The 61,173-nt window shown below is 40.6% G+C and overlaps 1 long non-coding RNA gene across 1 annotated transcript; it reads left to right on the top strand.

Moving 5' to 3' along the window:
* Window positions 1–1,509: 1,509 nt before the first annotated feature.
* On the top strand, window positions 1,510–30,084 carry LOC132663389 (uncharacterized). The gene is made up of 8 exons (XR_013551752.2): window positions 1,510–2,436; window positions 2,777–2,953; window positions 3,412–5,207; window positions 21,578–21,676; window positions 22,242–22,346; window positions 26,608–26,668; window positions 27,658–27,766; window positions 29,263–30,084. It is a non-coding gene; the product is annotated as an uncharacterized LOC132663389 (long non-coding RNA).
* Window positions 30,085–61,173: the final 31,089 nt, after the last annotated feature.

Here is a 61,173-nt window from a genome sequence, read left to right as displayed (position 1 = left end):
ACACCCTGAAACGGGGCTTGAACCCACAAATTGTGAGATAGTGACCTGAGCCGAAACTGACAATTGGACGCTTAACTGACTGAGCCACCCAGGTGCCCCTTTTGCCCATTTTTAATATGCTTGTTTGCCTTTCTGTTGTTAAATTGTCACAGTTCTTTGTAGATCCTGAATAACAGTCTTTGGTCAGATATATGTTTTCCCAGTGTTTCCTTCAAGTGTATAGCTTGCCTGTTTATTTTCTTAATGGTGTCTTTTGATGAGTAGAAGTTTTTAGTTTTTTTTTTTAATTTTTTTAAACATTTATTTATTTTTGAGACAGAGAGAGAGCATGAACAGGGGAGGGTCAGAGAAAGAGGGAGACGCAGGATCTGCAACAGGCTCCAGGCTCTGAGTTGTCAGCACAGAGCCCAACGCGGGGCTTGAACCCACGGACCACGAGATCATGACCTGAGCCGAAGTCGGACGCTTAACCGACTGAGCCACCCAGGCGCCCCTAGAAGTTTTTAGTTTTATGATGAAACCTAATTATTTTGTATGGTTATTACTTTCTATGACCTAAGAAATCTTGACTATCTTTAGTCATGAATACATTCTCCTACACATTCTCTTTAAAAAGTGTTTAGAGTTTTACCTTTTGTATTTGGGATATTTATTTTGCCTTTCACAACTTTGCACAACTTCTCAAGGCTAGACCTTCTAAAAATGTGAAGTAATACACAGTTAAAATCACTTTTATATATAAAAAATAAATGAGGCTTAATCATGTTAGGAGAAACCTATTATAATGGCTTTCCTGCGAAAATATGTGCAAATGTGGAATTATTCAAAACAGCAGACCATCTTCCATATTCATGTTTTGTTTCCAAACATATAATTTAAGAAGAAGAATGGATTCTCTGATTATAAAGCAGCCTTGACTTAAAGAGGTGTTTTTTTTTCCTAATATTTATTTTATTTTTGGGAGAGTGCAAGCAGGGTTGGGACAGAGAGAGGGGACAGAGGATCTGAAGCAGGCTCTGTGCTGATAGCAGAGTCCAGTGCAGGGCTCGAACTCACAAACCGCAAGATCATGACCTAAGCTGAAGTCCAATGTTCAACTGACCAAACTACCCAGGTGCCCTTAAAGAAATTATGGAAAGAGACTAAATGTCCATCAACTGACGAATGGATAAAGAAATTGTGGTTTATATATAAAATGGAATACTACTTGGCAATGAGAAAGAATGAAATATGGCCTTTTGTAGCAACGTGGATGGAACTGGAGAGTGTGATGCTAAGTGAAATAAGCCATACAGAGAAAGACAGATACCATACGGTTTCACTCTTATGTGGATCCTGAGAAACTTAACAGAAGACTATGGGGGAGAGGAAGGAAAAAAAAAAGTTAGAGAGGGAGAGAGCCAAACCATAAGAGACTCTTAAAAACTGAGCATAAACTGAGGGTTGATGGGGGGTGGGAGGGAGGGGAGGGTAGGAGATGGGCATTGAGGAGGGCATCTGTTGGGATGAGCACTGGGTGTTGTATGGAAACAATTTGACAATAAATTTCATATCAAAAAAAAATTTAATGTTCATTTATTTTTGAGAGGGTGGAGAGGGGCAAAGAATGAGGGAGACACAGAATCCAAGGCAGGCTCCAGCCTCCACACTGTCAGCACAGAGCCTGACAGGGGCTTGAACTTATGAACTGGGAGATCATGACCTGAGCCAAAGTCAGACTGTTAACCGACTGAGCCACCCAGGAGCCCCTAAGAAGTGTTTTAAATATACATTTGTTGAGTTCAAAGAAAATTGGTCGCTATATGCATTTGTACCTACTGGTAAATGGCAGGGAGAGAGGAGTAACCTTACACCCCCACACACGGAATTTGACAAGAAAGTGAAAGCAGAAACCGTTTCCTCCTTGATAACATGGGAGAGAGAACCTTACTCTGCTTGTTCCCAGTTGCTTCCACCCATAGTTGTTCTCTTCTGTCCCACATGTTCAGATCTGATTGTCAGAAGATGACTCTGGCCATACTGCTTCAGGCAGAGAATAACTTGCGTTCTTTTGCAGGGCCTGGCTCCCAGCTATTACCTCCATAGCAGAATCTGACACACTGATAGATGACAGGCCATCTGATACTCTATCCAACAGAGGACAGTGGCTCATTTCCGCTCTCACATAACATTTGCTCCAGAAATGGATTTTCTGAAACTTTCCACTTAAAAAGCTGTGGATTAACTTTAGTGAGGCCAACATAGTGGAAACTAAGCAGAGCATATAACCTCAGACCGTTGGGCAGGCGCACTTTGTCACGGCTCTGCCTTAATTCACTGCGTATTACTTTCTTTGGAATTCGCAACCAGATTCTACACCATTCACTTTTAACATCTGGAAATATGCAAAGCATTTGGCTATTTGTTCACCTTGTTTAAGGTGTCCACCTACGTCAGGTAAGAATATATTTGCCAAAGCAAAGTGTACTTTACTAAAATATTAGACTGCTTCTCCTAACTTAGATAAGCCATAGAATGTTAGTGATCGTGTTTTTATGCAATCCTATGAGTGATAACATTACATGTTATCATGCCTTCCCCCAAAGTTTTATTTTTTTGTGTGAACTTAGAAAAGTTTCTAATACAAAGGTTATATTATCAATGAATGCTAGTTTGAAAGAACCAAATAGGATTTTGAAGATTACCCTTCTTTAACAATGCCTTAAATTTTTATCTCCTCATCCATTCCTCATTGCTTTCTTTCTCAAGACATTATGGTTTATTGTGTCTCCACTAGGTACCTTGCATGTGATTTACACAGTGAATGGCCCTGCTTTCGGAGCAAGTTAATGATATAATATCCCCATTTATATTCAGAGCAGTCAACACTTTCCAGCTCTCAGAATAATAAAAGCACCTGCATTTAATATACATGGAAGAATGGAAAGGCAAATAGCAGATAAGGCACAATCAGGTAAGTGTAATCAGATAAAATATCACAATATTATAGTAGATCAGCATCTGGTAATGACTTGAATTTTGAAAGACTGACAAACAGCCTGGCCTAAAGCAGCCAGGCATACCTCATTCAGAGCAACTCTTTCCAGAGCTGATTGCTCCTCTCATGTGTTTTCTGGCAGATTAAGCAGGTAGGGTGTCTTATTTTAACTCTTCTGGAACTGTTTTGTGCCACTGGAAAAACACTGGCAATCTTCCTTTTGAGCCCAGATCAGAAACAAAAACAAATGACGTGTCCAAAAATAAAGCCTTGCGTCTCCTGGCAGTTATCTCAAATTGATCCAAATCAATTGTATTAAAAATAAAAATAAAGCCTGCGGTGATAGGAAGAGTTTTCATTTCCATCTCTGTGCTTGCCTGCATGGCGTTGACATTTTGTTCTATTTTTTTTTTTTTTTTTTTTTTTTTAAACAGGGAAGACAGTTTATCAGAAACTGATGTCTCCGAGAACTTCCTCACTTTTGGCCACTGGCAGCTGGAAACCTAACTGTGTATCTTAGCCTTGTGTGGACCCTAACGCAACACAACCATATGGAGTCAAATGGAAAGCTTCGTATTCGCAAGTCAGAACTGAACAGACCTGGTTTGTAGAGTGGGATTTAGCACGCTTTCTCTCCTTTTAAGTTACTCTTTGTTGGAGGCCAGTGATCTCTTCACTGAACTCACTGGGCCTCACCAGAGACCACGAAGACATGGGGAATATAAGGGACAAGGCACAGGGAGGGCCCAGGTGCGGAGGGGCTGTTGCACAAGCTTGGGCTGGCCCGCAGTTGGCCCTGGTGTTGACCTCTTTGGTGGCAGGGCTCCAGCTCCTTCCCAGAGGGATCACAAAGTGCCTTTGCTCTTCCCTGCTGCAATTGGAGTAGGATATCATGTGTAGAAAATGCAATGGACTGCCCCATCTTCTGAGAAGAGCTGTAGTCACTCTCTTGTTCCTCTATTCTGATGCTTTCGTTTGCTTTTCTAGAGTAGTAGCCCTGGGCACTGGTCAACAGGTGTGTATTTAAATGAAATTTTCCTAAGTATGAGCATGAGGGAGATGAAATAACTGTCCACTGCATTTAGAGCCCCTCTATTTTTATGGAAACAACTCTTCCCAAAATATCTCTGTCTCTTCAGCTGGTTTAGTCAGCTCAGACTGTGATAACAAAATAACGTGGGTGAGGTGGCTTAAAGAACAGAAATTTATTTTCTCTCAGTTCTGAAGGCTGTACGTCTGAGACCAGGGTGCCAGCACGGTCGGGTTCTGGTGAGAGTTCTCCAGATGGTTTGCAGACGGTGGGTATCTCAGTGTGTGCTCACATGACCTCTTCTTTGGAAAGAGGGAAAGCAAGCTTTGTGGTCTAAGATGTCTTCTTACAATGACACTAATCCATGAGACTCTCCCCTCATGAGCTCATCTAAGCCTGTTTACCTCTCAAAGGTCCCATCTCTAGGCACCATCACACTGTGGGTTAGGGCTTCACCATAGGAACTGGGGGGGCTACGGGGTACAATTCACTCCATAGCATTACCCAGTAGTATCATTGTGGCAATGGTAGTAAGGCAGAGACAAAGAGAGTGACTGCCTGGCAAAAAAAAAAAAAAAAAAAAAAAGGTTGACATGAAGAGTATTAGTAGTTCACTCCATGATGGAACAAATGTGAATTATTATCCATTCTTTTCACACACGCCACCCCTCACTGGCCCACTCACCTACATATCCACTTGAGACTTAAAGAGATCACAGGAGAAGGCATTGTGTCAGGGATTAAGTGGAAAAGTAACAACTTTCAGGATGTTTATGATGTCAACATTCTCTTGTCTTTTCTACTATACTTTCTACCTTCCCCGTAACGGGGACCAATAACTGGTTTCAGAATGATGGATTAACCCGCAAGGGGGCTTCATTCACCAAGACGGTTCAGTTATGTTCTAAATACCAAAGATGACAGAACTAATTTTCAGAAGATTTTTAATAACAGGAGTGAAAGTAAGGAGTTTGTGAGGAAACATGGGTTAATTGTAAGCCCCTCTTTTCAGAGTGTCCCATTTCATATAATGTTCTCTTTAACGGAATTCATCATTGAATGCTTTTGGGCAAGTGGGCTGAGATTTACATTTTACAACTGGAAAACTGGAAGCTTCTTCAAGGTCATTAGAAGAGATCTGGATTCTCAATTTAAGCATGAACTACACAAGACTAAAAATTGAAAACACCTTCCCCAGAGGTTTGTTCGTTTATTTGTTTGGGTTATTTTTTTGTTTTGTTTTCTTTTACTTTTTAGTTGTGGCCTCAGAGGAGTAAGACTGTTTTAACTTGTCACTTTGTGAGTCTGGGCCATGAAAAGCCCGGCTAGTTGTGTTCAAAAGAGGTGTATCACTATCTGATTTGTGATAGAGAGAGCCTTAGATAAAGAACAACTGGGGATATTTCAGACACTACACTGAAAGCATTTCTACTTCTGCCTGAAGTCCCCTTAAGAGGTATTTAATAAATAGTAATGGTGATAATGCAACCAGATTATTTTCAGGTCCCATCTGCATTTCTCACCCTTTCTTTCCTCAGCCCTCTTCGTGGAGGGTGCACTACAGTAAGTAAGTAGTAACACAATATCTGAAGGATGGCATAAGCATTGACTCACCTGGAGCCTTTTGATATAGATTGTGCTGTATGTAATGGGGTATGATGCATAAGTCTTTCTTTAAAAAATTTTTTTTAAATGTTTATTCATTTTTTGAGAGACAGAGAGAGCACAAGCAGGGGAGGGGTAGAGAGAGAGGGAGACACAGAATCCTAAGCAGGATCCAGGCCCTGAGCCAACAGCACAGAGCCCAATGCAGGGCTCAAACTCACGGACCGCGAGATCATGACCTGAGCTGAAGTCGGTTGCTTAACCAACTGAGCCACCCAGGCGCCCCTGCATAAGCCTTTCTAATTTAAGACTGTGGTCAATACATTTTGCCCCCACCATCCCATTTGGGGGCAGTTCATGTACTGATCTCTTAGAAATGATAGTGGAAATAGATCGAGGAGAATAGAAAGGCTGGAGAGACACGTGTGTGATGGCAGTCACTCATGAAGAAAGATACGAATCGTTCCCTGAAGAAGGGATTTGCAATTACTTCTTAAGGACTACATGATTTGTTCTTTTCCTCTATACATAATTTGTGTTGAAGGTTTTGAGTGACAAGAAAAAGACTTCTTAGTTACCTTTGCAATTCTACGTAAGTCATATGCTCTAAGGGGAATACCTGAGTCTGCCTTTGTTCAATGCACACCCCAAGTGTAAATCTCAAGCTTCTGAAATGAGAAAAGATTAGATCTTCATACATGTTAGTTGTTAGAAAGTCGATTAACTCTTTGCTTCAGCTTTCTCATTTCAAAAGCGGGCACATATTATTTTCTGCCAGATTTAATAATCTATTCATTTTCTTAGCTGAACTCTCTAGATATTTGTCAGAAGATTTTGTCATTACGTGATGGGGCCCCACAATTGTTTAATAAATTGTTGCTATAAAAGACATTATAAAAAATACATATATAAATAGACTTCTAAGAAATAAGGGTGCATCGTTGGAGATGATACATTGTTAAATATCAGAAATGATTAGTGGAGAAAAAGCATCTGAAAAAATAATAACTTAGCTGAGTAATGAGTGCTATGATTAACATATTCTACAAATCTATCAATAGTATGGCTCAGCATGTCCTTGTTAGTCTCTAAAATTAATAATGACAGATACCAAGACCCTATTAATATTTTAATAGTCTAATAGGCACAGGCAGGCATGTAGCAGAGAAGAATGTGAATCAGTGGGCAGGGTTGCAGGGCCGTCTCGAGAGAGTCTGTCAGGTGGGAGAGTGAAGTCCTCATGTGGCTTTCTTCTTCCTGTGTTCATTCTCCTATCAGCACCCAGGTTCAGAAAATGCACTAATTTTCAGCAGAGGGATGTGCCAGTTCAGGGCAAAATCCACAGAGTATTTAGTAGTCTTTATGCCCACTCTGTATTTTAAGAAATCCTAATGTTCCTGTCAGTGTGTATCCTGAAATGCCCTGTCATCTGAAAAATAGTAGGAATTCTTACAAAGAATATATATTCTGGGAATTTGAAGAGATAGGTTTTGAGATAGGTCTTTCCCGGATTCTGGCATCATCAGTCTCCTTGCTCGAATCATCTCCAAATTCATCCTCAGTAGAAATGATAGAATGTGCACAGACTACTCTGAGGTACTTAAAAGAATAAATCTGAGTGAAATAAGGAACAGAGGAAAGCAAAACATTAGATAACACATGTAAAGTTCTTATGGTGGTGCCTAGCACGAAGGAGGTCCGCAAGCAATGTTGGCTTCCTGCTCTTTTTCCTTCCTCTTTGGATTGAGGGCCCCATCTCTAGAGCGACCTTTACCTGACCTTCCTGTGTGGCTCACAACGTATTTTGCAGCACTCATAAACTTTTCCTCAGAGCTGACTTTGGATTTGAAAATGTAATGATATCTCCCTCTTGTAACAACATGTCCCTACAATTTGACACCCATAGAGAGGTGGTTCTTCAGAGAAGGAAGGTCTGCTTCTCGAAGGCTGTCTGTCAGTGCCTCATCACTGGGCAGTTTTGAAGGATCATTTCTTAGAGGCTATAGAGGACCAGCAAGATCACATCACAAGAGACTGAGTATTTTCCAGTTGAAATTTCTAATCTAGGTACCACAACTGATTTCTAAAGCAAGAAAGAAAAAGTCAGAAGAAAAGAGGCATGATTCCAAAAAAGGGGGAAGAAAAAGCAATTTTTTTTTGGCCAGGAATTTGTACGCTCGCCCCAGGATTAACACCCTCAAAAAGTAGGTTTGGTAGCAGCTGCCAGAATCTGTACGAGACCAGTACCAGTCTTGTTCTTAGAGTTTTCTTACAGCTCAGCTGGCAATAATTCACTTTTTCTTTTATTTTTTCTTTTTTTATTTGTGATGATTCAGGTTTTTTTTGAATGTTTATTTATTTTTGAGACAGAGAGGGACAGAGCATGAATGGGGGAGGGGCAGACAGAGAGGGAGACACAGAATCCAAAGCAGGCCCCAGACTCCGAGCTGTCAGCACAGAGCCCGACACGGGGCTCGAACTCACAGACCGTGAGATCATGACCTGAGCTGAAGTCGGACGCTCAACCGACTGAGCCACCCAGGCGCTCCCTCGATGACTCACTTTTAATCATCTGATTCTAGTTAGAGCGCAGAGACAAATTCATTTCTTCTTTCTCTCTCTTTTTAAAAATATCTCCTTACAACTTAAAAGAGGTTGGTTTGTACTTTGGTGTTGACTCTGCTGCCAGCTTGCCCGACTGGTTTTTCTCTGCAGAAGTCCAGCCCAACTTCCTCTTCTACCGAGTGCTTGCCATGTTTTCTGGTAATTTTCCCTAAGCGATTGTGCCTGGCACAGACTGGAACTGGCCACCTTTTGTCTCTGCCTGTTGACCAGCTATTCTGTCTCCGGCTCTCTTCCCACATCACCTGGCAGTGAAGTTTCCTTTTCCTAACCTCCCTCTCTAGGTCTAAAGAGTTTTATTCTCTTTAATATCACAGCACATCGACCATGACAGAGTGTACTTAGAGGATTATGCTTATTTGTAAGCATGTTTGTCTTCTTTGGATTGTCGGCTCCTTGACCACAATCCAAAGGGTTGTGTGCCGTTCATCTTTATATGCCTGGCCATAGTGGGTGCCGACAGAGCATTTACTGGACAAATGTTCAATACATTCTCTTTTGTTACATGCAACAAGATAATTTGAAGTTAGTAGGGAGCTTTTGATGTGAAAGAGATTAGTGAAAAGAATAAGAGCTTGTATTTTACTGTTCATTCTAAGACATGGAGAGCAACATATATTTAAGAAATATGGGTAGGGGGTGCCTAGGTGGCTCAGTCAAGCGTCAGAGTCAGATCATGATTTCAGCTCAGATCATGATCCCCGGGTCATGATATCAAGCCCTGTGTCAGGCTCTGTGCTGACAGTGCTAAGTCTGCTTGGGATTCTCTCTCTTTCCATCTCTCTCTGCCCCTTTCCTTGGTTATGCTCTCTCTCTCTTTCTAACAGAAAGAAAGGAAGAAAAAGAGAAAGAAAGAAAGAAAGAAAGAAAGAAAGAAAGAAAGAAAGAGAGAAAGAAAGGGAGGAAGGAAGAAAAGGAAGGGAGGGAGGGAGAAAATAAGAAAGAAATATGGATGAAAAGAATTGATTTGGTGATCATGGGACAAAACATCTTGGAGGATGGCATAATGAGGTACAACCAGTTCTCTGGCAGAGTTCTAGACAGAGTTTTCCATAGAACCTGACTATAGTACCTGGAGCCTCCCCTTTCTGGATGTAATTTTCTCTTTTTGTAGAATGGAGACAGGGGAGGAGATCATTTTACATGAATTTCAGGTCATTCAATCTCTGAAACCCTGTCATCCATCATACAATTACAATTGATTTATGGCCCATCTCTCTAGCCCCATAAAAAGGCACCTAAACATTTCTTATACCCTATCAGTCCTCTAGGTCCTTTTTCTTAGTTTCCTCCATTCATGCTCTTCTTCCCCTTCCTCTAGACCTGGTAAGTTTTGCCCTGAAGCTGCAGGATTCTTTGAACACGGTATTACATGGCTCTCCCATTTTTCTAGAGGGGGACCCTATTCACCTCGCCCCTGCCCACCTCCACTTCATGACACCAGACAAGCCTTAGCACCTCTCCAGCTAGCCCTTACCTCCAGCTGGCCCAAGTAAGGTTTGACGGCCTCTTTGCATTTTGCCCTGTCTTCATTTTTTTTTGTGAAGAAGCCATATTACCATAAAAATCTGCAGCTGCTTCCCCATCAGCACACCTCCTTTCTTCTCTTTTTCAGAATGCCCCCACCTTTAATATGACAATAGTGATAAGTGCTGATTATAGAAGGTTTACTGCTGCCAGGTAGTTGTGATAGATATTTAATCACATCACTGTCCTTGCAGCGTTCCCGAGGGTAGACATTTTATGTTAATTTTGGAGGTGAGGAAACCAATTCTCAGATTGTTTAAATAACTCGCCCAGATTGTCCATTTCCAAAGCCGGTGCTATTTCTGCTGCACTGTGTTACATTTCAGCATATGGAGGCCCAGATCAATTTTTGTTGTTTTGTTCACATCAGCTCTTTATGTGTCTATGTGTTTCAGAAACAATGTTGTATCGCCAAAAAGAAAAACACTCCACCACACTTTACAACATATCAACTTGCTATTTTATTTTTTATTATATACTTTTCTACTCCGTTTATCTTCACACATATTTTAAAGAGTTAGGATCATAATATGAATATAGTCCTTTTTCTAAAAATAATCCTATAGGCACTTTCTTTGTTGCTTTTGTCCTCATTGTCATCTTTTTTTTTTTAATGTTTATTTTTGAGAGAGAGTGAGAGAGAGTGTGAGCAGGGGAGGGGGGAGAGAGAGGGAGACACAGAATCCAAAGCAGGCTCCAGGCTCTGATCTGTCAGCACAGAGCCTGATGTGGGGCTCGAACTCACGGTTCATGAGATCATGACTTGAGCCAAAGCCGGATGCTCAACCGACTGAGCCACCCAGGTGCCCCTCGTCCTAATTGTCATCTTAAAGGCTGCATAATTTTTGTCAGATTGGCTTATCATAGTTTTTAAAGAGTGTTTTTCTGATGCAGAGCATTGAGGTTATTTCCATTTTGAGCTGTGATCAATTGTGTTATAATAATGATATTTATGGGGGCGCCTGGGTGGCTCAGTCTGTTGAGTGTCGGACTTCAGCTCAGGTCATGATCTCACACTCCGTGGGTTCAAGCCCCGTGTCGGGCTCTGTGCTGACAGCTTGGAACCTGGAGCCTGCTTCAGATTCTGTGTCTCCCCCTCTCTCTGCCCCTCCCCTGCTCATGCTCTGTCTCTCTCTGTCTCAAAAATAAATAAAAAAATAAATAAATAAAAAAATAATGATATTTGTATACTTTTTAAGATTAATGGTAATACATTGGCTTTTAAAAACTATTTTATCGTGGAAATTTTGAAATACTCACAAGAGACTAGAAGGGACCTGCCTTTATCTGTTATGCTGCTTCAATAATAATTAACGTTTTGCTCATGGTGTCTCAGTTACTCCCCCACTTTTTTCTTGAGAACATTAAATTTGTCATTTTGTGTCAGGATAGACTTGTAACTGATGAGGACTTTCCCCAGTGTCATCTAGAAGTCTATGTTTAAACTTCCCTGATTATCATCAGAGTGACTTTTCACACTTGGTTTGTGCAAGTTAGGATCCAAATACAGTCCAGTTGGTTGTTACATCATTAAAGTTTTATTCATTCTAAATGACACACACACACACACACACACACACACACACACACGCACACACACATTTAATGCCATCAGTTTGTTGGAGAGATGATGTCAGAATTTCTGTAGAATGTCCAATGATCTAAGGTTGGTTCTTTCTTCAAGGTAGCTTTTAACTACCAAAAAATCTACTATATTTGTTTTAACTGATAGATGTGAGAGCTTAATAAGATGGTGGTTCAATTCTATTTTATTTTATTTTTTTGTTTTTTAAAATTTACATCCAAATTAGCTAGCATATAGTGCAACAATGATTTCAGGAGTAGATTCCTTAGTGCCCTTTACCCGTGTAGCCCATACCCCCTCCCACAACCCCTCCAGTAACCCTCAGTTTATTCTCCATATTTATGAGTTTCTTCTGTTTTGTCCCCCTCCCTGTTTTTATATTATTTTTGTTTCCCTTCTCTTATGTTCATCTGTTTTGTCTCTTAAAGTCCTCATATGAGTGAAGTCATATGATTTTTTTCTTTCTCTGACTAATTTCACTTAGCATAATACCCTCCAGTTCCATCCAAGTAGTGGCAAATGGCAAGATTTCATTCTTTTTGATTGGTGAGTAATACTCCATCGTACATATATGCTACATCTTCTTTATCCATCCAAACACTGATGGACATTTGGGCTCTTGCCATACTTAGGCTATTGTTGATAGTGCTGCTATAAACACGGGGGTGCACACCTTCGAAACAGCACACCTGTATCCCTTGGATAAATGCCTAGTAGTGCAACTGCTGGGTCGTAGGGTCTATTTTTAGTTTTTTTGAGGAACCTCCATACTGTTTTCCAGAGTGGCTGCACCACCTTGCATTCCCAGATGGTGGTTCAATTCTTAAGAAAGAATACTTTGTAAGTGCGGTCCTTTTCACTTTGAGGTCAAACTTAGCATACCTCTTAGAACATTTTACTACATCATAAGCTTCTTCTCTTTCTTGTTCTGCCAAAAAGCCTCTTGTAACATGCAGTTTATTCATATACAAGCCCATTCATGTCAGGTACATATAACTGGATCCCTGCTAATCCCAGTCTCTTCTGCCCCAGGTACTGGACCCAGTGTTAACATTAACCAATTTCCTTATAGTCCTTTCAACCTTACTAGAAAACTAGGAATTGCCTGAGATACTTTTGAAAGCAGTTAGTGGTCCAAGAAAAACCTGGATTTGAAAGAGAAATAATTGAGAATTGAGGAAGGATGCCTCAACTGTAGACACTGAACGTTCTGTTTCACAGATTAAGTCCAAGTAGATCAGGCATGACTATCATAATGATGCCTTTACATGTTAGAGAAGGGTTGAGACCTACACCTGTCTTTATGCCTCTATCCTCTTTGAGCTTAGGGTAGTTTGAGGTTTCTTTTTCTTAAGAGTGTTAATGTGAAACACCATCATCATAAATCACTAAGTTCTAATGAGTTTGCTTCCATCATACTGAATCCCTGGTCTAGAAGAGAGGAGTAGGACACTTGCTCTTCTCCCTAGAACACATTTCTCCTTGTTTTATTTATTTATTTATTTATTTATTTATTTATTTATTTATAGTGTGGGGGAGGGGCGGAGAGAGAATCTTAAGCAGGCTCTACACCCAGTGCAGAGCCTGACATGGGGCTTGATCTCACGACCATGATATCATGACCTGAGCTGAAATCAAGAGGTAGATGCTTAACTGGTTGAGCCACCCAGGCACTCCTCCTCCTTCTATTTTTAGATAGTGTTTGAGGGCCTCTTCAGGGCCACACATAATAAATACCCAGAGTGCCACCAAACAGAACAAAGACATGTCCAAGGTCTGAGATTCCCATAATTGTTCAGGAATTGGGAGAGGCAGAGTGATTTCTCCTTCCTTTCTGGTCCCAGGAAATTATAAGGCATGTGTAGCTTACCCTTTAGGTCATTAGGCAAAGTGAGATCTTCCACATCCTGGTTTGCCCAACTGTTCCAACCAACTACATCTTTACACTCCATAGGTAAAGCCATAGCATTACTGGGCAAGAAGACGTAAGGTCCCACAGCAACCCTCTCTATCATCCCTGCAACTAGAAATGCAGACGAGGTGCTATTACATTTCTCAAACATATGCCAAAGGCAGTTATGTTACTGTGTTAATGGAAACATGGGTGGAAACGGCTCATGACAATAGCCTCAGAGAGAGGAGGGCTGTGTGGTGCTTTATCTAATGGGGTGACTTTTCTTTGGGGATTAAATTCAAGGATCTGAATGTTTTTCTTTTATCTTATCAGGCAGGCTGTGGACTGGAGACTGAATTTTGAACTTGAGTTGTAGGAATACATAGCCTTTCTTCATTCTTTTAGCTTCTCGTTGCTCATTTGTTTTATTCACTAGCACTGTATGATCCAGGGAGCTTCACTGGAAGGTCAGTCGCAGAAATTGAGAATCTGAAAATGGGGGGAGAAAGGATTCAACATTAGGTCATCTAATCCTGTAAATCATTGTTTAAAATTATTTTTGGCAACTTGGTCTTTCCCCTGTTAAGTTTAAGCATTAACTGTTTTTTCCTATTTTAGGTTTCTTAAGAAATGACTCTGCTGTGTATTAGGTATTACTGAGAATCCTCTTCTTTCTTTTTCTTAATTGTCACCACATGTGCCTCTTTGGGCATAGCAAACAATCCTTTCTCTTTCTTAATTAACCTTTAAAATATTTAGAGCTTTAAAAATGGACACTTGGGTACTCTGCAGTCTATTTCCAGCATCTGTTCTTTGACTATATGATTCTTATTACTCTTTGATAGTTCCATAATGTGTGTGCAAATAGTAGTGTGAGTACAGTGAGTAATGTGTGTGCCCTGTTGGAAAATTGCCATCAATGAGAGGAGAAAACAGTGTCCTACCTCTTTTGGTTCTGAACAAATCACGTAAGGAAAAGAAGTAAAATTGAAAGGAAGATGTTGCTCTAATCTTGAGTTTATATAAATAACTAATCTATGGATCCCTTTAAATGTATTTAGTATCTCTCAGGGGTAGCAAGACCTAGGCTAGAAAGGGTACTGTTTTCTTAGACAAGCCAGTAATTTGTCAGTTAAGCATACTTGGAAGTTGGAAATCTATTTTAAGGATCTGAACTCAATGGAAGACCATAGTATCACGGCGGGTGGAGTCAATCATAGTATGCCCTAAGAGATCATACTGTTTAATACTCTTACCTTGTACATGATAAAACTGAATGAAGCTCCTGAGTTTTTCTAGAGCAAATGGCTGTTAGTTGCTGAGCATAGTCAAGTTTTTTCCCCTGATATAGTCAAGTTTCCCCTCCCCAGTTGTTACGTCTAGTCAACACTAAGAAGGAATGACCTTACGAATTACTATCTCTCTTTTGCATTTTTATTTTATTAAAAAAATTTTTTTTTGTTTATTCATTTTCTGAGAGAGAGAGACAGAGTGTGAGTAGGGGAGGTGCAGAGAGAGAGGGAGGCGCAGAATCTGAAGCAGGCTCCAGGCTCTGAGCTGTCAGCACAGAGCCTGATGCAGCACAGAGCCACGAACCGCAACATCATGACCTGAACTGAAGTTGGATGCTCAACTGACCACCCAGGCGCCCTGACTCTTTTGCATTTTTTTAAAAAAAACTTCTTATCATGGATTATTTCTCATTTTACAATAAATGTTAGTTTTATGTTCAACATTGTCACTTAGTAGTATTATTTGGCAAATACCAAAGAATCAGTGTGGTAAGGCCCTCCAAGATGATGTCAGATATGTGTAAATCCTTTTTCTGGTCATTTTGAAATTGCAAAAACAGTGACCAGCTCCATTATATCGTTCTGCCTGACTTTCCGTCAGCATCGAAACTATATGTGTTCACTAATGCAGGGAGGACAAAAATCATTCAAGTAGTAAATGAAGGATGCTGGTAACTATTTCCAAGGTCAACAACAAAAATTTGCCCCTCACACTTTCCAGTGGGAAATATAAATAAGTTGGCACCAAACATGTATAATCCATTTTTGCCTTGAGATCAGGTGTGGACATAAGTCTTTGCTAGAAAAGGAACATCTCCCTTCCATTCTTCTTCTGTGTGCTTATCCAAATTTTGTCTTTTCCTTTCAGTGCCTTCCACTTATTTAATTCTCTTGCTTCTTTGTTGTTGTTACAAAAACACTTTATTGTAGAATGATTGACATGTAAAAAAAACTGTACATATTTAATGTACGCAACTTGAGTTTGGAGATAAGTGTCTACCTGTGAAACCATCACCACAATCTATGCCATAAAGCTGTTGATCACCTCCAAAAGTTTTCTGCTCCCCTCTTCACTTATTTTTTTCTCATCTATTTAATTCTTATCTTCTGGCAGTCTACTTTTGAAAAGAACCTTTCTGTTATCCATGGATATCATTTGCTCTCTGTTTTATCATGTTAACTTGCTGTCTCCTACTCTTTCCTTGTGAATATATACAACTAGTAATCTGGGGAACTGGAGTGTCCTACCCAGGAGTGCCCAGTCTATATTCATTTTCTCCTATTGCATAAGCAATTCTGGCTTCTAAGCAAACAAAGGAGTAAACTTCTGTGTATATGGATGCAACTAAAATAAAAAAGCTTGACTATCAGACATGAATCAAATGTGCTATACAGACTAATCCATTATTTGAGTATATCTGGGACTGCAGGAATTAATCTTAATCATGTTTATTCTTTTAAAAACATCAGCAGTTAAAAATTGCATATCTCATTATTAAAAATGGTTTTGGAGCTGAGATGTAATCTCCTAAATTAAAGAATTAAAATAAGAGCAGGATGATCCAGCTAACCATTTTTCTTCTTAAAACTTGAAATAAATGGAGATCAAGAATGTTAGACATCTTTAAATAAATCAGAGGTCTTATGACACTTCTAATATTTTATTAACAAAGTTTTGGTTTGATTTATTGGTGTAAAATAACTAGCAAGGTATTCTCTAAGTGCTGAAACGTAAATTACAAACACGAAACCTTGATTTATGTTAATGGCGGATAATATGTGGGACATGGCAACTTAGCACAGATTTTCCACTATTCCCTGAGTTGGGGGATGGAATCTGAGAAAAGAGCTGGAGAAAGGGCTGCCTTAGGCTCCATTTGTTGATATATGGGTGATGGCTGTCTTCTAAGAAATGATATAATCCTGATGATGGGAACTTTCACTTCTATTCCAGCCACCTCCAGATTTTAGTGAAATCTGCTCGACATTTCCGAGTCACTAGGAAGGGTCAGAGGCATTCAGATCTCTGCAAGAATGGCAGAGTTCTGAGAAAAAAACAAAAAAGTGTCTGCATTGGTAAATATTGGGTCTCTCTGATCTCTTGCAGGATGTTAACATTTTCATATTTCTCAAAGTACTTTCATCTCCCCCACCTCCTAGACCCTCAGTGACACCCACTGCCAATTTCCAATTCTGTGTCATTCCAAAATAGGCCCTCTGTGTTGTTCACCTGGACTGCTCGTCATTGCCAGGGAGAAATTGCACGGTTCTGCAAATCGGCATCAGTCCACATTTTCGTTTGCCAACCTCAAAACTGTTGTCTGCCTCACGCTCCGTCTCCCTGTTCCTTGCCTGGCTAGCCTCTCCTCATCTTTTAGGTGTCAGCTTAAACTTAACAGCCTCAGAGAAATGCTCCATGATCTCCTCATCTGATTAGACTCCCCCCTTGCCCGATGTCCTGCTCATCTATTTCATGACACTTTGGACTTTATAATTCTTTATGTAAGTCTTTGCCTGACTGATTGTTTGTCTCCACAACTAATTTCTTGTGCATGGAGACAGCATCTGTTTTATTAATTCCTGTAGTGTAGCTCTTCTGGCATACCATAGGTACTCAGGATGAATTTTTGTATAAATGAATAAATTGTAAGATTGTGCTTGAAGGAAAAGCATTCCCTAATTAAAAAAAACAACAAAAAAACAAGTTTAGGGGCGCCTGGGTGACTCAGTCGGTTAAGCATCCAACTTCGGCTCAGGTCATGATCTTGGGGTTTGCAGGTTCGAGCTCCACGTCAGGCTGTGTGCTGACAGCTCAGACCCTGGAGCCTGCTTCAGATTTTGTGTCTCCCTCTCTATGCCCCTCCCCCACTTGTGCTCTGTCTCTCTCTCTCTTTCAAAAATAAATGAAACATTAAAAAAAAAAATTAAAAAAAAAAAACAAGTTTGAAGAGCATCACTTTCAATGAATGTGGCCATAGCACGAGAGATATCCTTACCGATGTCAGGTTGCGTATACGTGCCACATAAACTTCTTATTTGTGGTGACACAAATGGACTCTTGTGTTCTGACTTTGGAACATGCGGCAGTTGCTAAGCCTTTGTGACAGTGGTTGTCAGCCTCCTTTTGTCTGCAGGCACACACGAGCTGATGCTCTGTGGCTGTGTGCCACGAGAACCCAAACAGCCAGTGAACGTGGCTCCCAGGACCCTGCCTCTCCCTGCACTTCTTTCTCCCTGACTTGAGAAACTGTTTGGGGATGCAAGTGAGTGGGTGAATGTGAGTGCAAGGCTGTTAGAAGGATTATCTCAAATCTGTTCTAATTTATATTAAAAAGCAAAAGATAAACCAATTATAGATTTGGAGTTTTTTAAAAAAAATAGTAATGAGTCACTTGCTACATATCTCACAGCCAATCAGGGCACATCAGTGTGGCATGACATGTGTTGGCATTTTAGAAATTAATCCCAAGCCACTGGGGAGAATTTTATCACTCGTAACTTTTGGGGAAGAAGAAAGCACATGAGTTGAGATCATAAGATAGCCAGCCCTATTAGGAGAGGAGCTCATGGAAATAAAAATTGCATAAAAGTGTATAGTGTTACTTATAAGGTATTACCCCTGATGCCCTCCCTCAGTGACTAATGTAAAATACTTATTATTTAAGTTGAACCATATGAATGGAGATATGGGACATCTTTAGCTAAAAATGCAATTTCATATGGTTTGAACTAATTAGTTTGTTAATGTTTTCTATTCATCTAAAATGCACTTGGAAATGAGCTATAAGCACTTGCAAAAATGAGAAAAGCAGCATAACGCTGTTTTTTTGTGTGTGTGTCCCTTTTAGTGACTTTTTTCTCAGAACAAGTATGCTCATCAATGAGCCTGTTGATCTTGTTTGCACATCCTTAGCCCAGCACTGGTCTAAGAGCTCTCCTGGGGATACGGAGACGCCTGGGGTAGCACTGGGCAGTGCTACAGTCCAGATGCAAGAATAAGATACACCTGGAAAAGAAAACATTTGATACTTACTAAATTATGCATTCCTGCCCAAAAAGAATGGCTTGTCTGTCACTGTTGTTCCTCTTGTCTGGCCATATATGTATTTTGAAAAGCTTTGTATTTCAAAAAATAATTTTATATTTATAAAAGAGTTGCAATGATTGTACAAAGATACACTCAGCTTTCTGTGATGTTAACATCTTACATAATTATGGTACAACTATCGACCTAAGATATTACCGCTGGTACATTTACTATTAACTAAACTACAGATTTTATTCCAATTTCATAAGTTTTTCCATTAATATGCTTTTTCTGTTTCAGGGTCCAATCTGTTGACAGTACAACATTACATTTAGCATATATGTGTTTTAATAATGATACTATATAAAAGTAAGAAGGAAAGCATTTTACCCATACTCAGATATCACTGCTGTTAATATTTTGGTACATTTCTTGCTGACAGCGTGCACATAACCACACACATCAGGATCAAACTACATACCTGTTTTGGTACTCTAGTTTTATCATTTAACAAATCATAAATATTGCTCTATGTTATTAGTTACTGTTTGAAAATATGTTTAATGTGTATATAATTTTTTATCATATTGATATGATAACAAAAGCTATGTTCACATTACCAGGTTATTGAATGCTCGTGTCCATTTTGCTCTTACAAATGTCTCTGTGATGATTTGCAGTGCACATGAGCTCTGGGCAGTTTTCATATTTCTGCAGGGTGATGACAAGGAAGAATATATAATGTGAATATCTATGGATTTTCCCCTTTTATTATTTTTTTTATTGAGACATCTTTTATTGTATTTTTAAATTCAAGAGCAGCACATTTAAACTATACTGAAATCTCTAAAATTGAAAATGAAAATCTTCTCTTACTCTGGTAGACTGCCTTCCCTGAGGAAAACAAAGTATCATGAGGTCTCTGGCTTTAACTTGAACCTGTGTGCCCAAAATTATTAGGGGTGTTTCCGGCAACGGTGTAAAAATGCAGCTTCAAACCTGAGCTTTTCGTAAGTGTGCAAAGTTCCCATGGGCTCTCAGGAAGAATATCCTAGCCCCATTATCTTTTGATTTGTGGCCAAAGGCACCTTGCGTTGGACATCCCCTGTAGTTCTGGAGGACCATTTTTATTTTCAGGATTTTGCTGCTTATTTGTTGCTGAGGAGTCAGTTTCATTACTCGGTAACAGAATGCAACACCAGGGAAAAAGGATCCCCTGACTGTCCCTGCCTTCTGGAATAGATAATTCATCCGTTCCCAGGACACTACGGCTTGCAGAGGGGACGAGGCCCAGAGCGGTCATCAGCTGACACTGTTGTTGGCCACGAGAGTATCAGGGAAGCATATTGGGACCCCTGGCTCCTACAGGCACTAGCCATGGTGACTGGACACTGGAGCACATTGTTGATGTCAGGGCTTACTACAACCAGGGAACAGAGCACAGGTAATGAAAAGGATGGCCTCTGAAGTTAGACAGCCTGGGCTCAAATCCTAGCAGGTAGGATCTAATGCCTACTAGGGATTCTCAGCTTTAAGCAAGTAACTGAGCCCCTCTGAACCTGAGCTTCTCAACTGTAAAGATGAGATCGTTATACAGGCTGTTATATAATTTGAACAAGATGTGAAAATGTTTGGTGCAGTGCACTGGGCACATAGTATGCCATCAAATAAAAGCTTGTTAAATGAAGAGATGAATGAATGACTCATGGAGCCAGTTGAACACCCTACTTTTAAAATAGCGTTGTGGTTGGGGCACCTGGGTGGCTCATCTGTTAAATGTCCGACTTCAACTCAGGTCATGGTCTCGCGGTCTGTGAGTTTGAGCCCTGCACCGGGCAATGCGCTGACAGCTTAGAGCCTGGATCCTGCTTCAGATTCTGTGTTTCCCTCTCTCTCTGCCCCTCCCCCACTCGTGCTCTGTTTCTCTCATTCTCAAAAATAAATAATAAAACATAAAAAATTTCTTAAAAATTAAAATAAAAACAATAGCACTGTGGCTATTTGTGATAGAGAGCATAAGAAATATCAATGCGATGAGTTAAGTGTCAATTTCTTTTCTTCCCCAGGGTTGCAGAAAACAGAAACCAACTCCAGCTAGCTCCCATGAAAGGAATTAATTGATAGGACACCCGGGTCCTGACATCTAAGAGTTAAAATAACCAGTCTTTGGATGAGCCAGAGCCAGGCAACTCCAGGGCCCTCAGAAAAGGACAATTATGGACTTCTCTAGAACACTGACATCCATATTTCTCATTTTTAGTGACCTGTAGTGTCAGATGAATGAGCTCTGGCCAGGAAGGTAGGGTCCATGATTGCTAGAGGACCCTTGTCTGTATCAGGGGCAATTCCCAAGGCAAGGGGAATATTAGGAGCTAGTAAATTTTTAAGGCTTTAGTGAGGTGTAATTGTCATATAATAAACTATACCTATTTAGAATGTACAAATGGATGCATTTTCATATATACACAAAATTATATACAATTATATTTATGTTATATATTATATCTATTTATCAGGAAAACTATAACTGTGATGAAAATAATGAATATATCCATCATCCTTGAAAGTTTCTTTGTGCTCCTCTGTATTCCCCCTCTCCTACCTCTCTGTGCTCCTCTACCTGTTCCCAGCCAATCACTGATCTGCTTCTGTCGCTATAGATTAATTTGCATTTTCCAGAATTGTGTATAAATGGGATCATATAATATGCTCCTTCTTGTCTGGTTTTTTTCACTTGGTATAATTATTTTGAGATTCACCTATGTTGTAGCTTGCATCAGTGCTTCATTCTTTTTCAAGGCATGTAATATTCCATTGTATGGATATACCACAGTTTGTTTATCCATTCACTTCTTCATGGGCATTTATGTTGCTTCTGGTTTGGAGCTCTTACCAATAAACTTGCTATGAAAATTCAGGCCAAGTCTTTGCTTAGGTATGTGTTTTCACTTTTCTTGGGTAAAAACCTAGGACTAGAATGGCTGGGTCATATTCTAAGTGTATATTTAATTTTTTCAGAATCTGCCAAGCAGTTTTCCAAAGTGGTTGTTGCATGTGTTACATTCCCACCAGCAATGTAGGAGAGTTCCAGCAGTTCCATATCCTCACCTCCACTTGGTATGTATCCAGAACTTATTTTTAGAAAACTCTCAAAACTTAATACTAAGAAGACCAATAACCCAATTTTTAAAAATGAGTAAAAGATTTCAATAGATAATTTGCTAAGGAAGATATACAGTGGCAAACAAACACATGAAAAGATATTTAACATCATCAGTCATTAGAGAAATGAAAATTAAAAGCACAGTGGCAAGCTTATTCAAATAGCTAACATTCAAAGGAAGCTAATAATTTTACATTATTCTGCTGCCCATTTTATAGATGAGAAAACTGAGGCTCCAGGAATTAAGTGACTTGACCAAGCTATCCAGTGATAGAATTTGAATTTGAACCTGGGTCTGCTAACCCCTGCTTAATCTTGATGCTCTGCCAGCAGTAGTCCTTTAAAGTAGGCTTCACAAGCAAGATTGAAAACGGGGGAACTCACTTACTACTCAGGAGTAAAATTTCCATTTCCTCTCCTGATGAGACAGGCTACCACCACTCATAGTGAACTTTATGGAACTTCAAGTTTTGGTGTCTGTTTTGCCTAAATGATAGATTTTGTTTTTCTAACATCCAGCTTCGTCTAGGTGCCTCTGAGAGAAGTACTCAAAGTATGGGGATGCCCACCAAAGCTTCTTTGGTCCAATGAAGACAGAGGTCTGTTTAACCATGATCATTACGAGTATAAGTTTTGTTTTGTTTTGTTTTGTTTTGTTTTGGGGGGGTGAATTCAGACAGATCTTAGTTTGAACCATAGATCTACTGTTTCTTAACTATGTGATCCCAAACAAGTTACTAAATACTTCGAGTTTGATTTCTTTGTCTGTAGACTGGGAATGATACTGACCTTACAGTGTTTTAAAGGTTAGAGGAGCCCATGTGTATACAGAGTTTGCCACAGTGTCCTGCACTTAACAGATGCCCAAAACACTATTACCATGTCACAAATAATAATATATAACCCCACTAAGAATAGGTGTGTTAAGCTTCTCACTCACTACGAAACCTACCTAAACCACAAGCTCATCACTAGCTTATGTCTCACATTTCTCTGTAGACTTGCTCCTTTCTTTAGGAAATGCTAATCCACCATTAGAGAGGATGGTATTTAATTCTATAGGAATCACTAAGTCTTAAGAAATAGTTATTCTTTAATTGTAAATGTATCCTTCAGTTAGAAATATTCTTTGAAGGGAGTATCTGTGGTTGCCGTTGGGCCACATCAGCGGAGTACGTGCATGGATGCTCTAGAGTTCAATGATCAGATATGCAGGAATTGTGTGGTGTAAAGAAATCAAAGTAAATGTAATAAAGAGCTCCGCAGAGCACCGTTACTCACGCTCAGGTTGCTTGGCTTACAAACCTTATCAGGCACTCACACTCTGTACACTTCCTTCATCCTTTACCTACTCTGACGCCACCAGCTCTTTTTCCAGGCGCCTGGAGGTGCTGCTTTAGCTACCAATGATCTGTTTTCCTCTGTCCTGTTATTTTGTTTCTGAAATGCAATCAGTGTTTTCAGTCTGTACTTGGGGACTACAGGGAGCTTCCTCCAAGCGCCTGGATGTAAAATTATGAGGGGAGACAAGCCAGTTTCTCTGGTGGACACCTCCAGCCACTTTCTCTCAGGTAGTCCAGTAACGAGCTGGCCCTGCAGAGAGAGCCAGAGATTGTACTGGTTGGCACCAATGCGCGTAATGTGAACTTCGCAGATGATGGCCTCTGAGTGTACAGGATTTTTCACACTGGCAAGGCTCTTGTGGTATGGGGTGGCAGAGCACTGGGGAGGTCTTTATCCTAGAACACGACTTAAATGGTCTCCAGCTGTGCCGGTTTAAGCGGGACACACCTACCTTAAATCTTGGGATGGCCGGAGACTAGGGGACTGCCTCCAACATGTTCCTTGAGCCCAAATGTTGATACTTTCATCATTGTGTGTCATTGTGGTGTTTGACCCTCTCTCTTTTGCAACAGAAAAATACTTTATACTTTTTTTTTTTTTTATAATTTGACTTAAAAACAAGCTTATAACACTTTAGAGTGGAGATGCTTAGATTCAACCCCAAGGCCTGCAAGATATACTCATAACTCATCTGGTAGATCCATTTATTCCTTTTTTAAAAAAAATTGTGTAAAATACAGGCAACATCAAGTTTACATCTTTCCCATTTTTGAGTGTGTGGTTCAGTGGTACTAGATACATTCATACTGTTGTGCAACCATCACCACCATCTGTCTCCAGAATTATTTTCATCTTGCAAACTGAAACTCTATACCCATTAAAGAATAGCTCCCCATTCCCTTTTATCCGCCCCTGACAGCCACTGTTCTTTCTGTCTCTGTGATTGTGCTTACTCTAGGTACCTCATGTCACTGGAGTCATACAATATTTGTCTCTTTGTTCCATTCATTCTTAAGGTATGTTGATAGACTCAGAAGGTAGGAGATTTTCTAGAATGCTTGGCAAGGAAATCCATGTAGAAAGTTGGGTAAATCGTGCTATCTACCTTGATACCATTAAGCACTTGTGTATCTGGTTTTCTTCATTCCAATTCCATGTTCACAAAGAAATCCTCTGATTATGTTATGGTTTCTCAGAGTAGATCCAATTAGTTGCCTCCTCTCCCAGCATCCATCCCATCCCATTTACACTGTACAGCATTGTGTCACAGTTTGGGGGGTATTGACCTCCCTAAACTCCAGAGGTGAACCATAAACCAATTCTCAGGAACCCATATGCTTTTTTAAACATTTAATTAATTAATTGTTTAATTTACATCCAAGTTAGTTAGCATATGATTTCAGGAGTAGATTCCTTAATGCTCCTTACATATTTAGCTCATCCCTCCTCCCACAACCCCTCCAGTAACCGTCTGTTTGTTCTCTATATTTAAGAGTCTCTTATGTTTTGCCCCCTCCCTGTTTTTGTATTATTTTTGCTTCCCTTTCTTTATGTTCATCTGTTTAGTATCTTAAATTCCTCATATGAGTGAAGTCATATGGTATTTGTCTTTCTCTGACTGACTAATTTCATGTAGCATAATACCCTCCAGTTCCATCCACGTAGTTGCAAATGGCAAGATTTCATTCTTTCTGATTGCTGAGTAATGCTCCATTGTATACATATACCACATATTCTTTATCCATTCATCCGTTGATGGACATTTGGGCTCTTTCCATACTTTGGCTATTGTCCATAGCATTGCTATCAACATTGGGGTGCATGTGTCCCTTTGAAACAGCACACCAGTATCTCTTGGGTAAATACCTAGTAGTGTAATTGCTTGGTCATAGGGTAGTTCAATTTTTAATTTTTTGAGGAACCTCCACACTGTTTTCCGGACTGGCTGCACCAGTTGGCATTCCCACCAGCATGACAAAAGTGTTCCTCTTTCTCTGCATCCTCGCCAACATCTGTCGTTGCCTGGGTTGTTAATTTTAGCCATTCTGACAGGTGTAAGGTGGTATCTCATTGCGGTTTTGATTTGTATTTGCCTGATGATGAGTGATATTGAACATTTTTTCATGTGTCGGTTGGCCATCTGGATGTCTTCTTTGGATAAGTGTCTATTCATGTCTTGTGCCCATTTCTTCACTGGATTACCATTTTTGAGGGTGTTGAGTTTGATAAGTTCTTTATGGATTTTAGATACTAACCCTTTATCTGATATGTCATTTGAAAATATTTTCTACCATTCTGTCAATTGCCTTTCAGTTTTGCCAATTGTTTCCTTCACTGTGCAGAAGCTTTTTATTTTGATGAGGTCCCAGTAGTTCATTTTTGCTTTTGTTTCTCTTGCCTCCAAGGACACGTTGAGTAAGCAGTTGCTGTGGCCGAGGTCAAAAAGGTTTTTGCCTGCTTTCTCCTCTGAGAATTTGATGGCTTCCTGTCTTACATTTAGGTCTTTCATCCATTTTGAGTTTATTTTTGTGTATGGTGTAAGAAAGTGGTCCAGCTTCATTTTTCTGCATGTTGCTGCCCAGTTTACCCAGCACCACTTGCTGAAGAGACTGTCTTTATTCCATTGGATATTCTTTCCTGCTTTGTCAAAGATTAGTTGGCCATACATTTGTGGGTCCATTTCTGGGTTCTCTATTGTGTTCCATTGATCTGAGTGTCTGTTCTTGTGCCAATACCATACTGTCTTGATGATTACAGCTTTGTAATATGCCTTGAAGTCTGGGATTGCGATGCCTCCAGCTTTGTTTTTCTTTTTCAAGATTGCTTTGGCTGTTCTGGGTCTTTTCTGGTTCCATACAAATTTTAGGATTGTTTGTTCTAGCTCTGTGAACAATGCTATTTTAAATAACAATGTTATTTTAATAGGCCCATACTCTTTGTCACAGCCATTGACTTGGCTATGGACACTGACCTAGGCCTAAACCAATCCTCTGGCTATAGTAATTAATTAATGGACAGGTACCTACCTAAGTTGGCCCAATCAAAGTGAAGTTTAAGAACTTTGATAGTTAGACAGAAAGAAGCCATCCTTATTTTACTGAAGTTGAATTAAAAAAAAATGTGCATACATCTTATTGCTGTAAGCAGCCACTTTGTAACCATGAGAAGAAGTAATCCTAGAAGGGTCTCAATATTATGGAAAATAGAGTGAATATATGGAAAGAAACTTAATCTTTGGTGACAGCCTTAAACTGCTGGATCAGGCCTTACCTGAAACACTCCCTACCACAGACCTTTTGAGCTCTTGAGTTAATAAATTCTCTTTTTGTTTAACCAAATGAGCTGGGTTTTACTTGTTTTTAGGTACACTTTAATAGATTATCCATAAAAATCTGTGTACAGGGTCAGAAAACAATGATTAGATGGACTTTATACATTCCCTTTGGTACTAATTTCTCATTGTGAAAAAATAAAGTGTTATTTCAATTTGACACATTATTTTCTTCAGCTTGTTTAATGTGATATATGGATTCTTCCCCAGGAGGCTGACAAATTTTAATTTCTGGCTTTGTCCTACAAGGGACCACAGTAATACTGTCAAGGTAAGGAATAGTATATTAAGGGGGTGTCTTGGGAGAAGACCTTAATGACCATATATGGTCTGCCTTGAAAGCTCTACTTGAATTTGAGCTTCCATTTCATCCCTTTGAACTTCTGTAGCCACTGGAAATTCTTCTGAATATCTGTGATTGCTCTAAATTAGCGACCAATGCCAGCTGTGCTGTTGGCTACCTGGTCTCTCACACTTGGTTCCCCAATCCTGAGAGTCTCTTACCTTAGGTCCTGTTGCGTTCTCTAGTTACCAAAGGGTAGCCAAGTCTGCTTTCTACAAAGCTGTGAGCCCTTTGCACGTGGCCACGATGGAAGTGATAACATCCAGCACAACGCCTAGTATATAGTGCGTTGACTCTGCATCTGAGGGCCCCCCCCTCGTTCTGTCTTTGGCAGCCCTGAGAAGGTTAGAAGATACCAAGTTCAGTGAAGGCTCAAACTTTTTCCCCATCTTGTTGGACACTCTTCCCAGTTATCCAGAGGTACTGGATGAGAATTTTTGTGTGTGGTAAAATTGTGTGTTCTCAGTGTTTCCCTCCTTCCTACTCCTCTTAAAGAGATCTGTGTATCATTTCCTCTTTTGCTGGCCCTGGGTAAAAATATACTACACATAGAACAGGAGGGTTGTTTCCAAATGGTGTACTCATGAAACATTTCTTTCTAAAAGGACTCAAGATTAAAAAAAAGAAAAAAAAAAGGTGGTACTGTAATTATACAGAAAATCTGAGTGTTTTTTGCTTTTAATTTTACTCTAGAAGTTAAGGGCTCTTTGAATGAAGGGAGAGTTGTGGATGAAATTCTGTTCAGCCTTCCTTTAGGAAATGTTCATGGACATACGCTCCATCAGTTTTAGCTAAATGCAGAGAGGCTTGTCCTGTCACCATCAAGACAAGACATACTTGGAATTCCAGTCCATAAACATTTAAATGCGGTCACTCTAAACCTATTGTGGCCCTGACTTGTATTTTCTCATTTCTAGTGACGGGACCATTTTTTAACAGAGCATTCTGTGTGAACTGGTTGAATGGAGTGCCATGAAAGTCTTTAATAAATTATAGGTGGATTTATGGGTTCTGCTCTGGGCCAAGGTAGGTTGGCTGAGTTGAAGTGAATTGGGACATATTCATCCAGAAGGTCCAGTGGGGCCTTAGGGAAAAGAGATTCACGAATGGATGTGATGTTTTTCACCTCATAGGCTTCCTATTGTACATGGGCAACCGTTTCTAGGATTGAATAATCCCATCACATTAATGTGACACATTGTCTAGTTGGTTATTTAGAACAACTTCTTCAGAGTAACCCAAGTTACCTTTTGTACAATCATAGGAGTGAGCAAACTCTCAAAATCAGCCCCATGGTTAAAACAGCAAAGCATCAAAGCAATCCAAGATGGATGGTCCTCATTTATAGGCTTCACATCTTTAAGAACAGATACTTCACATCCTCTCTGTGACTAGTGTTTCCCAGTGTGTATTATATTTTCTACCTCCTGTGCTCCCATTAGGAGGAAGAGATGACTATAGATGATGGGTCAGAGCTTTGCTGAGCTCGGCCACTTGGAGGGATGTCATTGGCTGTGTCAGTCTACTTGATTGTCCATACTTGTTTATAAGTAAACCTCCGGGGCACCTGGGTGGCTTGGCCGGTTAAGCGTCCGACTTCGGCTCAGGTCATGATCTCACCGTCTGTGAGTTCGAGCCCCGCATCGGGCTCTGTGCTGACAGCTCAGAGCCTGGAGCCTGTTTCAGATTCTGTGTCTCCCTCTCTCTCTGCCCCTCCCCTGTTCATGCTCTGTCTCTCTCTGTCTCAAAAATAAATAAACGTTAAAAAAAAAAAATTAAAAAAAATATAAGTAAACCTCCTGTGAACTGTGCTTGTGAGAAAAATGTGAAGATGAGAGGGAGCTAGGTTCTAAATTAGACAGCAGTGTTTCCCTAAAAGTGGGGCCAAAGTGGTAGCAGAAGCTGTGTGTTTGGACATACTTGCTGGAATAACTGGGATTTTTGAAGGAAAGTTCAGAAATCCTGAAGGTTATGTATGTTGAACATGCATATTGAAAAGGAGAAGGTGCCTGGGTGGCTCAGTTGGTTAAGTGGCTGTCTTCGGTTCAGGTCATGATCTCGAGGTCCATTAGTTTGAGCCCCACGTCGGGCTCAGTGCTGACAGCTCAGAGCCTGGAGCCTGCTTTGGATTCTGTGTCTCCCCCTTCTCTGCTCCTTCCCAGCTCACACTCTGTCTCTGTCTCTCTCAAAAATAAGTGTTTAAAAAAAAATTAAAAGAAAAGGAGAGAGCTGTTCCATTTCCTGCCGAAAACAATCACATGGACTTAATTCCTACCTGAATAAAGGTGTGCATTGTGCCTCCCCTTTTCTTGACATGAGTTTCTCTTCATCTCTTTGGGATGGTTGATAATAAGAGGGGATGTCTGGTATCTGTCTTCACTGAACTTGTGTGGTCACTTTCTGCTGCTCAGGACAGCGATACAGCCAAGTGACACCGCTCAGCTAATGACTGATGTTTCTAAAGCAAAACAAGGGCAGTTTTATCTAAAAGAAAATTTTCTTCCCTTATTTTCCTCTTTCAGAAGATCCCTGGGAAGGCTAGAATTTATATGCTGTGTGTGCACTTTAAGAGCTCCTGGTGGATGGTGCAAAGGACAAGATAAAAATAAAGAAGGGAAGATAATGAGCAAACTCCTCTTTGTTGGCAAAAATCTCTGTTTTTCTGCCTCCAAAGTTTTCTGTAACATTTCCATTGACCTAGAAGCTATTGTGCTTTCTGGTGAGTTTCTGTGAAGGCCCTACTCTATGTGGAGAAAGGCCAACAAAAGAGCAATTCCTGATGCATGGGATGGAATTGTCTCTTCTATAGAATCAAGTTGTAAAATGAATCTGGACATTTGTCTGGGGGTGTCTTAACACTGGAAGCAGCTTTACGCAAGTAAGAAAGAAATGGAACTAGTGATCAAAGTGTATTGATATTTTTAGGATCTTGGTACATATTGCCAGTGTGAACCCAAGAGAGGTCACAGTAGTTAATACACACACTAGCTGGGTCGGAGCACTCAGCAACATTATTACTACCTTTTACATCTTTACTAATGTGGTAGACTGAAAAAGACGTTGAGCCCGATTCAAAAGTCTGCTTACTGTATGGTTCTATTTATGTGATATCCTGGAGAAGGAAAAGCTATTGGGGGAAAAATGTTGGATCAGGGTTTGGGTGTGAGAAGGATCGTGACAGGAGAGAGATCGGAGGGAATTTCTTGGGGGTAATGGAAATGTTCCGTATCTCGATTTTGCTGGTGTTTTCATGACTATATGTATTTGTCAAGACTCACTGAACTATACACTTGAAAAGGGTGAATTTTGCTGTACATAAATTATACGTCAATAAACCTGACTTTTAAAAAATGACATTGCCTTGTGGTTTTAAGTCACAGCTCTTTGGCTTTGCAGTGAAATTGAGCAGCTTTATATTTATTTGCCATTTATAGTCCTTCTTTGGAGAATTGTCTTTTCATCCCATTGCAGAATTGTCTGCAGGGTCTGAGACTTTTTCCTACTAATGGGGATAATCTTTTAATATTGCCTGTCAAACTTGCTATTTTTTTTTCCTGAATTTCTTTTACCTTTATTTGTGACTATTTTATTTGATCTAGCCTAATTTATTGACTTTTACTCTAGTGGTTGCTTTACTTTTCTAGCAGAACTTGCTGATAGAAACTCTTGAAACACTGAAATGTTTCAGTACATGCTACTTCAGTTTCCCTTGGGAATTCATCAGGTATGGTGTGGGGAGTCTTTTCAAAATAAAAGAGGAAAACAGGGGCGCCTGGATGTCTCATTCCGTTAAGCGACAGACTCTTGATTTCGGCTCAGGCCACGATCTCATGGTTGTTGAGATCTAGCCCTAAATCTCCGTGAGTGACATCTGCACCGAGTATGGAGGCTGCCTAAGAGTTTTTTTTTTCTCTCTCTCTACTGCCCCATCCCCTCTCGTGCTCTGTCTCTTAAAAAACAAAACAAAACAAACAACAAAACCTCCAACAAAACCAGAAGAAAGAAACGAAAAGAAGAAAACAACTCCTCCATGCATCACTGTAATAGTTGCCCTCCTTCAAAGTCACTCACTGGGCTCATCCTGTCCTCCTGGCTCCACTGGGCTGAGCCCTGAGCCACAGCCATGGCCTCCCAGCCTCATGCTCTCCCCATGGCGTCAGCAACAGCAGCTTGGGCACAGGGCACTGCAAAGCGATTTATACTGACAGAAATCGACCAAAGCCTCAATCAGTCGAAAACCTCATTTAACACTTCCCTCTGCTCTCTGGTTTTTGGAAGTTCTGCTTTGTCCTGATTTGCTCCGTAATGGGATTGAGGGAAAAAAATAGTACCTCGCTTTTACATTTCAGTAACTACTGAATGCTCACTGTGTGCCTGGAGCTCTGCTGGGTGCTAGACACACAACGGTGGGTGAGACAGACGAAGTTTCTGTCCTGATAGAAGTTACAAGCTGATTACGCCATCGCCAATGGATGAGTACCAAATTGTGACAAAATAGTCGGAAGTTAGGGGCACCTACGTGGCTCAGTCAGTTGAGGCTCCGACTCTCGGTTTCGGCTCAGGTCATGATCTCACAGTTCTTGGGTTCGAGCTTCTCATCAGGCTCTATGCTGACAGCGAGGAACCTGCTTGGGATTCTCTCTCTCCCTCTTTCTCTCTGCCCCTCCCCCTCTCGTGCCTAAGCATGTGCTCTCGCTCTCTCTCTCTCTAAATAAATAAGTAAACTTAAGACAAACCAGAAATTATGATAGGTGCTGTGATAGGTACAAAGATGTCCCCCTGTCACAAGTGGGTGTGTAGAGAGTGTCAGGGCTCCCTGTCTTCTCCGGTCTGAAAAGATTTATTTGGCCCCAGGCTTACTATATTTTCACATGTAGGAAGACTTCAGCACAAGAAAACTGTCTGCAAAGCCAGTGCCCTGTGGAATTATAAACAAATGTGACAAGCTGAGTGAGCTTGGTCAAGGCCAAATTTCTTCATCGTGGATAATCTAGATGATGTTACCTGTCCTGGGGACTGCTGTGAGAATTAGCAAAAATAAACGTAAAAGAGGCAGAAGGGATGTGGCTGGAGGCTCTGGAGGCAGACAGCCAGGGTTCAAATCCTGGTTCCTCCATCTAATAGCTATCTCAGCTTCGTTATCTCACCTCTCTGTGCCTCAGTTTCCTCATGAAGAGAACGGGGGTAGTAATAGTGTCTCCTCATAGGGCTGATCTGAGAATTAAATGGGAGAGAAAATATATGGCTTGTACAGCAGTGCTTGCCGGATGGAAAACATTTAATCAGAGCCAGCTTCCACCATTACCATCCTATCATCATCGCCACCTTCGTCACCAAGCTCAGGTCCCAACACGAGAATGAACAAATCCCCTCATGTACTGTAACCGTGTAGTTAGGTTGCTCTGGAACCACCATGCCCTGGGACTATAAGGAATAGACACACAGAATAAAGAGAATTGTGAGGAGCACAGTGGCTATAGACTCTGTGTGAAAAGGGTCAGGGATCTTATCTCACTTCCAACCCCATCTCCTTTTCCCTGCTTTACTGGGGAAATGACCTTGAAGGAGGAACAAGTGCACTCTGATAGATAGAACGGCTTTGGCCACAGCCCAGCCCCACCACCCAGGCACAGAGGAGAGCTCTCTGATGTCTCTTGAATGATTTAGCTTTATTGGCTCTTGTGTCTCTCTCCAAATTGCCTTCAGGATGAATGTCGTGGCCAGAACCCATAGAGGACACCAGCTTCCCAAGCAGCTCCCAAGATGCGGATACTCTCTCCGTTTATGAAACAGGCTTCAAATTGGCCATTAGTGGAGGTTGTATTTTGCATCTCGTGAAGAGGAAATGATACTGCGTTAGAAGTTCTGCATTGTGGCTTAGGCAGTGCATTAGAGGTGGGCTACAGGCCGGGTGGTTTCCTACTGGGCATAATACCCAACTTATTTTCATTTACATTACTTTCTCTACATCACTGACTGCACGAGGCATGAAACTGTTAAATGCACACAATTCCCAATTGCTTGACACAAATAGAAATGTTTAATGAATAATAATAAAGAAGGAGCCTATGGATGAAACCAATATGCAAAAACTGTGAGTGCGTGTTAACCAATTTTTCTCACTGCACAGAACTCAACAAACTTTCTCTTTTTCTCCCTCCCTCTCTCCCTTCCTCTCTCTCTCCTCCCCTCCCTGCCCCCTGCTCCTTCTTCCTTTCTACATTCTTTTTGAAAAGGCAAAGCAAATACATTTAAGTGGAACAGAATAGAGTAGTGTGGTATTGTTGACACAACAAACAGAATTCATGAATGTGAAAGGCTTTATCTGGAGGATTTTAAGGTGAAAGAAAGAAAGAAAGAGGGAAAGAAAGAGAAAGCAAAAGAAAGAAGGAAAGAAAAGAGATTTCATTTCCCTTCAGCTCTAAGGATGGGGGCAGTTTGGTTGCTGGTATGAAAGGGGATTTTAATTTACACATCTCATCTCAGTATCAGTTACATCTAACTAATGTTTTCCCAGCCCCACTGGCCCGTTAGGAGAGTCAGAGTGGGAAAAAGGAAGCCTGGCTTTGATGGGGAGTTTCATCGGCACCACATTCCAAGGCTTCTGCTTCTCTTGTGGATTGCCTTGAGCAGGACTGGATTCTTAAAGCCTCCATCGAAGTTGATGGATCTTCCCCTCCATCCCCATAGTTTTACTGTCATCTCATAACTTCGCTGTGGTGGAAGAGGTGTGTTGTTAACCGAGACCTGGATTGGAATCCAGACTCTGTCTTTCACAAGCAGTATGACTGGGCAAAATGATTTTAACCTCTTGGGTCCTCAAATTCCTCGTTTACAAGAGGAGCAACAAATATCTGTTTCTCATGGTTATTTCCCACATTCTGATAATAGAAGCTCAAGTATATAGACATATACACAGAAAAGAGACTGGAAGGAAGAACAACACCATGTCAACAATGACTGTTGATTTTTCCTCTTTGTTCAGCATTTTTCGACTTTCTGTGTAGGCAAGCATTGTCTTCCAATAGGAAAATCATAGTTTACAAAAGCACTTATTTTCTTGTTTGAGCAAACATGGACTATAACAATATTTATTGATTTTCCTTTCTCTTTTTTCTTTGTTCCATACAATCTGCTTCTCTCTTTCTCTTTTGAAAGGAAAACAGATATGGGGTGTATTGGTTTCCAATTGCTGCTGAAACAAGTTACAAGCTTAGTGGCTCAAAACTACCCAAATGCATTCTTTTCCAGTTCTGGAGATCAGAAGTCTTGAAATGAGTCTTAACGGGCTAAGTGGGAATGTAGGAAGGGCTGGCTCTTTGGAGGGTGTGAAGAGAGAATCTATTTCTTTGCTTTTTTCAGCTTTTTGTAGCTGCCTGTATTCCTTGCCTTGTGGCTTCTTCTCCATCTTCAAAGCACATGACTGCAGTCCGTCTGCTTCTCCCTATACAAGGAGACATCCTCCGGATAATCCAGCATTATCTCCTCATCTCAAGATCCTTTGTGCAAAGGATCCTTTTTGTCATCTAAGGTAAATACATGGAGATCTTGTGGGAGGCTGTCATTCCACCTAACACACAGGGTTGATGTAAGAGGTGAAGGATTAAATGAAAACTGAGCAAGAAAAAAAAAAAGCAACAAAGTTTCTGATAATGTGAAATAACAAACCAAGTACTTTTTCTAGAACATCCACTCAATTCTTACAGCGTTTAACTGTACTGGACCAAGTGCCCTGGCAGGAAATACAGGGCATTTGGATCTGGTATGAACACAGAAGCTGATATATTCCATTAGAAAAACAAAATTATGGCACACAACAATAAAAAAGTATCAAATCCCTTGTCCCCCAATCTCCAAGGGGCCAGAAATTCAGTCTAAAATCATTATTGTTGTTATTATTATTGTTATTGTTTCTTTGAAATGTCAGTTCTTCCTGTTGAAAGGCATCAGAAAGACCCAGGTCAGGGATTACTCCTTGATTCCAAAGCAGCCTGTTTTCTTCAGCTTGGTACCCAGATGTGCCAAGAATGATTTTGTTTTTAAAAGGCAAAAAAGTTCAAATTATTATTTGTTGTTGCAAAAATGCCACAGGTTATTAAACTAACATCAAGAATAGATATAATCAGATCTCATCTATTATTAATGAGGTTCTGTCTTAATGTGATCATTATAGGTATGTGCCTCATACCTAGCAGCTACCATCTAACATAATAACAACCTGAAATAATGAGTTGCCAGCATGATATTTTTCTTCTGTGAAGGGTTATACCTATAGGGTTGCCTTTTTCTTTTCTTATAACAACAACAACAATAATAAACTGTAACATTTTAGACAGAGACAGGTGTAAGTTTTATTTGAAATATAATGGTTACTGCTTAACATCTTTACAGTTAAGATTTGTTACACAGCCAACACAAAAATGTTTTGAAACCCATGTTATTACTACTTATAATGATGATCCAAGAGCCAGAAAAGCTCCTATAACTTTTTATAACGTCTACTGTGTGTGTGCCTGGGTGTGAAAGAGACAGAGACAGAGACAGAGAAAGAGAGACACATACACACACACACATACACACACACACACACACACACAGAGTTCCAAGATATGACTGTACTTATAGGCCAATGTACTAAAAAATTTAAATTTTTTTCTCATATACAAGCCTTTCAACTGCAATCCTTTCCTTTCTCTAAGGCATAGGCTCAGAAAAGACATAAATTAAGTCTTTGTGAACAGAGGCAGAGCCAGACCACATCCTGAATAGTTTAGCTTCCTGTGCAGCAGGTTATTACAAATAGTTGTGCTGAGGCTTGCTCACAAAATCCTATTTAATCCTTAATGCAGTTGAATTCTATGGGGTGCAGTTACCTAGAGACCAGATTAGGCAAACTTAAGCATCAGGAATGAGAGTGAATGCAGAAATAAGGGGCTGAGACCCAAGAATCTGAGCACCTGACAACAGCAAAATCTGCTGAGAAAAACTCAAGGTTGGCCAATTCTGACTTCCCTATCTCCGATGGTTATTCCACAGTCCTACCGCTCTCTCCCTTTACTGCTAGACTCTGCTTCCTCACAGTCTGCTCTCTTCCAGCTCTGCAGAATGACTTTTGCTCTTCCGGCCTGGCTTTGGGGCAGCCTCCAGGATCTCCCCACGTTAATCCTCAGACTTGAGCTCCCTGCAGCGTTAGTGCTACAGCCCAGTTGTGGCAAAATCTGGAAGCTCTCTTTGTCTCTGCTTCCTCAGCACCAGGCTTTCCTGGTTCTTCCCTGGCTCTTTGTCCCCCTGTGCTCTGCCGGCTCCCATGGCTCATCTGCCCTGGAAACATTGTCATTCCCCTGGAAACATTGTCATTCCCCAGGCTTATTTTCTTGCCCAGGTGCCATGATCGGATCTTTAGTGGTAACTTCTAAGTCTGTATCTCTAGCCTTGTCTCTTGCTAATGAGATCCGGACTGGAGTTTTCACCCACTCACCACGTGGCTCCACACCAATGTTCCAACAGCCTCACAAACCATACGAGTCCAGCTTTGCTCATTAGCTACAGTTGTCTCTCCATCTTCTGTCCTCACCTACCCTGTTCTTACTGACCCTTTTGGTTAAAAGCCTCACCTGCCTCTGACTCCTTGTTTCTTCCTTTGCTAGATTCCCTCATTCCTCAGTTCTGAACTTTCTTGTTTGGTGAGAAAACATGTCTCCCCTCATTCCCAATTCCTGCCTGGATGATTATAGAAATGACTTAACTGATCTCTCTGCTTCCAAACCAGCTTTCATTCTCCTGTTAGAACTAACTTAAAAAAAATTTTTTTTTGATGTTTATTTATTTTTGAGACAATGCAAGAGACAGAGTGCAAGCAGCGGAGGGGCAGACAGAGGGAGACACAGAATCTGAGGCAGGCTCCAGGCTCTGAACTGTCAGCTCAGAGCCCGACGTGGGGCTCAAACTCATGAAGCGTGAGATCATGACCTGAGCTGAAGTCGGACGCTTAACTGACTGAGCTACTTAGGCGCCTCTGTTAGAACTAACTTTTTAAAACACTGGTGGACTCATGATACTGCTAGCAGTACTAATATACATAGTAGTTGCTCAATAAATGCTATTTCATTGCTTCCTTGGCTTCAGTGACTTTATCTGGTAAATTGAAAGATTTAGATTAGATAGCTCTAAATCTAGCCTTCCTCAGATATTGTACATGCCTCTAAGAAATAAAGGATGGGGTTTTCATCTGACTTCTGCCTGAAAATCTTATCATGGATGAATCTGGGCCTGTACCTGAAGAGTGATCCCAACATTTGAGAGCTTTTTTTCATTTCTTTTCTTTTCTTTCTCTCTCTCTCTCTCTCTTTTTTTAACTTGGAACCTCTTTCTCTCTGCTCATGGTTTTAACCAATGTCAGAATACCTCAAGCTCTAAAACCAGTGATACTTAGAATATAAGAAGTAGTCTGCTGAGAAATAGGACACTGGGCCATTTTCTATAGGGTGGACTATTTAAAATACCTCTTCATATCTATAAAATAAAGAGGTTGAATTAGTGAGCTCTCATTCTGCTTCCAAAAAGTCAGTGTCTCTTTGGAACCTCATTTATATGCTGAATTGGCATTTTTAAAAATGTTTATTCATTTTTTGAGAGAGAGAGAGAGAGAGAGAGAGAGAAAACACAAGTCAGTGAGGGGCAGAGAGAGAGAGAATCCATGACAGGCTGCGGACTCGGAGAAGTCAGCACAGAGCCTGACGTGGGGCTCGAATTCACAAACTGTGAGATCATGACCTTAGCTGAAGTCAGATGCTTAAGCAACTGAGCCCCTGAATTGGCATGTTTAAAATGACTTACCTCATAGGATCACCACTTTCATGTGTGTATTCTTTATGATTTTCTTTGGGGTGACCATATGAGGACACATCTGTCGGACCTCCAACTGTAAGGTGTGTAATGGCTCAAGGCCCCATCTGCTGGCCTTGGAAACCCATCCCCGCATTTTCGTGAGGCCACGTGTCCCCTGGACTGCTGCCAGTCAGTGGCTGCGTGTGGCTGGGACACAAAGCACACCTGTCGCTGGGAGATGCCAGGCTCTGCTCCTGAGCACCTGACTCAAGAGCTCCCCCACCTGCCTCACCGATCTTTTTTCGGAACTGCAAGGCATGCCTCCTTTGTGTTTCTCCTCCACTTAGGGTCATACCTGTAGAACCAGCCTCTCACCCCCCTCCTTTTCATTTTCTCTCACTAGCGTGACCCACGTCTTGGCTACTGCTTCTTGATGACCCAGATTGATACACAGCCTATTTTTGGTATCATAAGAAATTCAGCCTCCATCCATGGAAGAAAATAGAAAGTTGGGTCTGGTTTACTATCACCCAGACAACTGCAACCAGCCCCATAGACTGTTTTCTCCATAGCAAAAACATTCATTCACCTATTTCTTTAAAAAAGTTTTCTCCCCTAAATTACAACCCCCCCCCACCTAGGATTTGCAGGAGATACACATATATAAAAAGAAGAAAATGAAACTATCCATAATTTTTCCATCCCCCAAATAACTACTGCTTTCAGGTCTTGTCTGTAATATACAAGTAATTCTTAGAAAACAATAACAAACAAATGTTGATACAAAGAACGGTTTAGTGGAGGAGTTGGCAAACGTTTTCTGGAAAGAGCCAGATTGGTGAATGTGTCCAATTTTATTAGCCATACAGACTCGGTTGCCTGATGCCTCTTGACTCTGCCAGATTGGATGAAAGGGGCCATAGACAATATGTAAATGAGAGTGTGGCTGTATTCCAATAAAACTTTATTTAAAAGTCGGGGGGGGGGGGGCTGAATTTGGCCTTGGGGCCATCGTTTGCTGAGCCATGATTTAGTGAAAGACAAGATCTTGTAGGAAGACCGAATCTATGGCTGAATGGGGCTATTCAGACCTTACTTAAAATGACCCATCAGAGCCAATAGAAGAAATCTGCTGGAGACTTTTCTGAAGTGGCAGCTGTAGCAGAGGATCCCAGCAGAGCCTGGACAGGAGTGTGCGGCTGTGGGTGTGGCCAGCTTACCTCTGTCCGGGGGGCTCCCCCCAGGCAGGCTCCAGGATGTGTGAGAAGCTGCTACTTGTGTGGAACTTTCCCAGAAGGACGAGCCATGGCTTAAAGCAGGACGGGACGAACTACTGATCTGACAGCTACATTGTGGTCTTTTGCTGTTGTCAGGCATGAGTTAAGTAGGTTTCAAACCTTTCTTAACGCACTTCTCTCATTTATTTTTGTGGCTGCATAAACTTTCATAGCAAATAATGAGTCGGGGCTGCAGCCCAAATGTTATGGACTCTTGATGTATCTGGAGAGGCTGTGGAGTGTGGCTCTGCATTCTAATGGCGTGCTTAACCCTGCGCCGGCTGGGCCCCCCCTGGGCTTGTTTTGGCTGGAAGAGGGATTCTGCAGAATGTGAGGGAAACCCACCAGAGAGCCCCTTGGCTTCACTGTCTCCATCCCCTCTCCACGGAAGTGTTTTTCCCTAAGACTTGACAGCTGTTCCTCTTGGGTCAGAGTGAATTTGTCCCTCAGCTAGAATTCTGACTGTGTCTGTCTTGATTTGAGTGTTGAAGGATAAATTCCTACCTAGGAGTCCTGTTTTCAACATCCACACTTGCTACTCCTATTTGTCCACGGAAATCAACACTGACTGCCTATTCTCCAGTCCATCTGCTGGGATGGCAGGGTGCCTGATTCTTGGCAGGGTGGGAAGTGCTCCAAAGGGCTGGGGTTTCAGGGCACTGTATTTGGAGGGATGGCCTTGAGGGATGGGGAAGCGAGTGAGGTGGAAGGAGAAGAGCTGTGGGAAGCTGCTTTTTTCTTGCGTTGCCTCCCGTCTCAGGCTTCTGGCCCCTTATATCGACAGAACTTGGCTTACCCTCTAGGGATCAGGCCCTATAGAAAACCTAGACATGCTTTGCTTGTCTGCATGGGGAAGGTGTAGGAATCTGGCTTCAACACTGTCCCCAACCACAAACGTCTAGAGGAGTCATCCCCCAAGATAGATCATAGTGAAGTGGAAAAAGCAGATTACAAAATCATAGCAGAGTGTTACCCTAGACAATGTGTGTGTGTGTGTATGTGTGGGTGTGTGTTTGCAGCATGCATGTACACACACTGTTAGCGTTTCTCTGGGTGGGTGGTAGGATTATGTGTGATTTTTATTTTTCATTTCTTTTTTTAATCTGCTTTTGTATTTTTCTGTATTATAGATATATGGATGACTTTTTTAAAGGAAAGCAGAACAAAAATAGCTTCAGAATATTCTGTTTAGGAAAAAGACCTTCATGAAAAGACCTAACTGCTCGCTGAGAAAGAATTTCTAAGCCCTCTGTAAAATGACAGTCAACTGGTGCTGGTAAAATTCCAGTTGGGACTTTAGGACACAAGACAAAAGACCTGAAAACAGACGGAATCGTGCGGTGGCTGGAGTGGGGGCGTCAGGTGTGGGTGCATGTGTTGTGAATTCTCGAAAAGCTGGGGAGGAGGTCTGGAGAAGGAGAGCCAGCCCTTTGGAGGACACTCATGGTGTCTGTGTTACCTTCCCTGAGAGGTCTTCAGTTGTCCCCCACCGTCCCCGTCCCCAGGCTTCTCTGGAGGACTTGAAGGCTCCCTTTTTTCTGTACCACAGAAGGCTATGCAGGCTGCTCTTGGAGTAGTTTTTCCACTTAGGTGGGTTTCATCCATACATTCCAATCCCTTTCTCACTAAAGCATCAAGGGCATATGCAACTCGCCTTCAGTCACATGGTAATGTACACCTATCTGTATGTATGTAATGACATATCAGACATTTAGGGTTTAAAGGAAATCCAACCCAATGCCCTCATTTTCCATAGAGGCTAAGAGGTGAAATGTCTAGCAGAGGACCCATGCTGGACAGAACTGGGATCACAAGTCATATATCTTCACTGACTCTCTCATGTGTCTGTAGAGATTCACTCCCTTGAAATTTTTTTATGTTTTTTTCCCAGCTAGGCTGTGAGTTTCTCATAGGAATGACCTCATTTTATACCTCAGCATCCAATTGTGCGTAGGAAGGGACTAGGCCTGTAACAGGGGTGATTGGGTGAGAGGAAGACGCATGTGACATGCAGAAGATTTCCCCCAAACGCTATAATTTATATCCAATTCCTATTCATTATCTACGTAGTGGGAGAGGTACGTGGGATTCAAAAGACTTGGATTTTAATCTCATTTCACTGTTTACTACTGAAAAGGATCAGAACATGCCACGCCCAAATATACCACTTTTGTGTAAAGATTATTTTGAGTTGAAGTTAATGGAGAATCAACAGATGCAGGAGGAGTTCTCTGTCCTCTTCTTTTTTTTTTTTTTTTTAATTTTATTTATTTTTGAGAGAGAGAGAGAGACAGAGTGTGAGCAGGGAAGGGGCAGAAGGAGAGGGAGACACAGAATCGGAAGCAGGCTCCAGGCTCTGAGCTGTCAGCACAGAGCCCGACGAGGGGCCTGACGAGGGGTTCGAACTCACGAACTACGAGACCCTGACCTGAGTTGAAGTCGGATGCTCAACTGACTGAGCCACCCAGATGCCCCTCTGCCGGCTCCTTAAATTGTCTAAAAGCAGGGTGTAAATTTCCCTTTGTGACAGTGTTCCCCTTCTACACAGAAGAGGAGAGCACTCTTATTACCAGAGATGGAGGGTCGACACTGAGACAAGTCTGTGTAAACAGACCTTACTAAAATAACCCTGATCTTCCATTAGTTCCTCCATACATTTCCTAATCACTTCCCCACAATTTATTGTCTCTTGAAGCCCCTTTCTTTTGTTAACATGGTATATAAAACCCAGAGTCTCACTTCTGTGAACTCCTGTGCATGTACATATTGATAAAAATGATGTGCCTGTTCTCCTGCTAATCTATCTTTTGTTTAATTTGTAGGCTCTTATACATTCACTTTAGAAGACGGAGGAAAAGCTTTTCCTCTCTGATACTTTGCGATCGTGGACAAATTGTTAAACCCTCAGCCTCAGTTTCTATCTGTAAAATGGAGAGATTAATATCTACTTGAAGGTTTATTAGAAATAGAAGTAAAAGCACACTTCACAGAGCCTGACACATATTGGACACAGTACTTATTAGATCTTTCTCAACCTCTTTCTAGGAGAAAGCACATCCGTCCTAAGAAGAAGGCTGGTTCATAATCACGAGGGTATGCATTGCCTATGCAATTGAAGCAATTGGAAGTTGAAGGAAGGGTCAAGTTTTTGACCCTGAAAATGTGTCTGTGTATAGCAAATCAACAGAGGAGTTCATGTTCACAGAGCAGTGTTCACATATCCAAAAGGTGGAAGCAATTCAAGTGTCCATAGACAGACACATAGATAAGCAAAATGGGGGATATGTCTACAATGGAATATGTTTCAGTCATAAAAAGGAGGGGAATTCTGACACTTGCTACAACATGGATGAACCTTGAGGATATCATGCTAAGTGAAATAAACCAGTAACAAAAGGCAAATACTATGCAATTCTACTCACATGAAGTAATTAGACTAGTCAAAACTACAGAAACAGAAAGCTGACTGATTTGACAGAGGCTGGGGGCAGAAAGAACAAGGAGTTGTTGTTTAATGAATGCAGACTTTCAGTTTTGCGAGGTGAAAAAATTCTGGAGATTGCTGCACAACAACGTGAATATACTTAACACTACTGAACTATACACTCAAAAATGGTTAACATGGTAAATTTTATATGTGTATGACAATTACAAATAAAAAAGAGTCCAGGAACAGTAAATATTATTTTATTGCAGCAGCACATAAAACCACATCTTTTCTTTCTGAGTCCAACTTGCAAATCGGAAGCCATTTCTGTGGAGGCAGAACTCCATCCATGATGCAACAGGTGAGGAATAGCTTCATAATTTTCAGATTAGCAGACTTTCTCTGCTAATGTCTCACTAATTACCATGTAGACTTAGCATTGAACCATAATTATTATCAGTTAATTAGACCTTAAAATGTATCTTTGATAACACCTCTGGCATTTAATTATGTAACTGGTAACTTATGAATGTTATTAAGGGGATATATGACTACACTAACGTGTAATTAGATCTCGTTTTTGTTTCTTGATATCATATTGATTCTGATAATAGGGTTGGAGTTTTTACAGCTTATATGAAAATGGTCATATTAAATTGATAGTCTATAAAACAAATGCACATGTTAGCAAATATTTAATAAGCATATTAAAAGAAAGAGTCTGTGGGAGAAAGAAAAGTGGAGATTATTCTTGGTATCATTTTAAAAAGTTCATAGCAAATACATTGCCTGTTTTCAAGGCCACTTTCTGCCTAAAAACAAATAGCATTCAAGAATTTATGTAATAAAAGAAATTAGTTCCTACTGTTGGAAAACAGAAAAAAAAAACCTACCAAACTGTTTTCAATATTGTGAGAGTAACAAATACGTGTCCCCAAAGCTTTATGCACCTCGACTCATTTTTTGAATGTCCTATTGTCATTTAGGAAATGTTCAGCAATCTTTTTGTAAAATGAAGAATCTCTTTTTAAAATAATGTGGCTAATTTCCTCTCTTTGTGGGAGAATTAAAGTCAGCTAAAAATCAGATTGTCTAGTTAGATTTTCTGGTAGATTCCAAGCCCCTTGAGGGCCATGTTCTGTCCCTTTTACATCTTATTATCATTTACAATTCCTAATGTGGTGGTTTGCACAGCATAGGTATTTTTTTCAGCTTTATTGAGGTATAGCTGACAAATAAAATTGTTAGATATTTAAAGTATACATCGTGATGATTTGAGATACATACACGTCGTGAGAGGGTTCCTCTCATCTAGTTAATTAACACATCCACTTCCTCACATATTTATCTTGTTTTGTTTGTGTGTGAGAACACTTAAGGTTTACTCTCTTAGCAAATTTCAATTAGACAATACAATGTTAATGAACTTTTGTCATCATGTTATCCATTAGATCTTCAGAGATGTTATTCACCTTATAGCTGAAAGTTTGTACCCTTTTGCCAACCTCTTCCTATTTCCCCATCCCGGCAGGCCCTGGCAACCACTTTTCTACTCTCTATGTCTTTGAGTTTGGCTCTACATACGAGTTTGATTCTACGTATCAATGATACCATGCAGTATTTGTCTTTGTGTTATCTCACTTAGCATAATGTTCTTAAAGTTCATTCATGCTGTCATAAATGGCAGGCTGTCCTTCTTTCTCAAGGCTGAATAATATTCCATTGTGTGTATATACCACATGTACTTTTCCCATTCACCTGTTGTTGGACACTTAGGTTGTTTCTATATCCTGGCTATTGTGAATAGTGCTGCCATGAACACGAGAGTGAGATATTACAATATTCTGTTTTCATTTCCTTTGGATATATACCAGAAGTGGGATTGCTGGATCATATGGTATGAATATTCATTGCCTGTTGAGTAAGAGAAATTGGAGGGAATTAAAGAAACTCTGCTATATCTGCTTTCTCTCCAAAATGTGGATGATGAAACATGCCTTAGGAAAACAAGTAAAGATTCTGATGTGGAAAGGGTACTCAGAGCCTGGTGAACTGATGGATACTTAGTCACAGAGGAGATTGTGGGATTTAGAATAAATCTAAAACAAATAGATGGATTGGTTGATTTATATAGTTTTAACTCCATATCCTGATTTGTAATAAAAATGTAATAAATTAGCTGGGATTGTGGGTACTATTTGACATGTAACATAGAGTAAAAGTTATTATCAGAGATAAAGTTTTCTCCAAGTGACCCATCTGTATGAACAAACTTCTAATTACCAAACATTTGCTCTTCGTATTGCCCTGTGAATTGCCCTCTTCTTCTTTCATGCCCCAAGCCTCTATCCAATTCCTTAGCTCAGGATAGTATATATAATTCCTTTGATCTTTCTGTCTTTGAACCTCTCATGCATGTGGGGTTCCCACGCACACAAAATTAAATTTGGTTTTCTCCTGTTAATCTGTCTTATGTTAATTTGATTATTAAACCATCCAAAGAATCATGAAGAGTAAAAGAGAAAATTCTCCTCCCCAACATCTCCAAACCAAACATCCGTGTGCATGATCTAGACAGGAAATGTGAAGTTTCAATCTAGAGACCATCTGAGCATGTTAATTTGTAGCAGAATGACTTTACTGTTTAATAGCAAGCAATCCATTTCTGAGAAACCATTGCAGGCAATTGGTCCAATTGAACTTCGCCTTTAACATTTTACTATGATTTGTGTGATTAGGCCACTGGAGGAAGTGGTTTTCAATAGCATGATTAAAGCACTTTGAGGAAATAATTTCTGTCTTCAAGCACCTTGCGTACATTTTTGTTTTCAAGTGTTTGTCCTTTCTCATTAAGAGGGAGAGGCAGGAAATGGAGAAATATTGACTTTTAAACATTGTCTTGGATTGGAAAAGAAAGATCAAAAAATAGCAGAGTCAAAGTCAGGTAGCATAGTTTCTTGTCTGATGAATCCTGGAACTTGAGGTATAATTAATTCAGCATTCTGCAGATTTGAGAATTTCACCCCTTTACCAAGGATTTTTTTTTTTTAACTTGAGGACACTGATTAACTTTTAAATTTACTAAGCAAGGACATATTAAAATACAAACAAACATAACCACCACCTACTAAGAATCAGTTTTATAAAAGAAGAGACATTTTAATGTCAGAAATAGAGGAAGGAGTTAATTTTATAATAATGGACTATTTTATCCAAGAAAATACCGTTGTTGCATTAGTCTCAAATTGCCAGGAGGTGAAATTGGGTCACGGACGAGGGACAGAGTTCCCGGTTCAGATGACTTTCTCAAATCCAGCTCAGACTAATTTTACGCCAAAAATATTCGACTCTCTTTCTGTATGTGCCACGGTGCCTGAAATTATGTCCGAAGGTCCCCAAATAGTGTCCAAAATCAATAAAATTTATAGCCAGTATGGATTGTTCCACATTTTGGGGAGTAGGAAGGAGTGTTGTCAAAATGTAGTAGACGTGGTGAGATTTGCAAACCTCAGAGTCATCATTCTGAACTCTTCCTGCCCTTTCCAATTTATTTTGAGAAACAGAATCTTGTGCCCCTTCCCCACGGTGCTTTACATCTCAACCAAAAGGAAAAGAAGAAAAGTTTTTTATGGAGAGAGTAGGTTGTGGGTGACCTATCTGAGTTCACCGGCTCACTGAACAGTGATTAACATTTAAAATGTATGCAAACTAGACTCCTAATTAAAGTCCAATAATGTAAGACTTTGAACCTATTCACTGCCTTTGGAAATAATCACAGATGCTGGCTGCTTATCATGAAAAAGTCATTATTGTAAATGACCAACTCCCCCACCTTCTCCTTTCCATCAAGTGCAAAAGTGATTCTCTATTGCAGGGATTTGCAAATGGTGCATGTTGCAGAGTCAAATGTCTCCTGGTGGCTGTAATTGTGATGCAAATTATCTTGGTTACAGGAAGAATGAAATTTATAGAGCTCCTGTCATATGTGAATTTGCAAGCATGTACCAAATTTGAAGAGGGTGGACACTCATGTTGATCTGAGGGGACCTCGAGAACTCTTGATGGCAATTTGGACATGGCAGTGATGAAGAATGAATGACCTTCCTCCCACTCTCTATTCTTCCTCGCTTGCTTTGCTGATTCTTTTGTGGGAGGATGGATAGGAGACACAGAGAGGGAATTGAAAAAGAATGATGAAATCAAAAATAGGTCAGAAGAAAGAAATACTCAGGAACCAAATATTAGTTGCAGATCTGAAGAACTAAAGTTGATTTGTTTGTCAAAGGTAAGGAATGCAGGTAAGAATCAAACTCAGCCGCAGAAGAGAAAAAAGGGAAAAGTGAGAATCAACATTTATTGTGCACTTGCTATTGGCCGGAGATGCCAGTGGGTGTTAACCGTTTTTTCATTTGACTTGTATGATAGCCTGATGAACTAGGCTGTATGATTTTACAGGTGAGGAGTCTGGGGTTCAGAAAGTTGGTGTACATGACGAATAAGGTTCTAATGCCTCAGAGCTAAACCTCAACTCTAAGTCCATCTGATTTGAAAAATTCCTGGCCTTCCCCAGGTCCATGTTGCCTCTCAAAATTACTGAAAAATACACCTTCAGAAATGAAATTCCAGGAAATGTGATTTCAGAGCTGCGGTTTCACTCTCTTATTCACCTGGCCTTCAATACCACAGAGACAATGTGGCTCCTGTAACTGTTTGTGGCAGATGCAGTTGCTGCTGTGACCAATGCACTGTGGTCCTGGGATGGAATGTGATAGAATGTGTAACTACTGAAGGAGCTCTGGGGAGCTCTTCCGTTTGCTTCGTCAAGCCCTCTTACCGTACTCTGTGTGGTAGATGTGGGTGGGTAATTTAATGTTTACTTGCTTGAAGCAAATATTGATATGTAGTCGGCAAATGAAATCATTTTCACCTTTAGTAAATCATTTATTTGATGGAGACATTTAGAGAATACAAGTTGTCTCTTTGAAGATTTATGAATAGGAAAAGTGATGACGAGCTGTGAAAGAATAAATTTTTCCCTCTATTCTTCTCTTTTTCTTTGGTCTGGCAGGCTTTCCCAAATATTTGTGAGGCTCAGGACTGAGTACAAATAGAGGCCTAGATACCATATGTCTATTTATTTATTTATTTATTTATTTATTTATTATTTTAGAGAGAGAAAGAGTGTGTGTGTGTATGTATGAGCAGGGAAGAGAGGCAAAGGGAGAGAGAGAGAATCTTAAGCAGATGTCAGGCTTGATCCCATGACCCTGGGATCATGACCTGAGCTGAAATCAAGAGTCAGACGCTGAACCGACTGAGCCACTCAGGTGCCCCCACGTGGCTAAATATTTAAGGCTGTAGGGGCATCTGGGTGGCTCAGTCGGTTGAGTGTCTGATTCTTGATTTTGCCTTGGGTCATGATCTTACCGTTTGTGAGTTGGAACATCTAATCGGCCTCTGCACTGACAGCGCAGAGCCTTCTCGGGATTCTGTCCCTTTGTCTCTGCCCCTTTCCTGCTTGAGCTCTCTCTCTCTCTCTCTCTCAAGATAAACAAACATAAAAAAGATAAATATTTTAAATTTTCAATCTATCTCGCAAACGATTAAATATGTTCCAGCATCCTATTTTACAAATATGCCTATGACACGGAAGACTCTGCGGTGCTCCACTGTAGAGTGGGTGAGTACAAGGAGGGCAGGCCCCGATCTTGGACAGCAGTCCACCCTCTTCTCCCACGCTCACGTGTTCCTGCACCGTAACAGGCCTGAGAGGCACCCGTGAGGACATCCCGGGCTACATGTGCGAGCTCTTCCACAAGCTCCAGAACAGTTACCCTGTCTGTATTCACCCCGGAGGCTTAGGACTGTGCATCCTGGGGGCGCAATAAGAGGGAAGGCATCTGGCTTTGGTGGGCGTGTCTTCTCCGCCTTAAAGACTTCTCATCTCAGGGAAAGGGTGTGGCTGGAGAAGGACCCTGGGGTGGTGTCTTTTAAGCCTGGGACCCATGGCAGGCACCTCTCGCTGGGTCTAAGAGTGAATGGGAGACAGGAGTTGCAATTTGTCCCAGGGAAAACATTCTTCAACGTTAACATAGATTTTTATGTATTTTTAGCGTATCAATTCTTCAATATTAAAATAGTTTCCGTTTAGCAATTTTTTTTTTTTTTTTTTTTTACACAAAACTAAACGAGCTAGTATTACCTGAATATGACTATAGAGCTCTTTGCACTCACAAGAAGTGGAAAGATCACCAACTGGCTTTTCCAGATCTTATGTCTTATTTGTAGAAGAGTCTGCCAGAGAGAAAATTGTTGATGTGTGTACCCAACAACTTTAATCTTGAAGGTATTGGAAGAAAATGAGCACAGAATCCATGAAGGCCATTTTCAGAGAGACACTTTTCTGATTCCAGCCGCATTCTAATTAATATCACAGAGCGTCAGCAAACTAAGTAAGGAGCAATTATTAGCTATCAGATTCTGGGTTTGGGAGAGAAATGATGGTATATTGTGCATAATTTTTGCATCATTAAAAATTAAATCCCATAAGCATAATGACTCAAACATCAGGGCCTGACAGTATCTGCAGATGATAAACTATGGTATGTAAAAAAACAATTTACTAGGTAATGGTGCAATATTTTCTGTATTTAGACAGACTTACCCCCCTCTCCCCCAAAAAAGAGGCAAATGGTATTTTATATCAAATTATTTCTGAGCAGAAGTTAGGAAAAGAATAAGGATAGTTTCTGAACAATATTTTCTTTTACATACAAATCCATGGACGTATACGATAGGCTGTTGGATAGGAAACATTCAGTTTTTCTATTTTATAGAAGCTAATTTAAGGAAGAACACGGATTTCATTGACAAATAGACCCATGTCTGAATCTTAGGTTCACAACCTTACTTACTGTGAACTTGAGTAGGTTTCTTAATCTCACACATCTTCAGTTTCAATGCCTACCAAATTAGATGCTCATCTTACCTAATGGGGTTTTTGTGGAAATTAAATAAGATAACATAGTTAAAACTTCAGGCTGGGTCCAGTACATAGTAGACATTTAATAAACGTTAGTTCATTTCTTCCTTCTTTTTTTTCTATGTTGTTGAGTTCTTTCTCAAAGGAGAGTATCTTAAAATAAGAATGTGTTATGACAGCAGAAAGTCATGCTCACGGGCTGAATCACAATAGGGGGAAAACTGCAGATTGAAATCTCCCAGGACCTCCTGAAGGCCCATCTGTGAGATCTCTGCGTGCGAAGCCAGTGACCAATGCATGCACAGCCAACTCTATGGAGGCTGCTAAGATTTCCAGGAGGTGGGAGAATGACTGGCATTTGTGTCTCTTGGTTTGCTTTTCCCAGTGGCCTTGTCATGGTTCCCTCAGTGATGATTTTAAGACTTCAAGGAAATAACATGTAGCTTATGTCTGAGAGCACCCAGAGTGTTAGGGCATGTGCTCTTGAGAACAAGACCATGGATTTGATCTTGTTTCAGTCCCAGCCCACCTTTCTTATCTCTGATCGGCCATCTCACAAATGTGCACTCTGGATCCAAGCTGGGACTAGAAGAGAGACTGTGGGTAGTCACTATATTAACTGGCAAGAAGATGGCTTCCATTCTTGAATGGCACCTGTGGCTTCTGTGACCCAAGGAACTGATGTGTCCTCTACCTTCTTCAGGGTTTCTTACTGTAAATTGGGTTAGACATCTTTGTCTTACTCAAATTCTTCCTGTAAATTCCCTACTCAACTCAAACTACCTGCACAGTGCAGTGTCACTAATAATTTTGCACCTGGTCCCCACCTGTCATATGGTAGTATGTAAAAAGCGCCTGTCTTCCCACTCTGTGGGGACATGCCTTGGTGTAGTGGAAATTACTGAGGCCATTCCTATTCTGTCACTAATTAACTATGAGGACTTGGGTTATTCAACTTCTCTGGAGCTCAATTTCCTCATCTGCAAAATGGGGATAATAACTCCAAATTTATAGTTATTGTGAGGATTAAAATGAAACAGTATATAAATATTATTTTCTTTTTCTTTCCTTTTAGCTACAACCTAAAGTTCAAATATTGTTTAAAAAATGTTTTAATGTTTATTTATTTTTGAGAGAGAGAGAGAGAGACAGAGTGTGGGCATGGGAGGGGCAGAGAGAGAGGGAGACACCGAATCTGAAGCAGGGTCCAGACTCTGAGCTGTCAGCACAGAGCCTGACGCAGGGCTCAAACTCACAAATCATGAGATCATGACCTGAGCCAAAGTCAGATGCTTAACCGACTGAGCCACCCAGACACCCCTAAAGGTCAAATAATATAAAGAAGTGTGCTGTGGTTTAGTCATGAGGTAATTAAAGAAGTTTTGTAATGGGTATACAGAATTTCTCTGTAGCTTCCCAGACACTTTATATATTTGAATGATTTCCTACATTTTTTTGTGGTCTGTTGAAAGGTCCTCTAATCTTTTCAAGCAATCTATATACATTCATTCTGTGTTTATTTTAAAAACATTTCTTCTTGGGTCCCTGGGTGGCTCAGTCGTTAAACATCTGAACTGGGCTCAGGTCATGATCTGTTTGTGAGTTTGAGTCCCATATTGGGTGAGCCCCCCATAGGGTGAGCTGGAGCCCCTCTTCAGGTGACCTCAAGCCCCTCTCTGGGTGAACAGGAGCCCCACTTTGGGTGAGTCCTGCTTCTGTCTCTCTCTTTCTCTCTCTCTCTCTCTCTCTCTCTCTCTTCCTCCTGGGATTCCCTCTTTCTCTCTCTGCCCCTCGCTCACTTATGCCCTCTCTTTCTCAAAAAAATTTTTTTCTTCTTTTGATTTGTAAAGGGAAATGTGTTCAGTCCACCGTCTTGAAACGGGAAGTCCTAAGCTTACACATGTTTTTAACATCTGAGTTTTCTTCCTTTCACTCAAGTGGCCTCTCAGTTAGGAGGGATGCCCATAGCAGCAGTAGCAGGGCAGTGTGGTACTGAGAAGGAATCATTCAAACTTTTGTGTATACATTATGAGGTGGAAAGAAATATAGAAAAAATATACATCAAAGTGGAATGAAGAGAGATCAGAAATAATAAAATAGCTCCCTCCAGGTAGTCAAGATTTGACAGAAGCCTCAGGGGTTTCCAAAGAAGTAACAATAAACATGAAGAGGAAGAACATTGGCTTGACATTCAGGGGATCTAAACTTCTTCTCAGTTCTGCCGTTCCTGCTTTGTAAATTGGCCAACTTGTATCAGCTCTCTTGGGCTTGGTTCCATTTTCTTCAAATGGTGGTGGAAGGCCATTACACAAATGGTTTCCACTGTCTCTTTAAAGTCTCAAAACAATTAAGGTCAACACCTAATTCATCACGTGTCTGGGGAATATAAACTGGAGATTTAAAAATAGAATTTTGTGGAAAAAGCAGATGATAAATCCATGATATGAGGATTCTATTTTAAGAAGAGGGATGGAGAGTGAAACTCTAGGAACCGAAGATGCCATAACATTTTAGTAGGAATATTAATACAGAAATATTAAACTGTGAAGCTTTAGGTTCTGTGTGACCTAACTGTAGGAAAAGAGATCTGTCACACTGAACAATTTAAAAATATTTATATAGAAAGTGTGTCCATTTGAACAGTGTCTGTTTGCCTTACCATCTTGGTGGTAATAAGGTAGATCTAAACAAATAGATTTTTAAAAAATGAGTGTAACTCACCGAATACACACACACACACACACACACACACACACACACACACACGGCTGCAGAAGCTATCACTGAATATCCATAACCTAATATGGCTTGTCCATACAGAGAGTGTGCCTAAGTGCCTTAAGAAACAATAGATTATACAAAAAAAATTTAGAGTGTTTTTTGAGTGAAACAAGATTAGACATAAGGACACAATGCCTTAGATCTTTAAATATCTCCTATCCCTTTGCGTCTTTGAAGTTTTGTTTTTGTATTATAACATTAATGGAGAGAGTAGAACAGAAAGAGGAATATGACTCAAGTTTATTCTTTCTTGCTGTGAGTGAGAAAATAGCAGCTTTCAAAAGGTAACAGCCAAGGCATTTGGATAGGAGAGAACATAAAACATTGATGACTGGGATAAATGGAGATTTCATTAATTTTTTTCACTCAGTGGATATTTATCAAGGGCCCATTATGAACCATAGTCTAAAAGTTTCACAAAGGAAAAGTGATGGGCAAAGAGGAATTTCATGTTTATAAAAGACACGTATGACCTGATATGCATTTTTTTAAACCAATACAGGAGATTTCTAGGGAGCAACGGAATAAGTGTGAGCACTGAGGGGTGAAAGTGAGGCTGTGTCACGGGGTAAGATAAGGGAAAAGAAGGCCAGCTCCAGAAGCCATATGGGGAGAGAACAAGAGATGCAGGAATGTCTTAAAGAAAAATGTCTGAGCATTGGCAAAATAACCCAAAGACAGGCTGGCAGAAGACAGTGGAAAAGAATATGGTTAACATAAAACCATAGTGACAGGACCTAGAGAGTTACTGTGATTATTGCACCTGGAATTAAGGCATTGTGGAAGAGCTAACCGGGGTGATTTTAAAAGTACAGTTGCACAATGTAAGTTGTCAAGAAGGATAAAGAATGAATTTATTCTCAGTAATGAAAGAGCATAACTTTTATCTGTTGTAAATGGGAGAACTTGAAACTATAAAAGGTGAAGGGGAAAGGAATCAGCGTTCCTCCTCCCCACCCCCCTACACCCCCTATATTACGTATGTCACTTGGTCATGAATTATCTCATTAATCCTAACAACTCTGGGATATCGTACCCATTTTGAATAAAGAGTAAAGTTCCGAAAGTTTAAGTGATCTGCCAAGGTCACGCAATTCCTAAGTGGCAGGGCTGGGATTGAAAAGAAACTGGGTGTATCAGGTAGGGTGCAGCCAGGAGACAGAAACCATGCCAATTAATTTCAGAATTCAGTATTAAACACCGTATGAAAGGTATTAGAGAACTGACAACACACAAAGTGAACATTAAGGTACTACAGACATAGCAGCTGCAGGAAGCAGTGACCAGCCACTGGGCGGGGGGAACAAAGCCAACGAGGATGGAATTATCAAACCTAGAGGCTTGGAGGAAGGGGCCCCGGTCCTGGACCCCGATCTCTGCGGAAGTGCACTGCCGGCTGGTGTTAGTGCGTCTGACAGTGTGCGACGAATGAACTGCAGGGCTGCAGAAACTGCTATCTGGGGTCAGCTGCTGCTGCTGGAGCAAGCTGCTGCTGCGTTGGGGAAGCGGAGCCCCTGGGGTGCCGCTCGCAACAGCTGGGCGCAGACGCGCTGGCACGTCCCTGCCTCCCCCTGAGCGCCCCCTGGTGGCGGAGTCTCCCAGCGGTGGCAAAGGAGAACAGAACCTCGGGGTTCCAGCCACAGTGTCACAGAGACCAGAGTACAAAGATGGGTCTGAAGCAGGGGACAGAGCTTGATGATTGGAACAAAGATATTTCAGGAACCCTTTCAGAGTTTCAATACTTCGCCCCCTGTAACAGTTCTGAAAAGTTTTATGACCGAATTTAACACTGTTTTCGTTGAAAGGGGTGTGAATAGCCACATTTCACTAATTTCTGCAAATTAATGTAAAATCTAAACTACAGAATGGGTTTGGAAGAAATAGAGCTTCAGAATTTTCACGTGTCTGCAGAACTGCATTAACTGGGTCTTCAACGATAAAAACGTATATTAATTGCCCTGTGCAGTGAGGTAGGAAAAGACCATTAATTGTTTAGCTACTAAAGATGCTCTGTTATTAGGACAGAAGGACAATTAGCTTTAAAAGCACATGCTCTTTCTCCCCCCCCCCCCCCAATGTTTCTATTTTCCAAAAGAGAAAGAATGAACCAAATTCCTTTCCACGAGAGCTACACTTGTGAAAAAGCAAATGCTAAACAGGAATTAGGAAAGAGAAAACATCCCCCAAAGCCCCATGGGGATGACAATTCTTGGTTAACTGTAAAAAATGGAGAACGTAATTGAGACAGATGACCAGATTTAGGAAAAATAAACCTCACCATTAAAATCTAATTAAATATTTGCATTTCAGCATTAAGTTTCTTCTCGAAAGTTTTGTGAGCAGCAGGGTGACAGTGAAGATTATTGACTATAATTTGCTGAAGTTTTTAAACTAAATTAGTTTTGCGCAATGTATGGGGGGTTTACTCAGCTCGCTTATCCAGGAGCTGCTTTATTATTCTTTTAAAGTGAATCATTTATAACTGTTCTCAGAGATCTTTTATCAGCCACTTATCTCCTTCAACTGGACTTGTGATGCCAAGGGATAAAATGAATTGCTGGCTGATATTGTGGGAATTAATCAGACCACAACAGCGGGAGAGTAATGACTTACTTACACTTAGATATTTGCATTTGGCAGTAAAATCACAACACAAATATAAGGATGTTTAATCTTTGGCTTCGACTTGAACACTGGAACATGTTGGCACTATAAAAAAACTAAATAGGAGAACCGTGTGTTTTAATTTCAGGTGATTAATCTGAGGCATTTATTCGGGGAAGAAAGCTCTTATTTGATGCAAAGCGTTTTGCTTTTTGTTTTGTGTTGTTTTTCATTTCGCGGTACCTTTGGGTCAGACTGGTCTGGTTTCCTTAGATGGTTTCCTTTTCTCTTGGAGGCCTTTGGGCTGATGAAGTGGGTTCTGTCCCTCATCTCGCTGTCCTCCAAAGTCTGTCGGCTCTGTTTATTTCTCTTTGTTTCCTTCCTGTCTCTCCCACTTTGACTTACAGTCCCTTGGCCTCACGATAACTTAGAAGAAAGCAGTGACAAGACCAAGATGAAGGCAGCAGAATTCTTCCTGCTGCTGTTCTGTTGGAAGGATTTCATACGCCACTTGGTCTCCGGGATCTTCAAATAATAGGATGAGGTTCTTGGTTGCTATATAAGCAGTGGAGAAGGTGTCCAATGGGAAATTTCTGGATTTGAGTCCATTGAATTGAATGTTTTGGAGAACATTCCCAATGATCAGAAGCCACTTTCTTCAATTTGTATGCCTGCAGTCAGTGTGTTAATGGTATCCGTTACTGTTTAGTTGTGGTGATTCATAGAAATGCAGGCGTCCTTCTCAGTAACTGTATGGGTTTTGTTCTTCACTGGGTACATACATGCACATATATATGTACTATATGTATATATGTACTGTATATATGTACATATATGTATATATATATGTACTTGTTCACTCAAACCCACATGCATATTTTTTCCCTTTTCAGAGGTGGTCTGGTGTGGTATAAAGCACATAGACTCAGAAAGACCTGGGTTTAAATACCATTTCCACCTTATAAAGACAATTTTCTGATCATGTTACTTCAACATCTAGGTACTTTATTTTCCTCATGAGTCAAATGAGGATAATAACATCTACTTTGCAGACCTGTTGTGAGGATTAGAGATTGTAATGAAAATATTGGACACTGCTAAACAAATGACAGTACTATTTCTTTTTTTTTTTTAATGTTTTTATTTATTTTTGAGAGAGACAGGGAGGAAGGGAGAGGGAGAGAGAAAGAGAGAGAGAGAGCAGGGAAGAGGTAAAGGATTGGAAACAGGCTCCGTGCTGACAGCAGGGAGTCCAATGTGGGGCTCGAACTCAGGAACCATGAGATCATGACCTGAGCCAAAGTTGGACTCTCAACCAACTGAGACACCCAGGCGCCCCAGGACTGAGTATTTCTATAGTTGGCAGAGAGTTAGTATCTTTGGATTTCCTGTGTTCCTTGTGTTTTCTGAGCATAGCAAAGAATAAAGCCTGTACATTAACTAGAGCAGCCCCTGGGTTGTAGTTCTTAGAAATCTAAGCTCTGACTTTGCCTTGGGAAGAGTGTAGCTCTAGCCAAAGAGAAGGATCCCTTCCTAGAATCTTGTGCATCTTGTTTTTTGGTCCTTCTGAAGTCTAACTTCCTAATTTCTAAAGCAATTTGCTGTCTCTTTCTATAAATTCTTTAAGGACAGAGACTGTGTCTTAGTTTTCTTTGTATTGCCATTGGTGGCACATAGTAGGTGCTTAGTAGTTGCTAAATAAAATGTGTGACTATTACCATTCTTCTTCTTCTTTTTTTTTAATGTTTATTTTTGAGAGACAGAGAGACAGAGTTGTTGCCGGGGATGGGAAGAGAGAGAGGGAGACACAGAATTTGAAGCAGGCTCCAGGCTCTGGGCTGTCAGCACAGAACCTGACATGGAGCTTGAACCTACAAACTGTGAGATCATGACCAGAGCCGAAGTCGGTTGCTTAACCGACTGAGCCACCCAGGCGCCCCTGTTATCATTCTTTTTCTAAGATTTCCCTCACTTCCACTTTGGCCTTAGATCAGAATTTTTTTCCAGAAAAGGACCTAGGGATGGCAAATAGCTTTCATCTCATGAACTAACTCTGTAGGGAGCAGATCCCTACTGAATTGTCATCCAATCTCCAGTCTGAAAGAATGCCATGGTCAGTTAGCAATGACTGTGGCAGACCTGGGAGTGGGGATCAAGTATGTCATGCATTTGGTCTCGAGGCTAGAGTGATTTCTTTCACCCACTGAAATTTAAGCCCTCTTTGGATATTTCCCTTGCATTCCCAAAGCTTGGCTGGCTGGAGCAGGGGGAGGTTAGAAGGATGAGAATCTCTTCCTGAATCTCATTGCTTCCTCTAGCATAACTTGAACATCACTGTAGCAAAGGATGACCCTCTTGATACGTGGGGAGAGAACACAGGTCTTGAGGTATCCCTGTCACAGCCAGAGGCCGGGCAAATGTTCAACCCTTCAGGTAGGAGAGAATCTGGTGATGTCTGAATGGAGTAAACTCCCTCAAGTCTCTTGCTGATAGAAGGAAATGTCTAAGGTAACAGCAGACAGTGATACTTCACTTTTGGCAAACTCTGGGCTTCATTTGGAATTCTGATTCAAAATTCTTAGTGTTGTTAGAGGGGTTATTTCCTTGACCCTCAGTTTTCTTTAAAATGACCCTCTTTTCTTTACAAGGAGGGGGTACCTGGGTGGCTCAGTTGGTTAAGCGTCAATTATGATCTCACAGTTTGTGACTTGGAGCCCTGTGTGAGGCTCCCTGCTGACAGCTCAGAGCCTGGAGCCTGCTTTGGATTCTGTGTCTCCCTCTCTCTCTGCCCTTCCCTGCTCACTCTCTCTCTCTCTCTCTCTCTCAGAAATAAATAAATGTTTAAGTAATAAAAAAAAAAATAAAACGAGAATGGAAATCACAGTGCCTGTGATAAATGCCTGTGATAAGTCTGGACTGATGGAGGGCAGGGCAGGGGGTGAAGAAGGAAATATTTGTTATGGGGCAAAGAGGACATTATTATTATCATTATTACTATTACTATTGTTGTTGAAAATAGCTGATTTTAAAAAATAAAAATCAATCATCCTTACTGTAAAAAATTCCAACAATACAAAAAATATGAAGACATCAACTCAAATGACATACCCAGAAACGACTGGTTAACATCTTAATAAACATCCTTCTGGGAATCTCTCTCTTCAGGATAAATCATAAAATAATAACATGTTTGGTGACCTATTTTATTCTACTCAACAATATGTTCATACGTATCCTTCTACATCAATACATTTAAATCTACACAGTATTTCTGTTACCTTTCATTATGGCAAGTTTTAAATATATACAAAGCATTCAGAATATTGTATAACTCCCAGGTACTATTATCTGATTTTGTCTCCTCTATCCATACCTCTCTCCAACTCTCTCCCTACCCCCACCCCACCACTGGATCATTTTTAAACAAATCCCAACATTAAATCTGTGTTTGTTTCCTAGAGTTGCCATAACAAATGACCACAAACTGAGTGGCTTAAAATAACAGAAATTTGTTTTCTCACATCCAGGAGCCCAGGAGTCTGAAATCAAGGTGTCGACAGGATTAGTTTCTTCTGGCGGCTTTGAGGGGGAATCTGTTCCATGCCTCTCTTCTAGCTTCCTGTGGTTGCTGGTAATCCTTGGAACTAAAAAGAAATGAATATTTATTTTTGAGGGAGAGAAAGAGAGAGTGTGTGCGGCGGGTGGGGGGTTGGGGGAGAGAGGGATAGAGAGAGGGGAGGAGGTGGGCGGCGGGGGGACAGAGGATCTGAAGTAGGCTCTGTGCTGACAGCAGAGACCCCGGTGTGGGGCTTGGACTCACAAACTGTAAGATCATGACCTGAGTGCAAGTGGGCCACTTAAGTGACTGAGCCACCCAGGCGCCCCAATGCTTGGCATTCTTTAGCTTAGAGCTACAACACTTCAATCCCTGTCTCTGTCACCGTATGGCCTTCTTCCCTGTGTGTGTCTGTGTATTTCTCAGTGTCTTCTTCTTTTCTTATAAGGACAACAGTCATTAGATTTAGAGCCCGCCCAAAAAGTCAGGATGATTTCATCTTGAGACCTTTACATCTGCAAACATCTCATTTTCAAATGAGGTTACATTCTGAGGTTTGAGGTAGATATGAATTTTTGGACGGCACTCTTCCATCTACTATAGTAACCTTTTGTCTGTTAACTCTTTCAGAGCTAATGTTCTATTGTCTGAATATTCTACAGTTTTTAAACTGTTCTGTCCTAAAGACAGAACAAGTCATATGTAGATTTTCATGAAGCATACATCTTTTCACTTCTGTGGGAGATGGCTGGGTCAAAGGAATTCACATTTTCCATTTTGATACACATTACCAAACTATCTACTGGGAAGAGTATACTGATTTATATCTCCCGGATGGTGCCTGCGTGTGCACTCATCAACCACGAATTTTGTCCACGTCTTCAATTTTGGCCAATTTGGTGGGTGGGAGACCTTTTTTATTTGGTTTTTGGTTTTTGGTGTGTTTTTTTTTTTGTTTTTTTTTTTTGGATTTTAAGTGAGTAGGGTGATTTTTTTTTAAAGAAAGAATATGCAACAGTGGTGGAAATAAGAGGGAAGAGTGGCTAGGAATGCTTGACTGCTATGGCTCAAAAGTGATTCAGATCAAAGCATTTTCACAAGCACCACTTGTATTGAGAAGTTCGGGGGAAAAGCACTAAAGAAATGCCATGAATCTTCTATATGTAGGGTATATACATTACTCTGTGGGATGCTTATAGCAGAAAATGAATGCCCTGCAGATCAAGGAAATAACCTCTTTAAGTTTCTGTGGACGATTGTAACAGAATGTTCAATCTAGAGGAATTATTGCCCATTGGAGGTCACTTCTTTAACCAAGGGGCAATACTTCTTCCAATTACATATTTCACAGCCAGGTTGTATATTAGGCTTTTGTTCATTTTGGAAAAAAGAAAAGAAAAGAAAAGAAAAGAAAAGAAAAGAAAAGAAAAAGACCATTCTAGATAGTATCCTGTCCCATTTACCATCAGTCAAACCTATCGGGTTAGCTAACAGAATTATAGGGAATTGCCAGTTTTCTGACTAAAGGTCAAAGGGCCTTGGACACAAAGAATATTGAAAAGGATAGTTTAAGATTTCAACAAAGTAATTCTTTGTCCCATATTTTAACTTTCTTCCCATTAATAACTGGAATTTTAAAAATAACACTTTTTAAATCATCAAAGTAATTAACACATGTTCATTTATAATATTGATATGATAAGGTACTGCATACAGTACAAAGTGAAAGCCTCTCATATTACCCTCAAATAGAATAATTTTTCCAGATATATATATGTATACACACACACACACACGTTATTATTATCATTTTTTTTTTTTTTTTTGGTAAAATTGGTCTCCTATTGCCCTGCGATTTGTTTCTTCACTTACTCATATATCTGGCGCTTTTTTATCATGGAAATAAACGTACATCAGTTTCATTCTAACAGCTGCAGGATATACCACTGGAGGGATGTATCATAATTTATTTAGCCATTTCCCTATTGATTTGGGTTGTTGATGATTTTTCACTCCTGCAAACAGTGTTTCACACTGTTCATGTAGAATTCCACACTTATGCAGGTATTTTTCTAGGATAAACTCTTGGGTGAACAACTGCTGAATCACAGGGTAACTACACCCTGGTAGATATTGTCAGTTCACCCTCTTCCCTCCCCCAGGAAAGGTTTTTCCAGGTTCTACTCCCACTAGTGATGAATCTGAGTCCCTAGTATCTTCATTTTGATTTGTTTGTTTATGTCGTAAATCAGAAAATTTCTTTAACTATGTGAAACCAAGAGGTTACCAAAGATTTCAACTTTCAGTTTTTGGGAGACACATTACATCTGTGTCATTCCATTCTTGCCCAAGTGTCAAAAAGGTCTAGTGGATGCTTTTCAAGGCAGATTACCTAGGAGATCCATCTGACCACCTGGAGGATATGGGGACATTACTGTTACAGCCACTGATTGGTGTTAGATCTCAAGTGACTATCAGCAGCTTAAAAGCAATCCTTAGTTTTGTACTTTCGTGCTCCTGTGAGCTTCTCATAGCACACACACTCTTTCACCTTATAAGCTGTGTAATAATGGCGATGGCAAATATTTATTGAATTGAATGTCTACTAGGTGCCGGGCCTTTTGCATATTTTATCTAATTTTGTCCTCTAATGTCAGTATTATCCTATCAGTTTTACGGATGATGAATCTAAAACTCAGATGAAAAGTCGTTTTCACAAAACCTCTAGGTAGAAAATCCAGAGTTTACATCCATTGCCTATCCCCAGATTCATGACCCCGGACTCTGTCTTAACAGCAGCACCTTTAGCTCGGGCTTTGATTAATTGATTCATAATGGGCTATTATGGTTCAGTGATGAGGGCTTTGAACACATCATTAGCTTTTTAAAGTTAAATATCATCGATGAACCCTTCCTCCCTCCCTTCCTTCCTTCCTTCCTTCCTTCCTTCCTTCCATCCTTCCTTCTTTCCTTCTGTCC

The sequence above is a fragment of the Panthera onca genome, chromosome D4, assembly GCF_046562875.1.
Source record: "Panthera onca isolate mPanOnc1 chromosome D4, mPanOnc1 haplotype 2, whole genome shotgun sequence".
Classification (NCBI taxonomy): domain Eukaryota; kingdom Metazoa; phylum Chordata; class Mammalia; order Carnivora; family Felidae; genus Panthera; species Panthera onca.
The sequence above is the reverse complement of the archived record's forward strand: the minus strand, read 5'-3'. Positions and strand labels throughout refer to the sequence as shown.